We start from the raw sequence: 72,089 nt of genomic DNA, 5'->3' as shown, positions 1-72,089 counted from the left end.
CGGAGTGGCCAGGCCTGAAAGTTCAAGGAAGATTCAGCTTAGATCTGAATTCCTTTGTATTGCCTACAATGTTATAGCTTAAATTCTGCTAATAAATTTCTATAAATGATATTCGAAACAATTTCTTAGAGATGGGTTGTGCACAAGGATGCACATTGTAGATCTGTTAACTTAAGTTTTGAATAATGAGATATGTTCATATGCTTTGCTCACTATTATTCCTAATTTTCTCTGGACAGAAAGACTGAAGTTTATTGCTTTTGTTCAGCCGAATGCTACTTGATCAGTACTTAACCAAGATTGGCAGCCATTATAGCTGGTGTAGAACTCAGATATACACATTGAATGTTCCGATATGCCAAAATAAACACATTAGAATCTTTTTAATTATATTCCTACTATTTTTTCGAGATTGCTCTGCGGTTGCTAATTTTGATGTTCTGCTATACTACTATTGCATATAGAGAGAGATGAGAGAGGAGAGCAGCAGCCCGCTGCTGCATTTTGTTCATTCTGCTGCTTGGTTACTACACATCTATAGAGAACACAGAGAAGGCTGCTGCTTGCTGATTACAATTGCTTCATGATATGTACATATCCTCATGTATGCTGCTGCTAGGTACCCTTGATCATGGTGACAAGGAATCGATGCTGCAGCGGTAGGGATCTCGTGGCCATGGAGTGGCAGCCGCTATGTACATACATAACTCCAGCGAGTCATGGTGAGGAGACTTTGATCTTTACATGTTAGATTCAGAGTGGATATACGTTACTACATGTAGGCCCCATATGCCATACGAGTTCCTCCATTTTTTTATGTTAGCTGATGAGCTTTCTTCTCCACTCTACACAGATTGGTCCTGCATGATGCATCCATGGCTTAGGATAAGAAATGACTGTTTCCATCTAAATGTTATTCATTTATTATTATTTTTTTCTAAATCAATTGAGGAGAACATATAAAGAAAAAACAAGTTACTCATCTGATTCATTTGCAAAATTCAGTACTCCCTCCGTTCGAAAATACTTGTCATTGAAATGAATGTATCTAGATGTATTTTAGTTCTAGATACATCCATTTTCATTCATTTTGATGACAAGTATTTCCGGACGGAGGGAATTCTTTCTTATACTGCTCTGTTTTAGGAGATGGAATAAAGAGAAAAAGAAATTTCTTAAACATACAAATTCAGATTCTCAAAAGAAAAGTAATAGTAACAAAGCATTTTTTATTTTCTATAATAGTTTTTATTACGATTCACATATTTTATCTTCGTAGATTCTAGAAGTTCTTAAGCTTACTATGAAAAAACGGAAGTTTCTTTTATAAGGTTCAGTAGCTGCTTCATGTTGTACTGATTAGTTTCCATTAATTTGAAAAAAATTAGCTCACGTTGCTCTCTTTAGCTGCCATTTGCACTTGAAGGTCAGGATCGAGGCAGGAGGTGAGGAAGTGGGGATCAGGCTGTAAGCTAGGGTTAAGAAGGCAGTTTTTATTTTCTATAATATGTTTTTATTACGATTCACATATTTTTATCTTTGTAAATTCTACAAGTTCTTAAGCTCACTATGAAAAAACAGAAGTTTCTTTTATAAGGTTCAGTAGCTACTTCATGTTGTACTGATTAGTTTCTAATAATTTGAAAAAAAATTAGCTCACGTTGCTCTCTTTAGCTGCCATTTGCAATTGAAGGTCAGGATCGAGGCAGGAGGTGAGGAAGTGGGGATCGGGCTGTGAGCTAGGGTTAACAAGGCAGTTTTTATTTTCTATAATATGTTTTTATTACGATTCAAATAATTTATCTTTATAGATTCTACAAGTTCTTAAGCTCACTATGAAAAAACATAAGTTTCTTTTATAAGGTTCAGTAGCCGCTTCATGTTGTACTGATTAGTTTCTATTAATTTGAAGAAAATTAGCTCACGTTGCTCTCTTTAGCTGCCATTTGCACTTGAAGGTCAAGATCGAGGCAGGAGGTGAGGAAGTGGGGTTGGGCTGTGAGCTAGGGTTATGGGGCTGGCTGGGCCTTAGGTGGGACAGCCTGGCCAGTTGGCCCAGCTGGCTGGCTGGCTGCTGCTCAAAACAAGTTCGTTGTATATAGCTTTTCCCTTGCCGATAGCTCGATCTGATTTTTTCATGTCTATGCTATAGAAGAGCTTGTAGTATTCAAATGTAGTTTCTCACACAATAGTACTGGGCGCACTCATTGTTAAAGTCAGTTGTAGTGTAAGAAAATCAAAGAAAACATGTGTGAATAATGAATGAGATGACATACCTTTTAGATGTTCTTCAATAATTTTTGTTCTACTCTTTATTTATAAGGTGACAAATAATTGCGTGTAGTAGTGTTCTGTGCGGTTTTAGCAAGCACATGCGTTTGCGTTTTTATTATTATTATTATTATCTTTAAACATAATACAAATGCAGACGCTTGTACATATGAACATACATTCGCCCTTATGAACGGACACACGCACATCCTATCCATATGAGCACCTCTGATAGAATGAACTGACACATCATTTTGAGAGTGATGAAGTTACCACAGACGCGTTCATAGTCGATGGGAAAGTCTAGCTCCCACTGAATGCACATAGCTAAAATGCCTGAAATAAATCCAGAAAAATACGAGCACCAGTGACAAATCTAGAATTTGAACTCTGGTGGGCTATGGTTATTACTGTCCTCCTAACTATCTAATCATAGGTTGATTTCCATATTTTAATTATTTTCTACCCGTTGCAACGCACGGGCCCTTTTGCTAGTGATATATAAAAGCATACTCGCTCAAACTTAGCAGTTCATATACATTTAGAGTCTTCATTGGATGGCCCTAAAGAGTCATGCATGGTACATGAGGAAACATGTAAGCTAAGACCACCTAAAATCTACATTTGTATAGACAAAAAAAATAAAAGAAAATCTGCAAAAAAAAATCCGGAAACGTGCTAATCCAGTTACCCATGCATCCAGGGTTGACCATTTTATCATTATACCACAGATAAATGTACGTTTCTTCCTTTTGTTAAAGATCAGCGTACAATATTGTGGTGTATTGCACATACATCCAGGTACAACAAGCTAACTGTTCTTTTATATGCAAAAATAATAATTGCTCTAATAAAAAATACGTACACTTTCTCTTCCAGGAAACACGACGTAACAATCTTTTATTTTTTGCCACAAACCACTTACACAATCACAATGCAAGTACGCCTGCATATAATACCAATCTATCCATAAATCGCATTTACAAATATTTTGCGCTCTCTCAAATTTGTATGTGCTATGCGCTTAGTGTTTTCTTAAAATAGAAAGAAAGTAGTGCAAAAACTTTCTACATCGAAGTGGAAAATACACGTAATAATTAAATCCTTGATTATAACTAATTATAAATCGCTAAACGGGGGAAAGTGTGTCAGAAAACCACCAACTTGAGAAGTATGGGTTTACACTTAAGTTCAATAATAAAGATATTTAATGAACATTCACATAAGAATGTGAGATTGTGAATTCAGTAAGAATAACACGTAAGTTCATAAAGTAACCAAAAAGAAGGGTTGTGCCAATGTCTAAATTTATGGTATACGGCGTCGCTAGATAAAGCTATAGATCATAGGCTAGAATACAAGCTAGCTGTAACCGGCCAAAGAAAGGCTTGCCATCACTTCTCTGGATGGCACAGTTGACCTGTCAGAAGCATATTCTAAACTCAAATCATTTTTTAAATTATAAGTAGATGTTACACTTCCAAAAAGTTCAAGAGGTTTCAATTATCGAAATATTGCATCTCACCTTAGAAAAACATACGACCTGTCTTTCAATAGCGGGATCAATTTCCAAAAATGTACAAACTAGCTTTAAAAATTGAATAGGTGGGCTTCAAATAATTTAGACGAACTCTTTGACAAGACAAGGATGAGCTTCTAGAAATTTACAGTTTAGCTTGAAAATTCAACTGGAGTTCCAAAATTTAAAATTTAAGGAAGGCTTCCTGAAAATTTTCCAATTAAAAAGCACTCACTCCGAAAAACTTAGGAGCTAATTTCGGGTATCTCACCCAGTGGCTTCTGTCTTAATACAATTCCATGGGATTCCAATCTATTGAATTTCTTTTTTCTCGGGTGATAAAGAAGGTTTCCACGAGTTAAAATAATTCAAAATATTCAATGATCTTCTGAACATTCTAAAAATACAAGGAGAATCTTGAATGTAGCTGCAGGCCAGCAACCCATTGCGGTGTGCAGAACTTATTGGCATGTAGCAGTGACTAACACATGCCCCTAAAAAAACAATGACTAAACACTTGACCGTAGGGTGGTAATGAGTTGGAGATAGCGATAGGTGACTGAGTGTGAAATAGATAGACAACTACACGGAAAGTGAGTGATAGGCAGAGAGTGAGAAGGGAAGTGTGACTCTATAGAGACCCGAGAGAGTGCATGTTGATCCACCTAAGAGTGACCGACTTTGCAAGTATAACATTCTAATACAATGATGTCCAACAATTGTGGTGTCACCAAGCATAATACAAACAAAATTATAAATATACGGATTAAACATGACCCGCTATTTTGTGAATATATCAATATCAAATAGCAATTGCACCCACGTGTATTCATATATATTATGCACTAGTCCGTGCGCAAGCACGGGTTGACGACTAGTTATGAACTAACCATATTCACAATAATAGTTAGGTTTCATGTTTACTCATATCAATGGCATAATCAACTAGCGAGCAATAATAATAAATCTCGAATGACAACACTTTCTCAAAACAATCATAATACGATATAACAAGATGGTATCTTGCTAGCCCTTTCTAAGACCGCAAAACATAAATGCAGAGCACCTCTGAAGATTAAGGACTGACTAAACATTGTAATTCATGGTAAAAGAGATCTAGTCATAGTCATACTCAATATAAATTAATAGTAACTAGTTGTCAACCCGTGCTTGTGCACGGGCTAGTGCATAATATATATGAATACACGTGGGTGCAATTGCTATTTGATATTGATATATTCACAAAATAGCGGGTCATGTTTAATCCGTATATTTATAATTTTGTTTGTATTATGCTTGGTGACACCACAATTGTTGGACATCATTGTATTAGAATGTTATACATGCAAAGTCAGTCACTCTTAGGTGGATCGACATGCACTCTCTCGGGCTCTCTATAGAGTCACACTTCCATTCTCACTCTCTGCCTATCACTCACTTTCCGTGTAGTTGTCTATCTATTTCACACTCAGTCACCTATCGCTATCTCCAACTCATCACCACCCTACGGTCAAGTGTTTAGTCATTGTTTTTTTAGGGGCATGTGTTAGTCACTGCTACATGCCAATAAGTTCTGCACACCGCAATGGGTCGCTGGCCTGCAGCTACATTCAAGATTCTCCTTGTATTTTTAGAATGTTCAGAAGATCATTGATTTTTTTGAATTATTTTAACTCGTGGAAACCTTCTTTATCACCCGAGAAAAAAGAAATTCAATAGATTGGAATCCCATGGAATTGTATTAAGACAGAAGCCACTGGATGAGATACCCGAAATTAGCTCCTAAGTTTTTCGGAGTGAATGCTTTTTAATTGGAAAATTTTCAGGAAGCCTTCCTTAAATTTTAAATTTTGGAACTCCAGTTGAATTTTCAAGCTAAACTGTAAATTTCTAGAAGCTCATCCTTGTCTTGTCAAAGAGTTCGTCTAAATTATTTTAAGCCCACCTATTCGATTTTTAAAGCTAGTTTGTACATTTTTGGAAATTGATCCCGCTATTGAAAGACAGGTTGTATGTTTTTCTAAGGTGAGATGCAATATTTCGATAATTGAAACCTCTTGAACTTTTTGGAAGTGTAACATCTACTTATAATTTAAAAAATGATTTGAGTTTAGAATATGCTTCTGACAGGTCAACTATGCCATCCAGAAAAGTGATGGCAAGCCTTTCTTTGGCCGGTTACAGCTAGCTTGTATTCTAGCCTATGATCTATAGATTTATCTAGATCTAGCGACGCCGTATACCATAAATTTAGACATTGGCACAACCCTTCTTTTGGTTACTTTATGAACTTACATGTTATTCTTACTGAATTCACGATCTCACATTCTTATGTGAATGTTCATTAAATATCTTTATTATTGAACTTAAGTGTAAACCCATACTTCTCAAGTTGGTGGTTTTCTGACGCACTTTCCCCCGTTTAGCGATTTATAATTAGTTATAATCAAGGATTTAATTATTACGTGTAATTTCCACTTCGATGTAGAAAGTTTTTGCACTACTTTCTTTCTATTTTAAGAAAACACTAAGCGCATAGCACATACAAATTTGAGAGAGCGCAAAATATTTGTAAATGCGATTTATGGATAGATTGGTATTATATGCAGGCGTACTTGCATTGTGATTGTGTAAGTGGTTTGTGGCAAAAAATAAAAGATTGTTACGTCGTGTTTTCTGGAAGAGAAAGTGTACGTATTTTTTATTAGAGCAATTATTATTTTTGCATGTAAAAGAACAGTTAGTTTGTTGTACCTAGATGTATGTGCAATACACCACAATATTGTACGCTGATCTTTAACAAAAAGAAGAAACATACATTTATCTGTGGTATAATGATAAAATGGTCAACCCTGCATGCATGGGTAACTGGATTAGCACGTTTCCGGATTATTATTTTTTTGCAGATTTTCTTTTTTTATCTATACAAATGTAGATTTTAGGTGGTCTTAGCTTACATGTTTCCTCATGTACCATGCATGACTCTTTAGGGCCATCCGATCAAGACTCTAAATGTATACGGATTAAACATGATCTAAGTATTATTGTGAATATGGTTAGCTCATAACTAGTCGTCAACCCGTGCTTGCGCACGGGCTAGTGCATAATATATATGAATACACGTGGGTGCAATTGCTATTTGATATTGATATATTCACAAAATAGCGGGTCATGTTTAATCCGTATATTTATAATTTTGTTTGTATTATGCTTGGTGACACCACAATTGTTGGACATCATTGTATTAGAATGTTATACATGCAAAGTCAGTCACTCTTAGGTGGGTCGACATGCACTCTCTCGGGCTCTCTATAGAGTCACACTTTCATTCTCACTCTCTGCCTATCACTCACTTTCCGTGTAGTTGTCTATCTATTTCACACTCAGTCACCTATCGCTATCTCCAACTCATCACCACCCTACGGTCAAGTGTTTAGTCATTGTTTCTTTAGGGGCATGTGTTAGTCACTGCTACATACCAATAAGTTCTGCACACCGCAATGGGCCGCTGACCTGCAGCTACATTCAAGATTCTCCTTGTATTTCTAGAATGTTTAGAAGATCATTGAATTTTTTTGAATTATTTTAACTCGTGGAAACCTTCTTTATCACCCGAGAAAAAAGAAATTCAATAGATTGGAATCCCATGGAATTGTAATAAGACAGAAGCCACTGGGTGAGATACCTGAAATTAGCTCCTAAGTTTCTCGGAGTGAATGCTTTTTAATTGGAAAATTTTCAGGAAGCCTTCCTTAAATTTTAAATTTTGGAACCACAGTTGAATTTTCAAGCTAAACTGTAAATCTCTAGAAGCTCATCATTGTCTTGTCAAAGAGTTTGTCTAAATTATTTGAAGCCCACCTATTCGATTTTTAAAGCTAGTTTGTACATTTTTGGAAATTGATCCCGCTATTGAAAGACAGGTCGTATGTTTTTCTAAGGTGAGATGCAATATTTCGATAATTGAAACCTCTTGAACTTTTTGGAAGTGTAACATCTACTTATAATTTAAAAAATGATTTGAGTTTAGAATATGCTTCTGACAGGTCAACTGTGCCATCCAGAAAAGTGATGGCAAGCCTTTCTTTGGCCGGTTACAGCTAGCTTGTATTCTAGCCTATGATCTATAGCTTTATCTAGCGACGCCGTATACCATAAATTTAGACATTGGCACAACCCTTCTTTTTGGTTACTTTATGAACTTACGTGTTATTCTTACTGAATTCACGATCTCACATTCTTATGTGAATGTTCATTAAATATCTTTATTATTGAACTTAAGTGTAAACCCATACTTCTCAAGTTGGTGGTTTTCTGACACACTTTCCCCCGTTTAGCGATTTATAATTAGTTACAATCAAGGATTTAATTATTACGTGTATTTTCCACTTTGATGTACAAAGTTTTTGCACTACTTTCTTTCTATTTTAAGAAAACACTAAGCGCATAGCACATACAAATTTGAGAGAGCGCAAAATATTTGTAAATGCGATTTATGGATAGATTGGTATTATATGCAGGCGTACTTGCATTGTGATTGTGTAAGTGGTTTGTGGCAAAAAATAAAAGATTGTTACGTCGTGTTTTCTGGAAGAGAAAGTGTACGTATTTTTTATTAGAGCAATTATTATTTTTGCATGTAAAAGAACAGTTAGTTTGTTGTACCTAGATGTATGTGCAATACACCACAATATTGTACGCTGATCTTTAACAAAAAGAAGAAACGTACATTTATCTGTGGTATAATGATAAAATGGTCAACCCTGCATGCATGGGTAACTGGATTAGCACGTTTCCGTATTTTTTTTGCAGATTTTCTTTTGTTTTTTTATCTATACAAATGTAGATTTTAGTTGGTCTTAGCTTACATGTTTCCTCATGTACCATGCATGACTCTTTAGGGCCATCCGATCAAGACTCTAAATGTATATGAACTGCTAAGTTCGAGCGAGTATGCTTTTATATATCATTAAATCCTAGTCATCCAAATAATCATTTGAGGCTCCAAATTAATCATATGGTTAAGCTTGAGCGGGGATGGCATTAGGCTTCTTTTCCCATATAGAGAGATCGTACGTGATGTACTAATGGTAAGAGACGAACGGAGGAGTCTTTTTTTAGGAAAAAATAATGGGCTGAGGATTCCTTTTTTCACACGGCAAGGTGGAAAACGGAGTAAAAACTCTTTGATTTCTAAACGTGGAAAGGCATAACTCTTTGATCTGTTTTATTAGTAAAAACTCTTTGATCTATTTTATTAGTAAAAACTCTTTGATCTGTTTTTTTTGAGTAAAAACTCTTTGATATGTTATTTGATCCAAATCGTAGATTTGAGATCCTACGAATGTTTTTACATGGTTTTCTAGAATTAACGTGGTAACTTTAATGGTGCCTCCAATTAGTAAATATAAGATATAAGATGGATGCAAATGACAGCGATGCTCTCCAACTGGTGCTTTTTAATAAGAGGATGATGACTCAATATAAAAGTAAATAGATAGGCCCTTCGTAGAGGGAAGCAGAGATTTGTAGAGGTGCCAGAGCTCGATTTTTGGAATAGAGGTAAATAATATTTTGAGCGGCATACTTTCATTGTCAACATAACAACTGAGAGATCTCGATATCTTCCATGCTACAAACATTATAGGCGGCTCCCAAACAGAATGGTAAAGTTTATACTCCCCCACCACCAACAAGCATCAATCCATGGCTTTCCCGAAACAACGGGTGCCTCCAACTAACAACAGTCCTGGGGGAGTTTTGTTTGCAATTATTTTGATTTGGTTTGAGCGTGGGACTGGGCATCCCGGTTACCGGCCATTTTCTCGTGAATAAGGAGCGGAGTCCACTCCTCACGAGAATAACCCAACTAGCATGGAAGATGCAGACAACCCTAGTTGATACATGAGCTATTCAAGCATACAAAACAGAATTTCATTTGAAGGTTTAGAGTTTGGCACATACAAATTTACTTGAAACGGAAGATAGATACCGCATATAGGAAGGTATGGTGGACTCATATGGAATAAATTTGGGGTTTATGGAAGTGGATGCACAAGCAGTATTCCCGCTTAGTACAAGTGAAGGCTAGAAAAAGACTGGGAAGCGACCGACTAGAGAGCGACAACAGTCATGAACATGCATTAAAATTAATCAACACTGAGTGCAAGAATGAGTAGGATATAATTCACCATGAACATAAATATCGTGGAGGCTATGTTGATTTTGTTTCAACTACATGCGTGAACATGTGCCAAGTCAAGCCACTCGAATCGTTCAAAGGAGGATACCACCCTATCATACCACATCACAACCATGTTAATAGCATGTTGGCACGCAAGGTAAACCATTATAAACTCCTAGCTAATTAAGCATGGCATAAGCAACTATAATCTCTAATTGTCATTGCAAACATGTTTCATTCATAATAGGCTGAATCAGGAATGATGAACTAATAATATTTACAAAAACAAGATAGGTCGAGTTCATACCAGCTTTTCTCATCTCAATCAGTCCATCATATATCGTCATTATTGTCTTTCACTCGCATGACCGAATGGTGTGGATAATAATAATAGTGTGTGTGCATTGGACTAAGCTGGAATCTGCAAGCATTTAATACACAGGAGAAGACAAGGTAATACGGGCTCTTTGTTAAATCAACAATAATGCATATGAGAGCCACTTCAATGTTTTAATCATGGTCTTCTCCTCTTGACCCCAAAGAAAAGAAAGGAAGTAAAACTATTTACACGGGAAAGCTCCCAGCAAGCAAAAGAAGATACAGAAATCTTTTTGGGTTTTCTTTTAATTCCTACTACTACAGGCATGGAAAGTAAACTAGCTAAAAGTTACAACTAATTTTTTTTCTTAAGGTTTTTCAAACACACAAGAAGAAGCTTAGAAAAGAAAATTAACTAGCATGGATAGTACAATGAAAAAGTATGAGCATCGATAACTAGCATGAGTGTGTGAATATGAATATAATATCGGTGAGAAATACGTACTCCCCAAGCTTAGGCTTTTGGCCTAAGTTGGTCTATGCCCATGGATCAAAGTGGTCCTCTCTAGTGTACTGAGAAGAATCCTTGGGGTGCCACTGGTTAGCGAGCTCTTGCGGATCCCACTGATAAATAGACTCCTGATATGGATCAGGAGATGGCTCTGGATCTGGCTCTGGGGATCGTGTTCACTCCTAATATGCATAATGTCATCGGCATGATGATGTATGTGCATGAATGAATGTTAAACAAAGAAGGTGCAGGCAGGGTAATAATCTGACAAGTAGTTTCACTGAATACCAGGTTATAAATGAGTCTCTTCTCCTTATCATCGCAAATAAAATCATGTGCTACCATACTTTTATAGTCTAAGAAAATAGGAGTCAACACCTTTTCTTCTTTCTCATAGTGTCTAATAGGTATCTCAAAATATTTAGCAAGACGCGAAGCAAAGATACCTCCAAAAATGGGGCCCTTTGTACGATTTAGACTCAACCATTTAGCAACCATAGCGCCTAAACTGAAGGTTCTATCATAGAGTAAAGCATGGCGCAAAATGGCAAGGTCAGGGGCACTTAGGCCCCCACTGTTCCCGCGACCAATTAAACATCTACTAGCAAATATTGCATAGTAACATAGAATAGGAAAATGTATACTAGTAGTTCTTGCATCTGACACTTTTCTCTTTTCCCCTACAGCAATTTCATCAATAAATTCTTTCACATCACTAGGATGTGGTTCCTCGATGCTGCCCTCAAAAGGAAACTTGCAAGCCACACAAAAATCATAGAGTGACATCTCCTTAAACTCATCATATATAAAAAATCTACCGAAGGTGGTGATCTCCTAGCATGGAAATGAAAATTTTGCACAAAAATATTAGTGAGTAGGAGATACTATTCGAGATGGTCGTGGAGGAAGTCGGTGAGGCCTGCATTCTCAGCCAAGTAATAAAAATCATAATAAATTCTGGCGGCCTTCAAGAATGCATCACAAGGCCATTCACATGGCCGAACCTCCGCGGTGTGAGGGAGCTTGTATTTGGGCTTCTTATCTTCTTCACTTTGCTTATCCTTCGAGCTTCGGCTCGAAGAGCCTCTCAACAACCTCTTCAACATTTTCTCCCTCTGAAAATTTCTGAAATTTTTAGTGACTCAAAATAAAGGTGAACCAAACTCAACAAAATTGATAGCAACTACTCCCACAAGTACCTAGAGGATATATCATGCATTAGAACTACTTGGGACCATGTAAATTTGACATGCAAGCTCAAGAACAGGTTCACCTAAGCAGAAAAAATTTGCAATAAATAAAACACTAGAAAAAAAACTAATTGAACCATTGGAGGAGTCACATACCAAAAAACAATCCCCCAAAGCAGTTTGGTGAAAGAAGCTTCGAGCAGGGAGATCGAAAATCGCAGCAAAACGAGCCAGAACACGAGTTTGAGCTACGGGGGGATTTTCTGGAGGAAGACGAAGTGTGTGGGTGCAGGAATAAGTGGAGGGGGCCACGTGGGGCCCACGAGGCAGAGGGCGCGCCCTGGACCCTCATGGTCAGGTGGTGGTCCCCTCTGGTGTGTTCTCGGTGCCAGATATTCTTAAATATTCTACAAAAATCATATTTCAATTTCAGGACATTTGGAAAAAAATTATTTTCGGGGTATTTTTTTATTGCAAGGATAATTCAGAAAACAGACAGAAAATACTATTTTTCCTTTATTTAATCTAAATATCAGAAAGTAAAAGGAGGGTACAGAGGGTTGTGCTTTCTAACTTCATCCATCTCATGCTCATCAAAAGGAATCCACTAACAAGGTTGATCAAGTCTTGTTAACATACTCATTCCGAGTCGCATGAAACCGGAGAATTTTCGAATAACACTAGGTTACCTCGACGGGGATATGCACGTCCCCAACAATAAGAATATCATATTTCTTCTTGACAGTAGGAAGAGGAAATTTAAAACCTCCAACAATAATAGTTGGAATTTTTACAATAGAATTGATACTTTGGACTTGAGGTTGTTTCCTCGGAAAGTGTACCGTATGCTCATTACCATTAACATGAAAAGTGACATTGCCTATGTTGCAATCAATAACAGCCCTTGCGGTATTCAAAAATGGTCTACCAAGGATAATCTACATACTATCGTCCTCGGGAATATCAAGAATAACAAAGTCTGTTAAAATAGTAACATTTGCAACCACAACAGGCACATCCACACAAATGCCGATAGGTATAGCAGTTGATTTATCGGCCATTTGTAAAGATATTTCAGTAGGTGTCAACTTATTCAAATCAAGTCTACGATATAAAGAGAGAGGCATAACACTAACACCGTCTCCAAGATCACATAAAGCAGTTTTAACATAGTTTCTTTTAATGGAGCATGGTATAGTTGGTACTCCTGGATCTCCAGGTTTCTTAGGTATTTCACCTTTAAAAGTATAATTAGCAAGAATGGTGGAAATTACAGCTTCCGGTATCTTTCTTTTATTTGTAACAATATTTCATATACTTAGCATAAGGATTCGTTTTAAGCATATCAGTCAAACGCATACGCAAAAAGATAGGTCTAATCATTTCAGCAAAGCGCTCAAAATCCTCATCATCCTTTTTCTTGGATGGTTTAGGAGGAAAAGGCATGGGTTTCTGAACCCATGGTTCTCTTTCTTTACCGTGCTTCCTAGCAATGAAGTCTCTCTTATCATAACATAGATTTTTTGATTGTGGGTTATCAAGATCAACAGCATGGTCAATCTCTACATCATTGTCATTGCTAGGTTGAGCATCAACATGAACATCATCATTAATATCATCACTAGGTTCATGTTCATCACCAGATTGTGTTTCAGCATCAGATATAGAAATATCATTGGGATTCTCATGTGTGTCCACAACAGGTTCACTAGAAGCATGCAAAGTCCTATCATTTTTCTTTTTCTTCTTTTTAGAAGGACTAGGTGTATCAACATTAGTTCTCTGAGAATCTTGCTCAATCCTCTTAGGGTGGCCCTCCGGATACAAAGGTTCCTGAGTCATTTTACCCCCTCTAGTCATTACTCTAACAACATTATCATTTTTCTTATTATTTAATTCATTGAGCAAATCATTTTGAGCTTTAAGCACTTGTTCTACTTGAGTGGTAACCATAGAAGCATGTTTACTAATAAGTTTAAGTTCACCATTAACTCTAGACATATAATCACTCAAGTGTTCAATCATATAAGCATTACATTTCAATTGTCTACCAACATAAGCATTGAAGTTTTCTTGTTTAACAACAAAATTATCAAACTCATCTAAGCATTGGCTAGCAGACTTATAATGAGGAATATCACCTTCATCAAATCTATAGAGACAATTTACCTTTACTACCTATGTCGGGTTATCAAGACCATGTATTTCTTCAATAGGTGGTAAATTCTTAACATCTTCAGCTTTAATACCCTTTTCTTTCATAGATTTCTTTGCCTCTTGCATATCTTCAGGACTAAGAAATAGAATACCCCTTTTCTTCGGAGTTGGCTTAGGAGTTGGTTCAGGAAGTGTCCAATTATTTTCATTACTCAACATATTATTCAATAGTAATTCAGCTTGATCAATAGTTCTTTCCCTGAAAACACAACCAGCACAACTATCCAGGTGGTCTCTGGAAGCATCGGTTAGTCCATTACAAAAGATATCAAGTATTTCATTTTTCTTGAGAGGATGATCAGGCAAAGCATTAAGTAATTGGAGAAGCCTCCCCCAAGCTTGTGGGAGACTCTCTTCTTCAATTTGCACAAAATTATATATCTCGCTTAAGGCAGCTTGTTTCTTATGAGCGGGGAAATATTTATCTAAGAAGTAATAAATCATATCCTGGGGACTACGCACACAACCAGGAGTAAGAGAATTAAACCATGTTTTAGCATCACCCTTTAATGAGAACGGAAATAACTTAAGGATATAGTAGTAACGATTTTTTTCCTCGTGAGTAAATAGGGTGGCTATATCATTTAATTTAGTAAGATGTGCCACAACAGTTTCAGATTCATAGCCATAAAAAGGATCAGATTCAACCAAAGTAATTAACTCAGGATCAACAGAGAAATCATAATCCTTATCAGAAATACAGATAGGTGAAGTAGCAAAATCAGGGTCATATTTCATTCTAGCATTCAAAGAATTTTCTTTCCGCTTAGCTAATAATTTCTTAAGATCATATCTATCATTGCAAGCAAGAAAATCTCTAGCAGTTTCTTCATCCATAACATAACCCTCAGGCACAACAGGCAATTCATATCTAGGGGGAGAACCTTCATCATCACTTTCATCAATATTACCAGTTTCAATAATTTCATTCTCTCTAACCCTAGCAAGTTGTTCATCAAGAAATTCACCTAATGGCACAGTACTATCAAGCATAGAAGTAGTTTCATCATAGGTATCATGCAAAGCAGAAGTGGCATCATCAATAACATACGACATATCAGAATCAATAGCAGGAGTAGGTGTCGCAAGTTTACTCATAACAGAAGGTGAATCAAGTGCAAAGCTAGATGGCATATTCTTACCTCCCCTCGTAGTTGAGGGATAAATCTTGGTTTTTTTCGTCTTTCAAGTTCCTCATAGTGATCAGCAGATATAAATCCCAAGTGACTCAAAGAATAGAGCTATGCTCCTTGGCAACGGCGCCAAAAAATAGTCTTGATAACCCACAAGTATAGGGGATCGCAACAGTTTTCGAGGGTAGAGTATTCAACCCAAATTTATTGATTCGACACAAGGGGAGCCAAAGAATATTCTCAAGTATTAGTAGTTAAGTTGTCAATTCAACCACACCTGGAAAACATAATATCTGCAACAAAATATTTAGTAGCAAAGTAATATGGAAGTAACAGTAACGGTGGCAAAAGTAACAGTAGCAGTTTTGTAGTAATTGCAACAGTGGTAACGGAAAAGTAACTAAGCAAAGATCAATATGTGAAAAGCTCATAGGCATTGGATCGGTGATGGATAATTATGTCGGATGTGATTCCTCATGCAACATTTATAACATAGGGTGACACAGAACTAGCTTCAGTTCATCGATGAAATGTAGGCATGTATTCCGAATATAGTCATACGTGCTTATGGAAAAGAACTTGCATGACACCTTTTGTCCTACCCTACCGTGGCAGCGGGGTCCTACTTGAAACTAAGGGATATTAAGGCCTCCTTTTAATAGAGTACCGGACCAAAGCATTAACACTTAGTGAATACATGAACTCCTCAAACTATGGTCATCACCGGTAGTGGTCCCGATTATTGTCACTTCGGGGTTACCGGATCATAACACATAGTAGGTGACTATTGACTTGCAAGATAGGATCAAGAACTCACATATATTCATGAAAACATAATAGGTTCAGATCTGAGTTCATGGCACTCGAGCCCTAGTGACAAGCATTAAGCATAGCAAAGTCATAGCAACATCAATCTCAGAACATAATGGATACTAGGGATCAAACCCAAACAAAACTAACTCGATACATGATAAATCTCATCCAACCCATCACCGTCCAGCAAGCCTATGATGGAATTACTCACGCACGGCGGTGAGCATCATGAAATTGGTGATGGATGAAGGTTGATGATGACGACGACGACGGATTCCCCTCTCCGGAGCCCCGAACAGACTCCAGATCAGCCCTCCCGAGGAGATTAGGGCTTGGCGGCGGCTCCGTATCATAAAACGCGATGAATCCTTCTCTCTGGTTTTTCTCCCCGAACATGAATATATAGACCTGGAGTTGAGTTTGGTGGAGCCTCAGGGGGCCCACGAGGCAGGGAGGCGCGCCCTCCACCCTCGTGGACAGGGTGTGGGCCCCCTGGTGTTGATTCTGTCGCCAGTATTTTTTTATATATTCCAAAAATATTCTTCATGAAGTTTTAGGTCATTCTGAGAACTTTTATTTCTACACAAAAATAACACCATGGCAATTCTGCTGAAAAATGCGTCAGTCCGGGTTAGTTCCATTCAAATCATGCAAGTTAGAGTCCAAAATAAGGGCAAAAGTGTTTGGAAAAGTAGATACGATGGAGACGTATCACAAGACACAAGGGATCTACCAAGAAATTGTCAAGTACCCGAAGTGGACTTTCTATCAACCTTGTCACCTGCATAGTCCGAACCGGAGTAGCCAACAAGATCAAAAGATGACCTCTTAGGATACCAAATTCCAAAGTTTGGTGTATGAATTAAGCATCTCACTATCCTTTTTCACGGCCTTAAGATGACACTCTTTAGGGGCCGCTTGATATCATACACACATGCACACACTTAGCATAATATCGGGATGGGAGGCACATAGATATAACAATGAACCAATCATAGAGCGGTAAACCTTTTGGTCAACTGGTTTTCCATCCTTAGTCAAGTCAAGATGTCCACTAGTAGCCATGGGTGTTTTCATACCTTTGCTTTCTTGCATGTTGAACTTCTTGAAAAGATCCTTGGTATACTTTGTTTGAGAGACAAAGGTACCTTCCTTAGTTTGCTTGATTTGCAAACCAAGGAAAAATTTGAGTTCACTCATCATAGACATCTCAAACTTCTCCGACATTAGCCTTTCAAACTTTTCACTGAAATGGGGGTTAGTAGAACCAAATATGATATCATCCACATAGATTTGGCACACAAATAATTCACCATTAACCCTTCTAGTAAAAAGTGTAGAATCAATCTTCCCAATTTCAAAGCCTTTTTCAATAAGAAACTTGGTCAAGCATTTATACCATGTTCTAGGAGCTTGTTTAAGACCATAAAGGGCTTTATGAAGTTTGTAGACATGATTAGGTTTCTTGGGATTGACAAAGCCGGGAGGTTGTTTAACATAAACTTCCTCCTCAATTTCTCCATTTAGAAAAGAACTTTTAGTGTCCATTTGGTATAAGGTGATATCTTGATGATTTGCATAAGCAAGTAAGATGCGTATGGACTCAAGTCTAGCAACGGGGGCATATGTCTCACCATAGTCCATACCTTTGAATTAAGTGTAGCCTTGGGCGACGAGACTGGCCTTGTTGCGTACAACTTGTCCATCTTCATCTTGCTTATTCTGAAACACCCATTTGGTTCCCATGACATTGTGATTGTCGTCGGGCTTTTCAACCAATGTCCACACTTGATTCCTCTCAAAGTTGTGTAGCTCTTCGTGCATATCATTTACCCAATCCGGATCCTCAAGAGCTTATTCTACCTTCATAGGTTCAACACTAGAAATGAATGGGTAGTGTTCACAAAAAATAGCCAAACGAGATTTAGAGCGAGTGATTCTCCCGGTTTGAATAGCATCGAAGATTTGTTCGACGGGATGGTCTCTTGTGACTCTTGCTATAACTCATGAGAGCTTTTGTTTGGGTTGGGGTGGAACATCCTCTTCATTGTCTTCTTCTTCTCCTCCTCCTTCATTGTTGTTGGCGTTGTTGTTCTCTTGTGGAGATGGAGAGGGAGGTCAAGGTGGTTCATCTTGTTGCACTTCTCATTTCCTCCGTCTTAACGTGTTGCACTTGTGGATGCGTCCAAGTCAACTTGTGGTTCACCTTGATGTGAAGTTAAGGCTTCCACTTGAGTAGGCTAAGTACTCTCCTTCACCTTCGTTGGGCGAATCTTGCCAATGGACAAATCTTGGATTGCTTCTGAAGGGTCTTTATCTCCTACATCAGTTGGCAATTGCTGTACTTGTGAGCCATTAGATTCATCAAACTTCACATCTACCGTCTCTTCAACTTTTCCGATGAAATTGTTGTAGACACGATAAGTGTGAGAGTTTGAGCCATAACCGAGTAGGAAACCTTGATGAGACTTAGGAGCAAATTTTGAGCGATGATGCTTGTCAAAAATGTAACACTTTGAGCAAAATACTCAAAAGTATCCGACTTGGGGTTTGTTACCGGTGAGAAGCTCGTATGTCGTCTTGCCGAGAAGCTTGTGAAGATATAGTCGATTCATAGCATGACAAGCTGTCTCAACCACTTCCGCCCAAAAGTGTCTTGGTGTCTTGTATTCATCAAGCATCGTTCTTGCAATCTCGATTAGTTCCCGGTTCTTCCTCTCAAAAACTCCATTTTGTTGAGGCATGTACATAGCCGAGAACTCATGTGAAATCCCTTCTTTGTCAACAAAGGTATCTACATTGGCATTCTTGAACTCCGTTCCATTGTCGCTTCAAAACTTCTTGATCTTCACTTCAAATTGGTTTTGGGCCTTCCTAGCGAAGTTCTTGAAGATCTTTTGGACCTGTGATTTATCATCAAGAAAGTACACCCACATAAATCTTGAAAAGTCGTCAACAATGACCAAAGCCAGTCACGCAAGATCGCCAGAGCCTTTCTTGGCTATGTAAATATAGGGACGGAATAAGTGCAAGATCCTCAACAAAATGGAAGGAGTTACCACCGAGGCTCTTGTAGGCGTTGGGACCGAAAAGATCCATATGAAGTAGCTCAAGCGGTCTTCTCGTGGTCATGATATTCTTCACGGGATGACTTCCTCCAACCTATTTTCCTACTTGACAACCACTACAAAGTCTATCCTTGTCAAATATGACATCTTTAACACCAAGGATATGATCACCTTTAATAAGATTATCAAGATTTCGTATGCCCACATGACCTAACCTTCTATGCCATAACTAACCTTTATAAGATTTAGCAATTAAGCAAGTACGAGATTAAGCTCTCTTAGTGAAATCAACAATGTATAGATCACCTCTATGAATATCGGTAAATGCCATATTATGATTATCTCTACGAAACACTTGGCAATCTACTTCAGTAAATAGAACATTGAAACCAAAGTCTGCTAGCCTAGATAAGGAAAGGAGATTGTAGCCAAGAGATTCAACGAGCATAACGTTTTGGATAGAGCTATCATTGTAAATGGCCACCTTACCAAGGCCAAGTACCTTACCCTTGGAGTTATCTCCAAAAGTTACATACTTGTGTGGGTCGTCGTTCTTAGAAAGCTCACGGAACATGTCCTTGTCTCCGGTCATATGATTAGTACATCCACTATCGAGAATCCATTCTTTCCCTCTGGCCAGGTAACCACGAAGGTTAGCCATAAGACCAAAGTGTCTCATTGACTCCTTAAGGTCAAATTCACTATCTTCATCCTCATCATAATATCCATGCTCAATGTCATCATGTGGTTGATCATCACATAGGACAAGTGATTCATTAAATTTATGACCATGACAATGTGCATGTTTATGAATTCTAATAGTTTGTGAAATGATGCTACTAATGACTCCAACATTTCCTTTGGCACGCATAAGATCATGGAGCTCAAATAGACATTCATCAAACTTAGGATGACTATGGTTCATATATTGAAAAGCAATTGACTTTTGAAGAATCTCATCTAGAGTTTTCAAGGAGTAATTTGGAAAGCGCTCTTCAAGATATTTCCATATAGTATAAGCACATTCAAAAGTAGGCAAACATATGAGCAAATTTCTAGGCAATCCTCTAATGATAAGATCAATAGTTCTTCATCAGGGGTAGGATGCAAAGGATCAATAGGGGCACATAAGGGCTAGTAATATACTTGCTCAAATCATATTCATTGAAAATCTCAAGCATCTCATTCTTCCAAGAACTATAGAACTCTCCGTAAAGCATAGGCACTCTACGTCTAATACTCCCGATTGTAGATTCATCCTTCTTCCTCCAATGGTGATTAAACCAAAGCAATGGAGACCAATGCTCTGATGCCAATTGAAAGGATCGAGAAGAGGGGTCTAGAGGGGGGTGATTAGACCCTTAACAAGCAAAAGTAGCAGTTTTTATATTCTTCAAGTTAAGGTTGAGATTTAACATAAGTTTAAGCATTCCCAATACATTCAAGCAAGCATGACGCGAGTATATGCAGCGGAAACGGTAAAGCATGCTAATTGCAAGAAAGTAAAGAGATGGGATTGGAGTGTGCAAACGCAATGAGGGCATGGAGATTCTTGTCGTGGTTCCGATAGGTGGTGCTATCATAGAGTCACATTGATGGAGACCTCAACCCACGAAGGGTAATGGTTGCGCGAGTCCACGGAGGGCTCCACCCACGAAGGGTCCACGAAGAAGCAACCTTGTCTATCCCTCCATGGACATCACCCACGAAGGACTTGCCTCACTCGGATAGATCTTCATGAAGTAGGTGATATCCTTGCCCTTACAAACTTCTTGGTTCAACTCCACAACTTGACGGAGGCTCCCAAGCGACACCTAACCAATCTAGGAGACACCACTCTCCAAAAGGTAATAGATGGCGTGTTTATGATGAACTCCTTGCTCTTGTGCTTCAAATGATAGTCTCCCCGACACTCAACTCTCTCTCACACACACAAACATATTTTGATATGGTGGGAATATGATTTGAGTGGAAAGCAACTTGGGGAAGGCTAGAAATCAAGATTCATGCGGTAGAATTGGTATATCTTGATCTCAACACATGAGTAGGTGGTTCTCTCTCAGAAAATGTATGGTGGAAGTCTAGGCACGTTCTGATGGCTCTCTCACATATGGAGAAAGAGGTGGAGGCGTATATATAGCCTCCACACAAAACCAACCGTTACACACATTTGACCCATCTCGGTGAGACCGAATAGCTAAACTCGGTGGGACCGGTTAGTTCAAAATGTGAACGTTGGGAATCTTGGTGGGACCGACTAGAACAACTCGGTGGGACTGGTGTGCTAGGGCTTAGGGAAAACCTCATCTTGACGGCGCTGATTGCATCAACTCACTGAGACCAAAGTGAAGCAATAGGGCAACAGAGAATTCGTCAAGCCATCTTGGTGAGACCGACTGCAATTTCGGTGAGACCAAAAATTGCAACTAATAACAGGGAGTTGGCAAGGCCATCTCGGTGAGATCGAGATCCATATTGGTGTGACCGAACGGTTAGGGTTTCTGGTTGTGGCTATGTCATATGAACTTGGTGGTGCCGGATATAATGAATTGGTGGGGCCAAGTTGGAGTTTAGGACTTTGAAATATTTGGATGGAGAAAGTTGTTGAGGGTTTAGGAGCAATATCACTAAGCATTTGAGAAAGCAAGCCATTAAGCAACACCTCATCCCCTTTTAATAGTATTGGTTTTCCTATGGACTCAGTCACTCAATGTGATCTTGGATCACTAAAACAAAGATGAAGAGTCTTGAGCTTTTGCCAATATGTGTCCTTAGCATTTTGAAGGGGTTCCACATTCTCTTGTCCTTTCCACGCAGTTGTTGAACTTGTCTGAAATACACTAGATAAGAGCATTAGTCCAACAAGAGATATGTTGACATTAATTACCAAAATTACTCAGGGAGCACTTGTGCTTTCAGCTTCTCGACCAAATCAGACTATGCTTATTTGGAAAGACATCCAGTTGGTTGTGACTATAGATGGATCTGGGAAGCCAGGCTTCCTCTCAAAATACAAATCAAGTTATCATTTTGACCAGAGAGGTCATGAAGAAATGAAACTGGGCTGGTAACCCTAGATGCTCGTTTTGCAGAGATAAAGGAACTTCTCAAAATCTATTTTTTACTTGCCCAGTTGCCCGGGTCGTTTGGAGGACTGTTGGGTGTGTGCTGGGCATGGAACTATGCCCGAACAACCTTTGGCAATTCTTCTCCTGGTGCTATATATTCTTACTAGATGGAGCCAAATTCTATACATTTGGCCTTGCAGCAATGTGCTGGGCAATCTGGAACTGCCGCAACCAAGTTACCTTTGAGCAGGAAAAACTTAGGACCCCTTTTAATGTGGTGTTCTCGGCTTGTGTATTTCTGACTTAACTGGGCAAGTCAGATGACTGGAGCTGATCATGAAGCCATGGAGTGAGGAGCCAAGATGCTCAGGACGAACGCCTCAACTACGATGAGGATCTACGCGGCCCGGCCGGTCCAGTGATGGACTGAAAAAGCTCTGCTCATTGCTGCTATGGATGTCTTACTAGGTGTCTGTTAGTGTCCTGCTACTCTGATGATCAGTGGCCTTACGCGAGCTTTTGTCTCTTGCTCACTTGTGAGCCTCTTTTTGTGCGCCGTTGTTGGCTTCCTGTTACGTGGTTAAATTGTTACTAGTTTAGGTCTAGTTTGGTTTGAGGTGTCACTGGGTTTTCACCTCACGGTAAGCTGCTCGATGACGAGTGCTTACAGTGGGTTTCCGAGTGATGCCCTGAACCTGCTTTCCCCTTTCTAGTCTCCTTAAGTTAGTTGGTTACATACTGGTGAAAATGTATTTTCGTTATACTAAGTAATGGAAAGGGGTTATGCCCGGTTAAAAAAAAGAAAAGAAAAAAGAAGAGCAGCCAGGGGCTACAGCCGTGGACACGCCACCGCGAAGAAGTGAAGCCGCATATGACGAACCGTGGGCTCTAAGGCGACACCTCCAGGAAGGATACGACACCGGAGTGCCACCACCGCCTGATCCAAGGATCGGAGTTTCCCCTAGAGCAACACGACGGGCAATGAGAGCCGCGACGATGCCTTCAAGAAGGGAATGAGCTTCGCCGCTGCCGGTCCGTCTAAAGATAGAGTAGGTTTTCAACCCCACCACTCTCACCGCCATCAAATGCCACACCTTGGCTACCACGCCGCCCACACGGTCGTGGGAACCGGGCAGCACCGAGCAACAGGCTCCGCCCATGAGCATCGCGGAACCACCACCAGGGCCGCTGCCCCAGCATCCAAGACCTTGACACCATCTCACCCGAGCCCCGCCGCTACCCCAAAAAAGATACGAGTGGAAAGGACCCGCCTTTCGCACCCCTGGGCGGCCCCCAATGTCGAGACCCAAAAGACCGGCCAAAACTGGCCTCCATCGACCCGTCCTGCAGCACCGAGCGCGAGACGAGCTCGTTCCTGCTGTCGGGCGTGAGATGAGGTCGGTTCTGCTACCGGGCGCGAGACGAGCTTGGTCCTGCTGCTTGGTGCGAGACAAGTAATGAACTGCAGTTGGGGATGGCCAATCCTTCGATGAAGATAGGGGCTGGACGATGAGGTGAGGGATTGAAGGTCCAAACGGGGCGCCTACAGATGAGCTGACACCGGAAATCCAACTATCGCCGCAGTCGACCTGCTGAGTTGCTGATACGTCTCCAACGTATCTACTTTTCCAAACACTTGCCCTTGTTTTGGACTCTAACTTGCATGGTTTGAATGGAACTAACCCAAACTGGCGCTGTTTTCAGCAGAATTGCCATGGTGTTATTTTTGTGCAGAAATCTAAGATCTCAGAATGACCTGAAACTTCACGGAGAATACTTTTGAATTTATAAAAAATACTGGCGAAAGAATCAGCATCAGGGGGCCCACACCCTGTCCACGAGGGTGGAGGGTGCACCCCTTGCCTCATGGGCCCCCTGAGACTCCATCGACCTCAACTCCAACTCCATATATTCACGTTCAGGGAGAAAAAACCCAGAGAGAAGGATTCATCGCGTTTTACGATACTGAGCCGCCGCCAAGCCCTAATCTCTCTCGGGAGGGCTGATCTAGAGTCCGTTCAGGGCTCCGGAGAGGGGAATCCGTCGCCGTCGTCATCATCAACCATCCCCCATCACCAATTTCATGATGCTCACCGCCGTGCATGAGCAATTCCATCGTAGGCTTGCTGGACAGTGATGGGTTGGATGATATTTATCATGTAATCGAGTTAGTTTCGTTAGGGTTTGATCCCTAGTATCCATTATGTTCTGAGATTGATGTTGCTATGACTTTGCTATGCTTAATGCTTGTCACTAGGGCCCGAGTGCCATGAATTCAGATCTGAACCTATTATGTTTTCATGAATATATGTGAGTTCTTGATCCTATCTTGCAAGTCAATAGTCACCTACTATGTGTTATGATCCGGCAACCCCGAAGTGACAATAATCGGGACCACTCCCGGTGATGACCGTAGTTTGAGGAGTTCATGTATTCACTAAGTCTTAATGCTTTGGTCCGGTGCTCTATTAAAAGGAGGACTTAATATCCCTTAGTTTTCAATAGGACCCCGCTGCCATGGGAGGGTAGGACAAAAGATGTCATGCAAGTTCTTTTCCATAAGCACGTATGACTATATTCGGAATACATGCCTACATTACATCGACGAACTGGAGCTAGTTCTGTGTCACCCTATGTTATAACTGTTGCATGAGGAATCGCATCCGACATAATTGTCCATCACCGATCCAATGCCTACGAGCTTTTCACATATTGATCTTTGCTTAGTTACTTTTCTGTTACCACTTTTACAATTACTACAAAACTGCTACTGTTATTTTTGCCACCGTTGCCGTTACTTCCATACTTTGCTGCAGATATTATATCTTTCAGGTGTGGTTGAATTGACAACTCAGCTGTTAATACTTGAGAATATTCTTTGGATCCCCTTGTATCGAATCAATAAATTTGGGTTGAATACTCTAGCCTTAAAAATTGTTGCGATCCTCTATACTTATGGGTTATCAAGACTATTTTTTGGCGCCGTTGTCGTGGAGCATAGCTCTATTCTTTGAGTCAATTGGGATTTATATCTGTTGATCACTATGAGGAACTTGAAATATGAAAAAACCAAGATTTATCCCTCAACTACGAGGGGAGGTAAGAATCTGCCATCTAGCTCTGTACTTGATTCACCTTCTGTTATGAGTAAACTTGCGATACCTACTCCTGCTATTGATTCTGATATGTCGCATGTTATTGATGATGCCACTTCTGCTTTGCATGATACTTATGATGAAACTACTTCTATGCTTGATAATACTGTGTCATTAGGTGAATTTCTGGATGAACAACTTGATAGGGTTAGAGAGAATGAAATTATTGAAACTGATAACATTGATGAAAGTGATGATGAAGATTTTCCCCTAGATATGAATTGCCTGATGTGCCTGAGGGTTATGTTATGGATGAAGAAACTGCTAGAGACTTTTTCTTGCAAAGATAGATATGATCTTAAGAAACTGTTAGCCAAGCTGAAAGAAATTTCTTTGAATGCTAGAATGAAATATGACCCTGCTTTTGCTACTTCACATATCTGTATTTCTGATAAGGATTATGATTTATCTATCGATCCCGAGTTAATTACTTTAGTTGAATCTGGTCCTTTTTTATGGCCATGAATCTGAAATTGTTATGGCACATCTTACTAAATTAAACGATATAGCCACCCTATTCACTCATGAGGAAAAAATTCGTTACTACTATATCCTCAAGTTATTTCTGTTCTCGTTAAAGAGTGATGCTAAAATAAGGTTTAATTCTCTTACTCCTGGTAGTGTGCGTAGTCCCCAGGATATGATTTATTACTTTTCTGCTAAATATTTCCCCGCTCATAAGAAACAAGCTGCTTTAAGGGAAGTGTATAATTTTCTGCCAATTGAAGAAGAGAGTCTCCCACAAGCTTGGGGGAGGCTTCTCCGATTACTTAATGCTTTGCCTGATCATCCTCTCAAGAAAAATGAAATACTTGATATCTTTTATAATGGACTAACCAATGCTTCCAGACACCACCTGGATAGTTGTGCTGGTTGTGTTTTCAGGGAAAGAACTGTTGAGCAAGCTAAATTGCTGTTGAATAATATATTGAGTAATGATAATGATTGGACACTTCTTGAACCAACTCCTAAGCCAACTCCGAAGAAAATGGGTATTCTATTTCTCAGTCCTGAAGATATGCAAGAGGCAAAGATATCTATGAAAGAAAAGGGTATTAAAGCTGAAGATGTTAAGAATTTACCACCTATTGAAGAAATACATGGTCTTGATAACCCGACACAGGTAGTGGAGGTAAATTCTCTCTATAGATTTGATAAGGGTGAAATCCCATCTACTAAATTTGCTAGCCAATGCTTGGATGAGTTTGATAATTTTATTGTTAAACAAGAAAACTTCAATGCTTATGTTGGTAGACAATTGAAACGAAATGCTTATATGATTGAATACTTGAGTGATTATATGTCTAGAGTTAAAGGTGACCTTAAAATTATTAGTAAACATGCTTCTATGGTTACCACTCAGGTAGAAAAAGTGCTTAAAGCTCAAAATGATTTGTTGAATGAATTAAATAATAAGAAAAATGATAATGTTGTTAGAGTTATGACTAGAGGGGGTAAAATGACTCAGGAACCTTTGTATCCTCAGGGACACCCTAAGAGAGTTGAGCAAGATTCTCATAGAACTAATGTTGATACACCTAGTCCTTCTAAGAGGAAGAAAAAGAAAAATGAAAGGACTTTGCATGCTTCTAGTGAACCTGTTGTTGACACACCTGAGAATCCCAATGATATTTCTATTTCTGATGCTGAAACACAATCTAGTGCTGAACATGAACCTAGTGATAATGTTAATGATGATGTTCATTTTCATGCTCAACCTAGCGATAATAATGATGTAGAGATTGAACGTGTTGTTGATCTTGATAACCCACAATCAAAGAATCAACATTATGATAAGAGAGATTTCGTTGCTAGGAAGCACGGTAAAGAAAGAGAACCATGGGTTCAGAAACCCATGCCTTTTCCTCCTAAACCATCCAAGAAAAAGGATGATGAGGATTTTGAGTGCTTTGCTGAAATGATTAGACCTATCTTTTTGCGTATGCGTTTGACTGATATGCTTAAAATGAATCCTTATGCTAAGCACATGAAATATATTGTTACAAATAAAAGAAAGATACTGGAAGCTGAAATTTCCACCATGCTTGCTAATTATACTTTTAAGGGTGGAATACCCAGGAAACTAGGAGATCCAGGAGTACCAACTATACCATGCTCCATTAAAAGAAACTATGTTAAAACTGCTTTATGTGATCTTGGAGCCGGTGTTAGTGTTATGTATCTCTCTTTATATAGTAGACTTGATTTGAATAAGTTGACACCTACTGAAATATCTTTGCAAATGGCCGATAAATCAACTGCTATACCTGTCGGTATTTGTGAGGATGTGCCTGTTGTGGTTGCAAACGTTACTATTTTAACGGACTTTGGTATTCTTGATATTCCCGAGGACGATAGTATGTCGATTATACTTGGTAGACCCTTTTTGAATATTGCAGGGGTTGTTATTGATTGCAACAAAGGCAATGTCACTTTTCATGTTAATGGTAATGAGCATACGATACATTTTCAGAGGAAACAACCTCAAGTCCATAGTATCAATTCTATTGGAAAAACTTCAACGATTATTATTGGAGGTTTTGAATTTACTCTCCCTACTGTCAAGAAGAAATATGATATTCTTATAGTTGGGGACATGCCTATCCCCGTTGAGGTAACCTAGTGTTATTCGAAAATTCTCCAGTTTCATGCGATTCGGAAAGAGTTTGTTAACAAGACTTGATCAACCTTGTTAGTGGATTCCTTTTGATGAGCATGAGATGGATGAAGTTAGAAAGCACAACTATCTGTACCCTCCTTTTACTTTCTGTTATTTAGATTAAATAAAGCAAAATTAGTATTTACTGTTTGTTTTCTGAATTATCCTTGCAATAAAAAATACCTCGAAAATAAAAGTTCTCCAAACGTCCCGAAAATGAAATATTATTTTTTGTAGAATATTTAAGAATATCTGGCACTGAGAAAACACCAGGGGGACCCACCATCTGGCCATGAGGGTCCAGGGCGCGCCCACCCCCTGGGGCGCGCCCCCTGCCTCGCGGGCCCCACATGGACCCCCTCCACTTATTCCTGCAGGCCTCACCGACTTCCTCCACGACCGGTGCAAACAGTATCTCTTACTCACTAATATTTTTGTGCAAATATTTATTTCCATGCTAAGATATCACCACCTTAAGTGGAGTTTCACTTATATGATGAGGTTAAGGAGATGTCACTTTATGATTTTTGTCGGGTCTGCAAGATACCTTTTGGGGGCAGCATCGAGGAACCACATCGTAGTAATGTGGATGGATTTATTGATGAAATTGTTGTAGGGGAAACAAGGAATGTTTCCGACGCAAGAATTACTAATATACATTTTCCTGTTCTACGTTACTTTGCGATATTTGCTAGTAGATGCTTAATTGGTCGCGGGAACAGTGGAAATCTCAGTGCTCCTGATATTGTTATTTTGCGCCATGCTTTGTTTCGTGATACAACTTTCAGCTTACGCGATATTATTGCTAAACGATTAAGTCTGAACCGTACAAAGGGCACCATCTTCGGAGGCATCTTTGCTTCGCGCCTTGCTGCACACTTTGAGATACCTATTAGGCATTATGAGAAAGAAGAAAAGTTGTTGCCCCCTGTTTTTCTAGATTATAAGAGTATGGTAGCACATGACTTTATTGTTAAAAATAAGAAGAAACTGCTTAAGTATAATTTGATATTTGGTAAAACTCACTATGAGGTTATTACCTTGCCTGCGCCCTCTTTGTTTAACATATTTTCAGGCACGTACCTCATCTTGCCGGAGGCCGTTTATGCATACTGGAGCCTGACACAAGTTCCAGAGCATGAGCCGGAGCCACCACTTGACCCTTATCGAAAGTTTGTTTATCACTGGGATCCGAAGGAAATCGCCAACCAGTGGCACCCAGAGGACACTCCTCCGTATACTGGAGAGGGCAGCTTTGAGCCATGGCCATTGACCAACTTAGGCCAAAAGCCTAAGCTTGAGGGAGTACGTATTCCTCACCGATATTACATTCATGTTCACACACTCATTCCAGTTTTCGGTGTTCATACTTTTTCATTGTACTATCCATGCTAGTTTATTTTCTTTTCAAAGCCTTCTTCTTGAGTGTTTAAAAAACCTCAAGAAAAACAAAAAAAAAATTGTTGTAGCTTTTAGCTAGTTTACTTTTCATGCCTGTAGTAGTAGTAATTAAAAGAAAACCTAAAAATATTTCTCGTTCTTCTTTTGTTTGTTGGGAGCTTTCCCGTGTAAATAGTTTTATTTTATTTCTTTTCTTTGGGGGTTGAGAGGAGAAGACCATGATGAAAATGTTGAGTGGCTCTCATATGCATTATTGTTGATTTAACCAAGAGCCCATATTACCTTGTCTTCTCTTGTGTATTAAATGCTTGCAGATTCCAGCTTAGTCCAATGCATGTGCACAATTACTATTATTCACACTGTTCGGTCATGCAAGTGGAAGGCAATAATGACAATATATGATGGACTGATTGAGATGAGAGAAGCTGGTATGAACTCAACCTATCTTGTTTCTGTAAATATGATTAGTTCATGGTTCTTGATTCAGCCTATTATGAATGAAACATGTTTGCAATGACAATTAGAGATTATAGTTGCTCATGCCATGCTTAATTAGCTACGAGTTTATAATGGTTTACCTTGCGTGCCAACATGCTATTAAAATGGTTGTGATATGGTATGATAGGGTGGTATCCTCCTTTGAACGATTCGAGTGGCTTGACTTGGCACATGTTCATGCATGTAGTTGAAACAAAATCAACATAGCCTCCACGATATCTATGTTCATGGTGAATTATATACTACTCATGCTTGCACTCAGTGTTGATTAATTTTAATGCATGTTCATGACTGTTGTCGCTCTCTAGTTGGTCGCTTCCCAGTCTCTTTCTAGCCTTCACTTGTACTAAGCGGGAATACTACTTGTGCATCCACTTCCATAAACCCCAAAGTTATTCCATATGAGTCCACCATACCTTCCTATATGCGGTATCTACCTGCCGTTCTAAGTAAATTTGTATGTGCCAAACTCTAAACCTTCAAATGAAATTCTGTTCTGTATGCTCGAATAGCTCATGTATCAACTAGGGTTGTCTATATCTTCCATGCTAGGTGGGTTATTCTCACGATGAGTGGACTCCGCTCATCATTCACAAGAAAATGGCCGGTAACTGGGATTCCCAGTCCCATGCTCAAAGCAAAATAATTGCAAACAAAACTCCCCCAGGACTGTTGTTAGTTGGAGGCACCCGTTGTTTCGGGCAAGCCATTGATTGATGCTTGTTGGTGGTGGGGGAGTATACACTTTACCATTCTGTTTGGGAACCACCTATAATGTGTGTAGCATGGAAGATATCGAGATCTATTGGTTGTTATGTTGACAATGAAAGTATGCCACTCAAAATATTATTTATCTCTGTTTCAAAACTCGAGCTCTGGCACCTCTACAAATCCCTGCTTCCCTTTGCAAAGGGCCTATCTATTTACTTTTATGTTGAGTCATCGCCCTCTTATTAAAAAGCACCAGTTGGAGAGCACAGTTGTCATTTGCATGCATTACTATTAGTTTACATTGAGTATGACTGTGACTGGATCTCTTTTACCATGAATTACAATGTCTAGTCAGTCCTTGATCTTCAGGGGTGCTCTGCATTTATGTTTTGCGGTCTCAAAAAGGGCTAGCGAGATACCATCTTGTTATATCATATTATGATTGTTTTGAGAAAGTGTTGTCATCCGAGATTTATTATTATTGCTCGCTAGTTGATTATGCCATTGATATAAGTAAACATGGGACCTAAATGTTATTGTGAATATGGTTAGTTCATGATGTTTGCTGAAAACTTGAATGCTGGCTTTACATATTTGCAACAACAAGATCAAACAGAGTTTGTAAAAGTTTTTCTTTATCACTTTCAGTTTGTCAACTGAATTGCTTGAGGACAAGCAAAGGTTTAAGCTTGGGGAGTTGATACGTCTCCAACGTATCTACTTTTCCAAACACTTTTGCCCTTGTTTTGGACTCTAACTTGCATGATTTGAATGGAACCAACCCGGACTGACGTTGTTTTCAGCAGAATTGCCATGGTGTTATTTTTGTGGAGAAATAAAAGTTCTCGGAATGACCTGAAACTTCACACAGAATATTTTTAGAATTTATAAAAAATACTGGCGAAAGAATCAGCATCAGGGGGCCCACACCCTGTCCACGAGGGTGGAGGGCGCGTGGGGCGCGCCCCCTGCCTCATGGGCCCCCTGAGACTCCACCGACCTCAACTCCAACTCCATATATTCATGTTTGGGGACAAAAAAAACAGATAGAAGGATTCATCGCGTTTTATGATACGGAGCCGCCGCCAAGCCCTAATCTCTCTCGGGAGGGCTGATCTAGAGTCCGTTCGGGGCTCCGGAGAGGGGAATCCGTCGTCGTCGTCATCATCAACCATCCTCCATCACCAATTTCATGATGCTCACCGTCGTGCGTGAGTAATTCCATCGTAAGCTTGCTGGACGGTGATGGGTTGGATGAGATTTATCATGTAATCAAGTTAGTTTTGTTAGGGTTTGATCCCTAGTATCCATTATGTTCTGAGATTGATATTGCTATGACTTTGCTATACTTAATGCTTGTCACTAGGGCCCGAGTGCCATGAATTCAGATCTGAACCTATTATGTTTTCATGAATATATGTGAGTTATTAATCCTATCTTGCAAGTCAATAGTCACCTACTATGTGTTATGATCCGGCAACCCCGAAGTGACAATAATCAGGACCACTCCCGATGATGACCGTAGTTTGAGGAGTTCATGTATTCACTAAGTGTTAATGCTTTGGTTCGGTACTCTATTAAAAGGAGGCCTTAATATCCCTTAGTTTCCAATAGGACACCGCTGCCACGGGAGGGTAGGACAAAAGATGTCATGCAAGTTCTTTTCCATAAGCACGTATGACTATATTCGGAATACATGCCTACATTACATTGATGAACTGGAGCTAGTTCTGTGTCACCCTATGTTATAACTGTTGCATGAGGAATCGCATCCCACATAATTATCCATCATTGATCCATTGCCTACGAGCCATTCACATATTGATCTTTGCTTAGTTACTTTTCCATTGCTACTGTTACGATTACTACAAAAACTGCTACTGTTACTTCTGCCACCGTTACCGTTACTTCCATACTTTGCTGCAGATATTAAATCTTTCAGGTGTGGTTGAATTGACAACTCAGCTATTAATACTTGAGAATATTCTTTGGCTCCCCTTGTGTCGAATCAATAAATTTGGGTTGAATACTCTACCCTCGAAAACTGTTGCGATCCCCTATACTTGTGGGTTATCAATTGCCGTCATGTCGACGCAGCGAATGGAAGCCGCCACTCCCTGAGAGCCAAGCCACCTTGCCGCCACTGCCCATAGTCGGAGCAGCAGCCACGCCGGCCGATACCCCATCCCGCACCGCCTGCCAGAAAATGCCAGATCCGACCGGCACGCACCGCCGCCACCACCACCAAGTCGCCGAAGTGCCGGTCACCTCACTACCAGCACCGCCGCCTGACGTCCAGGAACGCCAGGCCATGGCGCCCTTAGCTCGCGCCGCCCGCAAGTCGCGGCCAGAGAGGTCGCCCGAGCTAGATCTGGGCCGGGGACAACCACCGATGCCACCACGCACAGGAAGGCCCACCGCACCCTGACGTGCAGCCGCCCACGCCACTACACCAGGATGCCCCCGACCGGCCGTCCCGGCCGCCGACGCACCATGCTACCCTGCAGAGCCGTGCACCTCCGCACGATGCAGTTGTCCCGTGCCAGCCCACCACGAGGAAGGGGAAAGAGGCCCGCCCCCACCGACGGTGGCCGGGCTTTGCCCGGTGGCGCGTGCGGGCGGCGGCGAGGGAGGAGGAGGGAGGGGGATAGGGGCTGGAGGCGCTAGGGTTCACCTCCCCGCTCGCGGGAGCGGGCAAAGACGAAGGGTGGTTGGGAATAATTCGAAGAGGGCCCAAGATTGTTATTTTCGACATCATCATCTATACACATAGACCTTATTTACAGTCACCTATCCCAAAGCCTCTAGGCTCTTACTACATTAGCCTAATCTTGATCTTTGTTAGTTTAGGTGATGTTATGATTGATTTTGTTCTTGATTTTGATGAGTGGTCTATTTTTGTGTTATCAAGATGAAAGTGATGCGGCTCTAAATTATGGTTGCATTTTTTAAACTAAAACGAGGTTGTTTTAACTTTTAAATTAGTTTACACATGAATATCTAAATCTCACATGAACTTAGGCATATTTCTGTATTTTTTTCTAAAATTAAGCATGCCTCTGCTTTCTTTTGGTACTTGCGTAGTTTGTTTATTTCTTCCTCATTTCAAATGGACTGTGCAAGTTTGGTCCAAGGTTCCTCTTTTCTTTTTACGGAAGGAAATGAGTGGTAGCTTTAATACAGGTTTGGTATCATATTACAACCACTCTGAGTCAATTTCCCTTTTTTTATGTTAAAGCGATAGAACTTCCTTACGTGGACTCCTTATGAGGACAAAAATGTTTGGCCAAATACAGCAGGACAATAATGTTGTAGTAGAGGGCACTTCTTGCTGTACTGCCAGCTTGGGGCTCGTCCCATACGTCCGTTCGTTGTAGTGCCATGGAATGTGATACAACACCATGCATGCATACATATTGTAGTGTGTTGGAACCGGATGCGAAGTGAAGACAAGAACAGTAAATTTCATCTGTTTAGTTTATCTAGATAGCATAGGAGCTGAGAATCAGCAATTGCCAAAGTCGTTATTTTATATGTTTATTTTCACAGTAAAAAAGTAGGAATAAGCATGCGTAAGACATGAAGTATTGCAGCCTCAAAACTGATGTGAGATTTTATGGACCAGCTTCAAGATTGCTTCTGCTTCACGCTCTAATTATGCAGCAAGACCACTTCATGACTGTTGTGAGAATATATGGAACAACTTTGAGATGCTTGAGCTTCAAGACTACTCCAACCAAATGAGACCGACCGACACCAGTTCCGTTACCTGTATATATCTCACCAATGAAAAGAAAACAGCGCGGTAAGGCAGGCGTATGCTTCTACTCCCTCCATCCCATAATGTAAGACGTTTTTTGACATTACACTTTTACGGGCGGAGGGAGTTATAGCCAAACGGCACACAAGCGGGAAAGCAGCACATGCACCAGAAGATTAGTGGATGGATGGAACGAAATTGGTTTGGTTTGGGTTACCTAGAGTCTTTTTTTTTTTTGATAAGAGATTACCTAGAGTCTGTTGGAGATTGGTTTGGATTGACTGCGATTGGTTTCAGAAAAGTCCCTACTAAAGTTAGTACAAAGTTGAGACGTTTATTTTGGGACGGAGGGAGTATAAGAGAGTATATTGAGTGTGCCCTCCTTCTTTCTGGTTGGTTCAGTGATGTTTCAGAAGCTCACATGTGTTATATAAATCGCTGCATGGACTTGACCCCACCTAATGCTTGTACTGTATGTGTTGGTACTGGAGAAGAGAAACCTGACGGATAAATGAACATGTTTGTTTCGTCAGATTACAAACAAACGGACTCAAGTTTCTTTCTTTCTTTCATATATGATGGCATGGCATGCAGCTGACCAAAACAAGCAAACTTTGATAGATAAATATATATTTGAATAGAATAAATTCGTTCCAACAGATTTTCCACATGTTTCATTGGATTATGATCAAGTTTCTTTCTTTGATAGATGGTAGCATGCATATCAACTAATTGAAACAAGCAAACTTTGATGCATATAAATATCTGACTAGAATAATTCATTCCAACAGATTTTCCAATATTTCACTACATCCTACAAACTTTTCACTGACTAGATTTTGCACAGCTTAACACCTTGACATGAAGCAAGAACCCATCAGCATTTGGTGCAAACCACTATGAAACATGAAAAGGAATCCAGCCATTAGAAATCATCAACCATGCATGAACACACATAGTAGTTTTCTTTAGACAAATGAAATCTTTTCATTGGTGTCCGTTCCGGTCTATGAAAAGACCAAAGGTTCCCAGGTAAAGTACAGAAAGTGAAGTATACATTACAAGCCATATAGCAACAAGAAAACTAAGATTTGCATCCACTGCTGCAAATAGATTGTTGTTGTGTAGACATAATCTGCTCGAATTGCATCTTCCAAACAAACAAATTTGAAACCCACCCAGCATCGATCCATCCATCCTCTGGGCTTTCACAAATGAAAGGCCATCATTACCATGGACCAATCATTCCTCTTCAGATTCAAAAGGAACCTTGTCCAAAAACAAAACATTGGAATAGGCAGTGCAATTTCTTGACATCAATCAACTCCCCTCCCCTTGCATGATTATTAACTCACTGCTTGTACATCATAGAGCAAGGCCCTATGGCTAGCGCACATCTTTCAATTAGTTCCACCAGCACGGACAACATCCACATACTAAAACTGGTCCTTATACAGGTAGACGCATGAATTAGCCTTTCCTTTCACGACTTTTTACATGAACAAGCAGTTGTGCAAGCGCGTAACAACTTCATGGTCTGCTCCGGCAAGATCACCTGTTGAGCAACAATATCATGAGTAAGTCATGCATAATATCCATGTAATTTGCAAACAACAGATATAAATATATGCATCTAGCTTGCTCAACATGCAAAGCAAAGCACTCCAATGGTTCACTACATATTCGTGCAGGCACAACATAATCCTACATCATTAATCATGGATTGGCAGTACAACATTGTTGCCAGAATGGCATGGTTACGGCTGGAACCAGGACAAAAGGCTCATTTTTCTTAGTTCCACACACGTACTCACAACACCCGGATGTACTAGCATATAAAACCATCACGGCAGCCAGCGAAAAACCATAACTTTCATGTCCTTACACTAAGAACATGATACAGAGCAACAACACATCATGTCTGATAGGATCATTGGCCGTGTCACGAAAAATGAAAGCATACACGAGTAGAACTTGTACTTCAGCCATAGTGCAAGTCAACATGTGCATAGAAAATTGGTTAGAAGCTGCAACAAAAATACCGCACAAGCAAAAAGTTCAGACTTTTGCATGCAGCCTCTCCACAACAGATCAAACTTATGAAGAAACATGAAGCAGCAGTGTACAGGACAGAACAAGCTAATCTCCAAGAAAATGGATTAGCCCATAAAGATAACTTCTAAGCAGAGCCAAATGTTAAAAACTTGAGTGTGGAAATGCAGATTCTGCATGGTTCAGGAAAGGGATGACTCAAACATACATACACATTAACAGGCCAAGATCTATCTAGGACTTCCATTTGCACCCAACAAAATCACATTGCCAACCCTTAGAAGTTCGACAACACGCAATTCTCCCGAGTTTTTCAGCCTCTTCCAAAAATCAGAGGTACTAGCGACCGGATAGTTAAACTTTGTGGACGTTCGCGGACAAGCAGACACCATCCACTTGCGTCCCTACTGGTAGAGTTGAAGAACATGCATGAAGCTAATTTATAAGTTAGAGATCACAATTTGTAATGAGATGAGGAGCGGTCACCTGTAATGTGGCAAAATGTGCATATTCTTCACAAAGTTGTTATTTAAAATTCTATAGATGACAGGTCCAGTTGCTTAGGTTCAAAATTTCAGAAGAGAACAGATGAGAGCAAGATCTGCTACTAAGAAAGAAGCCCAATCTTTACCTATTAATAAAGCGGCTATCGCTTCTGGTCGTCCGTCGTTAAAATTACCCTCCATGTTGGTAAAAATTACCCACCAATGCCACCCGTAAGTGGAAAACGATTCGTTTTTCGGACTAAAAATCGCCGCCTCCCACGCTGTTTTATAGCTGCGAGACGAGCAGTAGTCAATGAGCGATGAGTAGCAGGGTGGTTGGCCTATTGCTCCTCTAGCGACGAGACTCAGGTTCGATCCCCAGCGTCAACAATTTTTTATCTTTCTTTTCTCACGCATGACCCATCTATGCATTCATGGGCCGGCCCATGTGCGGGGCTTTACTCCCCTGTTTCTTCTGATTTTACTTGTTTGTTTTTTCTGTTTTCTTTCTTCTTTAAATTAATTCAGGATCTAATATTCTGAAGTTACGAGTTTTCAAACAAAATGTTTGAGAAATCATACAATATATGTGAATTCAAAAATGTTTAGAAAATCATAAAAAATTTGCAGATTCAAAAAATGTTAGTCATTTTGCAAAATTGTTCGCAAATATTATAAAAAAAATCACAATTTGGAAAAATGGTCGGGAAATAAAATCAAGTGCATGATTTTGAAAAAATGATCATGTAGTCAAAACATATTCGGAAATCTGAAAAAAAAATGGCCATAACATTTTAGAAAATGTTCACAAAAAATGATTTTTAAAATTTGTTCCCCAATTTAAAAAAAATCATCGATTCAAAAAAAATTTGTTGAGTCAAAAAATGTTAATGAATTTGAAACCGTTTCATACATTTAAAAAGTTTGTAAACAAAAGTAATGTTCATTACTTTTTTAAGAAAATAAAAAATTTCAAAAAAACATGTTTGTCGATTCGAAAAACTGTTCACTAATTCAAAAGTATTTTATGTTTAGGATTCGATTAGTTTTTTGAAAGTCTTTATATGTCTTGGCGTTGGGAGTAGTACGTAGTTAATGAGATTTGTTTTTAAAGTTTTAAACGTTCCCTTGCGCAACATAATGACAAATGTAGCATGCACTGGCAAACTCATAGGCTTGGGATCTACCACGTCGAATGCATTGTGATCACGTGAACATCGCAACCACCATCGGGTAGGGTGAGAAAAAAAATAGCAACATGGTGAGCCACAGTGTTAAAATAGAGTACGCTCATGTGTCAGGATATTGAGTCATACTTATTTGGTTAGCCATGATTTTTTGTCTCCCATTGCAACGCACGGGCATATTTGCTAGTTCAACTCAAAAATAGGAACCAGATCAGTTCACCCAAAAGAATAACAATAGCAATAGTAAAGAATCAGAACTGTGCTAAGAGAAAACCTGCACAACTACGCAAGTATCTAGCTAGCTAGGGGAAATCAAAGCACTACAAGCGAGGAAGTAAGGGTTGTTCTCTTACCACAGCCGTAGAACTGAATGTTGCAGTTGCCGACGTGGTGCTTCTCGTGGTGCAGGGTTGTGAGCTCGCCGGAGATGGCTGCCTGCACCAGGCCATGGTCGTGTGGCGTCTGTAGCTGCTGGCCTTCACCACCTCCAACAGTGCTGGTGCTGAGGCAAAACATAAACCACAAGTTATTATTGTTCATCTCAAGCTACTGATATAACAATAGCATTAACAACTAGAGTTGTCAAACAGGAAACACGAAAAATAACTCCATCAAGGCCACTATCTAACATAGGTTTCCATTGTTGTCAAACAGGAAAGCAACAAAAAAAATGCAAGACATCACAGGAGAGCCAAATGTTAAAAAACTTGAGTGCAGAAATGCAGATTCTGCATGTAGCTCTGCATGGTTCAAGATATGGGTGACTTGAACATACATAGCACATTAACATGTCGACATCCATCTAGGATTTCCATGTGCACACAACAAAATCACACTGTCAACCCTTAGAAGTTCGACAACACAACTCATGAGTTTTTGAGCCTCTTCCGCAAATCAGACGTACTAGCAATGACTGCTTAGTTTGTCAGAAATCAACTTATAAAAGAAAAACAAAATTTCATGTGATCATGAAGAAACTCAGACTTGCCCGTGAATGTCATGTGGATACAGTGCCTCCAGGTAGGTTCATCCTGTAAACAGGATACTGGAGCCATCGGAATCTCCAAATACTGGACGTGCCACCATTGCCAATTCAGATAGAATTTCAGAACAAAGTACATGCTACTAATCTAGATTCAAAACATATGGAAGACATCAAGGTAAAGAGCCTCGGATTTTTCAACTGGGATAACACATCTTTCTGCAGCAAGAGGAGGAACTGAATGTTAAAGGGGTGCATCAAGTAGCTGTTGTTCCAAACACTGTCGACTCACTGGAAAACTTGACTGACTCAAAGCCTCTTCTTTCCGTTGGTTTTACTGCCCAGATGGTCATAACAGACATTTAAGTGAAGATTTAAGTTCGCTTACAATTAATAACATACGTGTGAATGGGGAGGAGATTTGCCACAACTAATCTAAGGGAAATGGAATCAGTATCCATGGTCACAACAGAAATGTCAGTGAAGATATTGGTTCCCTTACATTTAAGGAATTGTGTGCAAACAAAGTAGAGGAAAATTGTCATAACCAGCTTGAAGGGAAGGAACAGCAAATTAGTCGCCATAACTCAGCTGAAAGAAACATTTTTAAGGCAGCAGAGATTGCCGAACGTCAGGCCCTAGATAATAGAGTTCTTGTTGAAACTGCAGCACCGATTGAATCTGCTAAAGCCACGTTGTTAGGGTCTTCTTGACCTTGCAAGACCTTTTCTTGACCTTGTAAGACCCAACAATGACATTTCCCCTCGTGTTCTTCATCTTCTTATTCCACCTCCTTTCCCTGGCCATGTTCCTTTCCACCCCTCTCTCTTCCATCTATCCCTCCTGAGCTACATTTTCTTAGAGTTGCATTTCTTATATTCGAAATATTGGGAATAAAATGATACCATGGAGTGACAAGTGGAGATTCTACCTCCCTTGTCATACGCTGTGTGTAGATTCATCATCTGTACGTTGTATTTTCCTTTTTTGTTTCGGTGTAGAGTACAGTTGATGAGATACAAAAGCATGCTATTCCTGCTTTAATAGAAACATTCTGATGCTGTGGTACTGTTGAGAAGAACTGTCTGTTTTGGCAGCGCAGAGGCACCGTGGTATTTGTGTGTTGTCATTTCATTTTGTTGCGCCGATCTACAGAAGTTCAGTTACGTCTCACCTTTGTAGCATCGTAACATTCGACCATCCAATTGATCCCCAGTGATGCATTTCAAGTTTTCAATACCGTACTTGTGATTTACGAACAACTTCAATACTACACTTCTCCCTGCAAAAAAAGAGAAGAAGAACAGCGCTGCATTTTGCTCTTTATTTATTCCATAGCCAGTCAGGTCTACTGATAATCTGAGAGCTTAAGAACTCGTGATGTAGTATATGAGTACCAACAAAGTACTAATAGCAGTAGTACTACAATCCTGGACAAGCTAGCAGGATAGTTTCAGTTAAATAGTCTTGAAAAGTAGAGGAGAACAGTTCCAGCTAAGAAGAGTCTAAACAAAGATGAACAGAGAAAGATTCAGGTTGGTATAGCCCTCATATGAAAATCATTACAAGAGTCAATTCATAGCACGCAATGCATGGAAATTTATGGGGCTGCCAGGGTATTAAATCAAGTACTTCATCTCTAGCTCTCTCTTTCTGTGCACCTAGAGAACTCGTGACTTGAGATTTGGTCAGGTGTACATATGTCACAGAAACATGCTCCTCGATTGATCTCCAAAATTATGAAGTTATTATATTACTAAGAATCATCCATGGTCAAATATTGGAGTGAAACAAAGAGGTTTAGAAATAATCCTTGGCAGGTAAGCAAGATATAAAAGCACTAGATGAACAAGATGTGGATAACTTAATTAAGGACAAGGAAGATAATAGGTCAGCAATTAGGGGACACACACTCACATCACTTCAGGAAAAGAAGGGGGAAGGCAGTGACAAGGGTTGCTCCACAAGCCTCGAGTCAACTCACAAATCATAGACACCAGTGGCCTCTACAGGAAACGGGTACGTAGAGCAAAATGCCAAAAGGCAGCTCTTACATGCCTGCTGACGATTTCAATTATCCCATCATTGGTTATTACCTATCACTGCTACCAGGTTTTTTCATCAACCTTGCAGCAGAAGCCCATCAAACAAACACTACTTACTACCGTACTGCTCCATTGAAGCCACGTATCATAGCGGCAGATCACACACGAGTCTCTCGGTACAGTGAATGGGACATTGAAAGGCATCAAATGAATCAACCTAGCATCCTTGCACGACCCAAGATACATACATGCATGCCTCCTGCCACTGCTGCAAGCATGAATGTGAAACTGGCTCCCCCAACTTCCCTAGCTCTCCTCCTTCGCCCTGCCATGGCGCCCCCCTCCCCTGCCCGCTCCCTCCCCGGCGAGCGCGTCTCCTCCGGCGACAGCCGCTGTTCCGGGTCCAGGTCTAACAGCGTGGCCTGCACTCGCTCCTACCGGGACGTCGCTCGCACCCCGCCGCCTGCCCCGCCCGCCCGAAGCGCGGCTCCCGTGCCGGCGCCCAGCAGCCCCCAGGCTGCCCGCCTCCGCCCGCCTCGGGCCCCGTTCAAAGGTGCATCGCGTCTCGCACAGCACCACGGTGGACGCCGACGGCTACCAGCAGTCGCGCCGCCGGAACCGACGCCGACCTCACCGTGAGCCTAAGTCGAGCCCCATGCCACGTCGCCAGCGCAGCCCATCCCCTGAAGAGCTCGCCGGACTCTCCTTCCGCTGCCTTGACCCCCGTCACTGAGTCCGCGACTGCACCAACGACATCCGCTGCAGGCGGTGCCTCATCTCTGGCCATGACTCCCGCGGATGTGATGACTACCACTACCGCGTCGGCCGCCAACCCACCCGCCGCCCCAAGGGCTGCCGCGCACCGCGACCCCCCGCCGCCCCACGGACTGCAGCGCCCCAGCCCCCGCTCCGGCCGCACACGTGAACGCCGCTGAGCCAGCACGCATCATCATGTCGCTCTCCGTTGAGATGGAGGAGGCAGAAGAGGTGCTGAGACGGGCGACGGTGGCCACCATCAGTGGAACTCGGCCCCAGGTGTCCGCCGATAACGTCGCTGTGCTCCTGTGCTCCATGTTCAGCTTTGAAGACGGCGACTTCACCACCCACCTCCACAAGCCTGAAGATTTCCTGATCATCTTTGGATCCCACGCCTCAAAGGACCGCATGAACGGCGACCACTACATCCGCAGCCCGCGCTTCTCCCTGTAGCTACGCCCATGGTGCAAGCTTGCCCACACCGGCTCCGGTGGGTTCGAATACCGCGTCGAGCTCGAGCTCCGCGGCATCCCCACCCAAGCCTGGCACTTGGCGACGGCGGAGCACATCCTCGGGACCAGCGTCTGGATCGAGCGCCTCCACCCACAGACGCGCTCCCTCGCCGACCTGGCCACGTTCCACCTCTCCGAACGCGCGCACGACCCCGCCGGCATTTGCCTCGCCACCACACTGGAGATCGTCGAGGTTACGTCGGGCCGCACCGCCTCCTCCGCCCCAACGGTCACCACCCTCACATACCCCATGGCCATCGCCCTCGTTCGCTCCGATGTCGACCGTGCTCGCGCCCTCACCAGCCATGCAGCTCGCCCTGACGGGGAGGGGGACGGAAACGAGGCCGATGATGACGGCGCCAGCGCCGAGCCTGGCCTCGAACGCGGCCGCTTGCGCCGCCGTACTGCCGCAGCACCGGAGGCACGCGCCAACGGCATGGCACCGGCTGGACATCCCTCTGTGGCCAGCAACGCGCTGACGGTCTTGCCGTCGCCGATCGTTGGTCCGAAGCCTGCACCGCCGTGCGCGCACCAACGCCACCGCCCGTACAGTCCACAAACCAGTGCATGGACGCCTGGCCCACCTCCAATGACGACGCCCGACACTCTCGTCACAAAGACAAAAGAGGAGAGGAAAGAAAAAGCGCGCAAGGATTGAGGCTGCGCTTGCCAAGGCTGCTGCAGCTACGGATCCCAGGCCGACAGGATCGCCCCAACGGCCGAACGCACATGTCGCATCGCTAGCTGGCTCCCTGGTATTGGTGCAGAGCCCCCTCACCCCAGAGGCCGGGCCCGCCACGACCACGCCTCTCCTGTTGCCCTGCAGCTAGACGAGCGCCACAGCTGATTTGGGGCCGGCCTCCTCCAATCGTTGCGCGCCTGGGGATCCAGTCAGCCTGTCCTCATGTTGCGAGGTCCCCGACTCACAACCAGAAGTGCACCCACCACCATCCGCTTCTGAAGCTGACCCTGCGGCTGATCCACTGTCGGGGCAAAGCGCCGCTTTGCCTACATTAGTTCCTGGCACCACTGTGGACACCAACACCCGCCCCAAGGACCGATCTCCTGACCGCATCGATGCTGCGCGGGATGATATGCGGGAAGATGCGCAACAAACCCATACCACCGCGCCAGAGCGCCCCCCAGCTCTCGAGAGAACTCTTGAAGCTTCTGGCATCGATATAATGGGCCTCCAAACCGCTACCGCCCCGACGGCCCATGATCGTGTGCGGATAATGCCCAGGCCACAATGCCCTGACGAACGGAGGCCCCCGCTCCTGAGCACGGATGCCGACGGCCCGACCAACAAAGATGTGTACCCTGCATCGTCTCCACCCACCGTGAGGAGCGCGGCCCGCTTCGCCACACCTACGGTCACGCTTCGCCGCTGCCAGCCAGGCGCAACTACGATGAGCTCCTGGACCTTGGGCGATTTCCTAGCCGCGGCCACTAGACAGCTCAACCCTGTCTTCCCCACCCCAGGCCGCAAGCAACGCCGACAGCCGCTCAACTTCGCGCCGCCGCGGCGTGGACGATCTGCTACCATAACAAGGACCAAGGCAGCCGCGCCGCCCACTGCCGAGCGCCGCTCGCAGGTTCAGCTGTTGCGCACCTTGGGCATCGTCGGTGTAGACAAGGTGATCACCCCGGAAGCAATGAAGGCCTACGACGACCTGTTCGCCGCACCGATCCCCAAAACCGTCCTTGCAGCCATCGCCGCCCTCGTCGGTCGCGAGCTCCCTGATGACCCATTCGTGGCGCCGATCACCACGATGATCACTGGCAGCCCGATCGAGGTCTGATCACGTGGCCGCGCCCCTCCCATGTCGATTAAGCCTTCATGGATCACGACCCGAAGATCATAATATGGAATGTTCGCGGTAACGCTCGCGCCCGGCGCACCACAATTCGATCGCTCATTGTATCCATGAACGAGTCAATTGTCTGCCTCCAAGAAACTAAGATGGAGTTTATCTACTTGTCTACTGTCCCTGAGACTCTTGGCTCGGACTTTGACGACTATGTATACTTGCCTGCGATCGACACCTATGGTGGTATACTGCTAGCCTAGAAGCGCAGACTGGTGACAATCAGTAATCACTCGCTCACCACAAACACATTGTCCGCCCAGGTGTCGACCCCCCATAACGCCACTCCCTGGTCGCTCACCATCGTCTATGGGCCGCAGCATGACAACGACAAGATCGCGTTCCTGCAGGAAATTCACGAAGTCCGATCCAACTGTGCTGGCCCATGGATGCTTTGCGGTGATTTCAACCTGATCTAGAGCGACGAGGATAAGCACAACGGAAACCTCAACCGCCGCATGATGGGGCGCTTCCGACGTGTCATCAATGACCTCGCCCTCAAGGAGGTAAACCTAAACGGGTCGGCGCTACACTTGTTCGAATGAACAGACCCCGCCAACCTTGGTTCAACTTGATCGCGTCCTCTGCACCGCGAACTGGGAAGAGCAGCTTGGCGAGTGCCACCTCCGATGCTTGGCTTCGGTCGTTTCTGACCAGAGCCCCCTCCTCGACTGCTCACCCCTACCCCCTGCACGCCGGCGCTTCCACTTCGAAGTTTACTGGACACGAATCGAGGGATTCCAGGACGTGGTCGCGGACGCGTGGCATTCCGTGGACGACGCGGACCCATTCCACTGCAACATGTGACGCATGCAGGCCACCGCGCGCAAGCTCACGAGCTGGAGTGCGCGCACCGTGGGCAATATCCATGACCAGCTCGCGATCTCACGTGAATTGTTGATGCGATTTGACACCGCCCAGGAGAGTCGGCAACTGATGTTGCATGAGGATTGGCTACGTAGGCAGATCAAGCTCTTCGACCTCGGCCACGCCTCGCTCGAGCGAACCTTGGCACTCCAATGCGCGCGTGTTGCATCACTCAAAGATGGAGACGCTAACACCTCCTTCCATCGCCAGTGCACTTGCCGCAAACAGAAGAACATGATACATACTCTGATGGTTGAGGGCGCCATTCTTACCGGCCCAGCAGAACTGGCCGCGGCGGCTTTCGCGCACTTCGACTCCCTGCTTGGGACCGATCACCCTCGTGAATGTGCCCTCAACCTTGAGGACCTTATCACGCCATCCAACCTTGATGACCTTGACGCCCCCTTCGGCGAAGATGAGATTTGCCAGGCTGTCAAGCGAGTGCTGGCGCGCAAAGCGCCCGACCCGGACAGCTTCACCGCAGAATTCCTGCGCTCCTTCCGGCCTATTGTGAAGCATGACTTTGTCCGTGTCTTCTAGCAGCTTTACGCGCTATGGGAACAGGGATTCAACTGTCTGAACCAAGCGCTGCTAACGCTAATCCCAAAGCGTAATGACGCAGCTGGGTTGGGTGATTACAGGCCCATTAGCCTAATCCACCTCGTCGCCAAGATATTCGCGAAGGTGTTGTCCCTCCGCCTTGCGCCCACACTGAAGGAGCTGGTCAGCCCCATCCAGAACGCTTTCATCCCTAGACAAAGCCTACATGACAATTTCGTGCTTGTCCGGCAATCGGCACGCCTTCACCAACTGGGCACCCCGCGCATCCTCCTGAAGCTCGACCTTGCGTAGGCATTTGATTCCATGTCATGGTTGTTCCTCTTCGAGGTCTTGCATCGATATGGCTTCAGTGACCGTTTGCTTGGCTGGATTGCTACCCTCCTGTCATCAGCAAGCACAAGGGTTCTCAACGGCGTGCCGAGACCCGCGATCTGGCACCGCTGTGGGCTTTGTCAAGGCGACCCGGTGTCGCCACAGCTCTTCATGCTTGCTGTCGACACATTGGGGCGCCTTTTCCGTCACGCGGCCGAGCTCAACGTCCTGCAACAACTACACCCTCGCCGCGCGCTCCCCGTCCTCTTGCTGTACGCGGACGATGTCATTCTCTTTTGCCACCCCTCGACACGCGACACACTCGCCGTCCGAGAAATCCTGCAGCTATTTGGCCAGGCGTCAGGCCTACGGGTCAACTTCCAGAAGAGCACAGCTACGATGATCAGATGCGGTGGCGACATGGCTGCCGCGGCCATCGCTAACCTGGGCTGCCCAATCACGGCGCTACCCATCAACTACTTGGGGATCCCGCTCACCCTTGGACGCCCAACCGCTGCACAACTACAGCCCCTCGTCAACAAAACCGTTGGAAAGCTCCCCACCTGGAAGGCGCACCTCATGAACAAAGTCGGACGCCTTGCCTTCGTCAAATCGGTGCTAAGCGCGATCCCCATCCACCAGCTTCTGGTGCTCGCGCCGCCAAAGAAGATCCTCAAACTCCTGGAAAAAAATCCAACGACGATTCCTATGGGCGGGCCGCACCGAGGCACACAGCGGCAACTGTCACATCAACTGGCAACGCGTCTGCCGCCCGACCCGCCTTGGTGGACTCGGAGTGCACGACCTGGAGCGCACGGGCCTGGCCTTGCGTACCAGATGGCTCTGGTTCGCCCGCACAGATGACAACCAGGCATGGTCTGGCCTCGACCTTCAATTCAGTTCTGCGGAGCGAGCCTTCTTCACGTCCACCACCATGATCCTTGGCAACGGCCGCGCACATTGTTTTAGGAAGACCGCTGCTCCATCTCAAAAATAGCGCCACAGCTACATGCCCTCATCCCCAAACACCGCCGCAAGAGCAGGACAGTGGCATACGGTCTGCAAGCACACCAATGGGCATCGGACGTTAGGGCACCCTTGGTTTCCGCGAGATTGGCCAGTACCTGCTTACATGGCATGCGGTCGAGCACATCACGCTCACTGCCGAGCCGGATCGCCTGCATTGGAAGTGGAACACAGCAGGTATTTACACGGCGCAATCCGCCTACCTCGCCACCTTCCAAGGCTCGACCTCCTGCCCCGCATGGGAACTCACCTGGACGGGCTGGCCACCTCCACGTGTGAAGTTTTTCCACTGGCTTGCCCACCTGGGACGTTGCTGGACGGCTGATCGCCTTGCTCGTCGTGGACTGCCGCACCCTCCTCGCTGCCCGCTCTGCGACCAGGCGCCCGAATCAATCCAGCACCTAATCCTAGAATGCCCCTTCTCCAAGCAAGTGTGGCACGAGATCTTGTCCTGGCTGCGCCTGACATGTAGCGTGCCCTCTAGCGAGGAATCCCTGTCCGAGTGGTGGCGCTCGGCGCGGCGGAACACGCCGAAGCCCATGCATAAGGGCCTCACCACCGCAACTCTGCTGATCCCTTGGATGACCTGGAAGCATTGGAACGACTGCGTGTTCAACGACGCAAGCCCTTCGACCAATTCACTGATCTCGCGGATCAAGGATGAAGCTAAGCACTAGGCAAGACCTGGCGCCCGTGGCCTGCATGCCATCCTCCCACAAACCTGGGACGTCCACTGATTTAGATTCCTGACTATAATCGCTCCTCTTCGGAGGTTGTAACAAACTCTATCTTTTCAATACAAAGAAACGCAAGTCTTTTGCATTTTCTCAAAAAAAAAAGAATGTGAAACTATACAACTTAGGGGGGCACAGTGCTCTAACACTAACACATGCTTGCATGCATGCATGCATATATGCTGCTATTGCATGCATTGATCAAGTTGGTGCTCTTCACATGGGTAGCCTTTCTAGCGTAAGGACTAGAAGGGCACCAAGGCAAATATCATTGCCTCTTAGACTAAAACAATGAAACAAGACAAAAGGAAGAACATTTTTTTCCTAGGAAACAAACGTGACATACAATGCATAATTAGTGGCAAACCAAAGTGCAGATACGCATGCTAACTGTTGATCTAAAATGCTAGTGCAAGAGAATGCTCAACGCGTGCCTCCTTGGGGTAAGTTACAAAAGGGGCAAGCACTGAACATTCTAGACTTCTGCCTTTATACAGTGTAGATTGAAGGTCATAAGCTTATATGACTCCAAACTAATGAAATATATCCCTCGGGAAAACTATGGAAAATCAAAGCACTCCCAACTATCCATATTACTTGTCGCTTACAAAGTGTTGTACTAAACCAGCGACAAGTAATATGGATCGGAGGGAGTAGAAATTATGATCCCACCGAGATGAAAGCAAGAGATCTAGCTTGAATAGAGAATACTGCTGGTATCAATTTTCAACTAAATTTCCTAGGGGGTTAAACCCAACACCTGATATCAGATACCACTGTCAGGTTATGAATTTTTTTTTTGATAAGATGTGTGAATGGAGAGCAACAGGTCCACATCATGACAAGCATGAAGATCTATTAATTCTTTTGCTTCCTCTACTCTACCCTTTGGTATGGACAATTGGGCATTTAAGAGGTGCTCACCACCTCCATCTGTCCTCTCCAATGAGAAAAGAAAAATAACAACCAGTAGATATGTACCCTGGCGCAATTGGACAGCTGCTTCATGCAGGGGGTATATAGCTTTGTCCTTAAATGCTTTTTTGCGCTCTCGATCTCCTCTCTCCCCCTGCCACACACATTTGAAAGCGCAGCAGCATTTACTCTACGCCTCCAAAACACTTCAAGGCTTTGCTATGCATGCAAAAGACTCAGTTTTCTCAGCTCAGAAGTTAGTGGTAAGTGGACAAAATGGATTGAATTTAAAACACTGAAGCAACAGAAAGGCAGGAATCCACGCCATGTCCAGGAACAGTTGCAAGAACAGGAGCAGCGATGAGCTAGTAGAAGCAAAGGGGCGAGAATGCTGCTAAGTCGTGGTAGTAGCGATACAACTAAACCTTGCCCAACAGGGAAGCCTCAGAGCAGGGCATTCAAAGCATGCATGGCTCTTTCTTTTTGGTGCAAAGGCATGCATGATTGGGGTGGGTGTTACTACTGCAGCAACCTGACTAGTCAAAATCCAAACGCGCATGCAGTGCAACGGATCCAGTTTTATGGCCCCATATCTTTTGCATCTTTCTTGAGAAGAGAACTTGTCCACACCGATCCTTCCAAGAGATACTAGCTAGCTAGCTTTGCCATCTCTTGGCAGTGAAATCAATGAGGTAGGTATAGACGTACAGCCAGGAACCACCCATCCAATAATACTACTATATAATAATAATACTCCTAATATCCATGGCCATGATGGTTCAAGAATGGAATTCCTACTTCTCCGATATAGCTTGATATACCGATTCTGGTCTGGATAATCCTAGTAATTCCTAATAAATTTAGAGTGTATCTTTTATGGTTCTTGATTGAATACTTACATTACGATACCATGCTTTTTGAAAGGAAAAAAAATACTCCTACCATGTTTTCTACTCACTCGTTGTTCTGAATCCAACAGGTTTTGTTCAAGGCCCTCTGCCCTGGACCACTGTTTTCCTCAACTCTGAAGAGCAGCCCGATGATACATCATAAAATGACCATAAGGCCTCATTTGGTTCCAAGGGATCCCGAGGGGATCCCAGCCTTTTCCCCGGGTGGGCAGACCACGGGCTAAGTTGAGCCCGGGGAAGTAAACAGGCCCATTTGGTAGGATGCGAGGGGAGAAGATCCCTGGCCTTTCCACGGCCCGTCCCAGGGTCAGATCTCCCGGTGTCGACAGGTCAGGGAGAAAACCCTCGCCTCGTTCGCTCGCAACTCTCCTTGCGACCGAGAGCCCATGGCCTCCGCCCCCTCCAGCCTCCATGCCTCCCCATCCGATGACCTGAAAGCGACAGATCGGGTCGTCCCCTCCAGCCTCCGTGCCTCCCCGTCCGACACCCCCGCCTCCTTGCTCAAGAACCGCCTCCACGCACCTCTCCTCCGGCGGCAGCGGCGGCGGCGACGGCGACAGATCGGGTCGTCATCCAACCAACCCCCCTCAGCCCGAAGCTTTTCTAGCATTTTTTTCGGGATGTGATCTGGTCTTCTCCCCTCTCCCCTATTTTGTCCAAACTGACATGCTGGCATCCCCGTGGTGGGAGGAGAGGATCCCCTGCGTCCATGTAAATCCCCCCGTGGGGGATTAAAGCCCTGGGTTACCTCACCCTTGTAACCAAATTAGGCCTAAATGGGTAGCTTATGACCGTAAGATTGGAACATGACTACTGCAGATCCTAGAGCCCCATCGATTAAAAAAATTAACCAGATGGCAAGCTAAAGATCTTCCCAGATCTTATTCCTGTCTGCAAGGGAGACCTTGCAGTTCCAGGCTCCTACGAGCGATGTGTACAAGACATATGGCAGACTAGATGAGCAAGGTGGTGGCCTCTGCGCCCTCCCGGTGCAAATTTGAACTAAAACCACGACAAGTAATTTGGAACGGAGGGAGTACTTGTATAGAATACCATCCTGAAAAAGAAAATTTATGTTGGAAAAGAAACACTGAAGCTGATGTTGGAATATGATCCTTGTTTCAATATTCAGTGCAAGTCATGCTAACATATATGTTTTCACGATTTGCTAGCTATCACTATCATAGTATCACCATAGACTTGTTGCAATCTTTTGCTAATTTAGATGCTGGATCACGTTTGCATCACTCTTTACCCGCCCCCATTTTTTACAAGCCAATCTGTGATGGGTTTCTACGGAAGAATACATGAATGTGTAATAATCAAGGAAATACCTGTCCAACATAGAGCTTGTTGTCACGTCTGATAATGATATATATGCTGGACCTGCCAACAGTTGAAGGTGGAAGCTGCTCCCTAGCACCGACAGTTACACAGACCACCTCAACCAGTTCTGAGATGCTTCTCTTGTTGTAGAGATCCAACAGTTTATCTTTGCATTTCGCGGTAACAATGCTCTCGACATCCTTTGGCAGCAGTCCAAAAGCACCTGATGGAAGTTTGAATCCATTTTCCAGGCCATCAGGCCTATCAACCAAGCCATTTACAATAGCATACACATTACCTGATCATTTGGTACTCTCCATTTATGCATGCAATGATTCAGAAGAGAACTGAGCAAATGAAAGAATTCCATCTTCAGATCTGATCTAGCCTGAAAAGAGTTCATAACCAGTAAGCATACAAACGACCATAGGTGGAAAAACAGATTGTTAAGATCTTCAGGACTCCCATATTAGAATGTTGCCGGTTTGCCAACAGCAAATTTTGCATGAGATCTTTAAGAATGAATAGTTGTCTGCTGGCATTATAAATAGTTTAAGATTCTTTTGTGTCTTCCTAGGTTACATTTTGCAGTTCAGAAATTCATCTATTCAGCGTCAAACGATGCATGAAAATCAACAAACAAAAAGCCAATAACAATAATACCCAGCTTGGATACAACTGTTACCAGCATACACTGCAGAAGAGTGATATCCAAACATGCCACATTGTTCAAAACTTTCAATACACCAGTGGCTACTTCTTCAAAATTTGATGGAAGAATCGCTGAAGCCTGAAAAATTTAGCTATCATTTTCTAGCAAGAAGAAAGCTAAATTAAATCAATGCCATAGTATCTAAAATGCCTACTAGCTACCCGCAAAATTATATCTATATATGATGTCAAAAGGTCAAGTTTTCTCCTTATATGGTACAAACTCTTTAAGAACAATAGTATGCCAGTGAAAGAAAATTTATGGGCAATACCCTTTTTGTTCATGAAACAAAAATGGGTACTTCTTTGAAGCTGAGAAATTTAGTGCTATGTATCAAAATGCATGAGTTCTACAAACATCGCACCTCAATCTTGTAAAGCGACTCTTAAGGTCTACAGCGCAGTTGAGTTTGGAGATAAAAACAACTTTTCTCAATAAAGCATTGCACCTTAAAACAAGCAGAAACACAAACCTGGTCAGATGACAATCCGTTGTTTGCCTGCAGCAACACAGCTGTGAACAGTGAAGGCAGACTAACCAGGCCTGTCTCAGCCATGGCAGAAAGTACAAGCACTGCAGGTTGTTTTAGGTTTATTTCATTGCCTTTTCCAGGACTGTCATTCATTTCTGTACATATATTATTCATCTTTCTTCCTTCAAGGTGACCATCCACAGTACTATTTTCATTTCTCTGAGTGGAAACTTCAAAATGTTGATCTATTCCTATTGTATCCCCCAAATTTGATAATTGTATTTCTGACACAGACCCTGAGGTATTCTGACCAGCAGATAGATCTAACAAGCCTTTTTTAGTTTTATCCAATGATCTTCTATCTCCTCGAGCAAAACCTTCATGTTGTTCGGCAGGCTTGTTTTCTTCAACCACTTCACTAAACCCAGAGTCATCACATTCCGAAATATCACAAGTGTTAGATGGTAATTTGGCATCTCCAGACTTGTCGTGCCATCAGCTGGTTGCCAACTCGTATGTCTAGTACTCTAGTGAACTAAGATACATTCGAGAAATGTGATAAAAAGTCTTGCTAGTACAGTTCTTAATAAGAATCATGTTAAATGAACTAGCAAGACTTTTTATCACATTTCTCGAAATATTCAGAAATCACTATTACAAAAACTGAATACTACCGAACTTGAAAACTGACTACAGTACTTCTGAACTTGATATTCAAGCAGCTTAATTTTTAGGTGACCATAGATTTTCCACCAACTTCATCTGTTCAGCAATGTCTCCAGGACTGAAACACTGAATGCAACATGGTATTGTGCTATTAATAGTATTGGAGCCCTTAGGTTCACTTTTCTTCTCCCCAAAACCTGAATTTTGCTACTGGTTACTACTCCCTCCGTCCCACAATATAAGATGTTTTTGCAAGCTATGTTTAGTTTGCAAAAACGTCTTATACTATGGGATGGAGGGATTAGTAAAAGGTCTGAAATTTCAATTTAATGTTACTCGTACCGACCATAAATAAGAAGACATTACTCTCTACCCTCATACATTTACTGTCATCCACTTGAACAGATACCTGAAAAGCAGAATATTATCAGTTCTCAGAAGTATACTAACAAACAGATAGAGGCCCCCAACACACAAGCGCATATAACACTTTAGGATTAATATGCTTCACTACCCTAAACTGGACACAATGTTGAAAGCATAGATATCTCAGAGGGATATTAGATGTACCAAACTGTTCGGAATGACATGAACCCATAACACGCTATGAATCAAAAGTATAGTGAGAAACAAGATAAATAGGCAAACTCTGTAACAATTGTTTCAATGCACACTAAACCATGTATTTTATCAGTGTGCCAGATACAATGGTGGGAGTCATCATATTTAACTAGTTTGTGTCTTGTAACTGAATGTTATACAAGATTACTCCTGGATTGAGGGCGGGTTAAACTGGAAATCTGCGAAGATTGACAAGCAATCGGCTGAAAACTAATTGACAATTATTCAAAAATTTCAGCCTGTAAAAATTGACAATTGTATGCATGCCTAATGTGCTTTTCTTCCCGTGTGGAATACCCAGAAAAAATGACTGAAAATGAGAACTGTTTCATTCAAATTGCAGAGCCAGTGAGTAGCTCGCAAATGTAAGTACAACATGGATGTGAATAGGGTTGTATGAGAGTAACAATCCCAGGTCAGATCTCTCACAACATCCTCCAGATTCTTGAGGAGTTGAGGACAGGTATTTTTTTCCCATAGATCGCTTTTCGACGAGAAGTATAGTTACGGCCATTACATCTTTAATCTTACTGCTTTGCCAGATGCTAAAAAGACGACCATAAAAATCAGTACGGCCTAATTGAGTATTGTTGCACTTTACCACATCCACTGAAGTAGGAAGTTAAAATATTAGAGGTGAAAACAGTAGCATATGCATACACAAACAGTAATTCATATACAATCCAAGTATAAATCATGTGTCATGCAAATGTGGGAGCAAAGATATGCTAACCTATGTAATGCTAGTGAACTGTGCACCTCAAAAACTCACATACATCTGAAATTACAGCAGAACCAGACAAAAATTACATGGAACTGGCAAGGAAAGCATCCACGTCTATTTTCTATAAGACAGATTTATGCCACCATGAAAGAAGGTAACCTAGAACAACACGAACAAAAGTATGTGGTTTCGAGGGACTTGAAGCTGACATAACACTCTTACCTTATTTTCATGTATAAAACAAACCGAAATCCACTGATTAGTGCACCAGTATCATATTGACTACCCAACGGGGGTAAGCACAAGCATATGTATGGTGTGAAAATGCATTACCAGCAACCTATAAGTGGCCATTATTTGTCATAATGGCCCTTGGAATAAAATGTGTGAGCAGCAAACACACCATCATTCAGTACAACTCAGCTGATTTAGAAGCTAGTTAGATCATGTTCCCCAAATTCAGATTCAGGATAATCAATCAAGAATATATACTCTGCTTACCAACATTTAACAAAGAGAAAATTTAAACAACGAAGCATTAACCACACACAGATAAGTATATTATGTATTTTCATGTTAAGAATTTCTGAAGCTATTCAGATAAGGCATCAGAATAAAAATGTTCATTGCCACTACTTCTCTAGCAAATAGACAATTAGCAAAATGCAGGCCTCCTAGAAGGAGCAAATAAACAACTATTAGGGGGGAAAGGGAAAGGAAAATGTTTTGTCCTCGATAGCTAAGCCACAACAAATCAATAGCAATCATCTATTAAGGGAACATTGAGATTGATTAATTGATGACTAGCATGGCTTAATACACAAATTGGGCGGAAACACATCAATATTAAAAGTTAGGTTTATGCTAGTTCAACCAAATAAACACCAAAGATAAGACAGCAAGGAAGAGGGCCAGTCTTGTACCTCATTGCAATTGAAATAAATCTAATTTGAAACTGGTAGTAATAACGAATTGCTCCAAACTGCATGAAACAAGAAAATTAAGTTACTCATATACTGAATAAGTAATATTGGTCATGCAGTCAGCTGAATAGAGAATAGCATATTGTACACACAAGATAACAAAATTAACACTTAAGTAATTGTAATGATCAGAAGCAAGAACTGCACACTTAATTTAAACAAAAACCCTCAAAATCCTAGCATTGCCAGAAGATCTCAATACACATTCATAGGAGAGCTCTAGCTACTTCCTTTTCTTTTGCGGGAAGAGAGCTATCTATTCTCTTAACAACAAAATTCAGGATTCAACTAATTCATAAGCATCAAAAGAAAATTTAGTTTGTAACCAAACATGTACATATTCTTCTATTCTGTATTGCCCAAACAATTTATGGACTAGAATGCACGTGAGCAAACATAGAACTATCTTTGAGTTCCTTGCAGATTGCAAAAGAAAACAGAGACATAACATTGACACGGTCGCTAATTTGCGTTGCTAATTGAAAAACAACATGTGTGTGCAATGGAAACAGATCGAATTGGACATGTGCTGCCAACCTCGAGGATTTGCCTTAGGAACAAATTCAGAAAAACAGATTATTCACATACCTTAATCATATTACCAGCGGTTCTTTATGGGCTGTGCGATACCTGAATACATCAAGGTGAACTTGGAGTCATGGAACTTGAGCTGGTGAGGACATCGGGCATGTTTGAGCGGTCAAAACTAATTAACAAGATGCATTCGTTCATTCAGCTTATGGTGAGTGTGTATGCTTTCGTGTCTTGCCATGAGTACACCATACTTACCATTTTCTCGCCTGCACAGCATTTGGCTAGTCCGCAAGTCTTGCATCTTCTTCTGCTCCTAGATTTCTTGGCAGAATTCCAATTCCTTGTTTGCCTAATAAATTCACTAAATATAAAACAAATTCCTCGTAAAATGAATCATCTTTAATTGAGGAATTTTTTTCTTGTAGGTTTGCGCAAATTTCGATAATACAAATATACAGAGAGTTAGCATTGTCAGCCAGGTCCAAACAGAGACATAGCATTGTCAGCTAGGTACAGCCGTATAGATTGATTGTTTATGTACGTCATTACTAACATCCAATTAAGTTGGAACCATCATATAGCTACAAGGAAGAAAATTCGTGAATTCTAAACAAAAGCAAAAACGCAGAGAGGATTCACATGTCTTGCAAAAAAACTAAAATATCTCAGCTGAATCAGTCTGATACTATACTGTTGTTCCTTTTGCTCCGCAGCATTGAGCTCTCCTCTTCTTCTATGTCATCGGCTGGGCCTTCTTCTCCACCTCCATCATCTCACTATCAGGTGCCTGTCTCCAGCATCACTTCCATCACTCCCTAAACTCCTCTTTTTTTTCCTTTCCTTCCCTAGTTTCTTCCCCTTCCCCTGCACCGCTCCCAAAAATCAATAACCCTAACCCTAGAAATTCAGAAATTAATGGAGGAGGAGAGGTTAAGAAGAAGAGGGGGGTCTTACAAGCGATAAGACCGCCGAGGGTGGAGACGGATGCCGTAGAAGGCCGCTGGCGCCGCCGAGCTCGCCCCGATCGTTGCACCGCCCACGTCGCCTCCGGTTCGCCACCGCGTGGGAGAGGGAAAGGGAAGTACACCACGCTCGAGAGAAGTAGCCATAGCAGTCGGGTCATTCCTCCGGTGCCATCCCTGCCGCCGCCGCCGCCGCCGCAATTGCGAAATAGAAGGGACGGGGGGAGGGGAACGTCATCGTGTGAAAACTGCTCATAGCGACTGGGGAATGGGCTAGATTGTTTCTTCACATCGGGGGGGAGGTGGGCTAGCTCCGGCTATCTTTTTCCATCGATGTATAATTACATCGGTGGACCGTAATTTTTATATCGATCGATGTTTAGACCAGACCACCGCTCGGTCGATCGACCAAGAATAAGTAATTCTTCGCCATGGGATATAAATAGAGTATCTATATTTAGGATGCAGAATAAGTTATTCCTCACTCGAGATAATCTTACGATCGCTTCCTAAATAAATTACGTTTAGAATATAAATAGTTACGTGCATATTGAGTCAAAAAATTGATATAAAAAATAAAAAATAGATTATAAAACCAGAAAATCATATTTTATGTATGTTTTACACTATGTCTTTACATTCATAATTTTAAATAATATAAAATATTTTTTACGACGAGTACATGTTTTTCTTGCGTTCTCTTTTTATGTATAAAATAAGATAAAATTTACGAAACGTAAAAATACAGTGATTGATGTCAAAATAGAGAAGGGGTGAAGAATAACTATTCCTTACCTAGGGTGTACAATAAATGTCATGGTATAGTGAATATTCCGGTACAGCTAGTTATTCAAAACGGTTATGTTTCTATTTGTCATCAGCGGACAAGGTCAAGTGGCTAGCAGCATGCTTAGATTAGTTGGACGCCGCGAGTTCTTCTTCGCCGATCCTACTTGGCGCGTGGGTCGTTGGACAGACACTATGCGCGCACCCAACTAGCTATTTCCTGGTTTCGGGATAATTTCTGAAATTTCCCAGACCATTTTTTTCCTTTTTCATTTTTGTTTTGTCTTTTTTTCATTTCATTTATCATTTTGGTTTTTCTCTTTTCTCTTTTTTGTTAGTTTTTCTTTTCTTTTTCAATTTTTGAACATCTTTCAATTTCGAGAACTTTTTGTGAAAAATTGTAGATATTTTGAAATCGTGAATATTGCCTGATTTTTGTGATTTTTTATATTAAACTACGAACAATTCTTAAATTCATTTACTTTTTCTAATCATGAACAATCTTTTGAATCTTCAAATATTTTTTACTCGACAAATTTTTGTTGTTGAGAATTTTGAAATCATGCACATTTTATGAATTTGCAAATTGTTTTCACAATTTCTGAATATTTTTTGAATCCGTCAGCTTCTTATAAATTCACGAAAATTCATTGAAATTTGTGAACAATGTCTTTGAACCAGTGAACTTTTTTATATTACTAACATTTTTAATGAACATTTTTGAATCAACAAGCATTCTTTGAATCGATGAACTTTTTAGTAATCCTGGACCATTTTTTATTTTTGTTTCTTTTTAATAATTCTTTAAATTTTTTTAAATTTGTGAACATTTGTTCAACGCCTGAACATTTTTCTAAAATCTTTTGGAGTATGTGAACTTTTATTGAGATCATAAATATTTTTTAATTCATGAACATTTTACGATCTCTTGAATACTTTTTCATAAGTTCACAATTTTTTAAATTCTGGAACATTTTTGAAATCAAGAATTATTTAAAGGATAAAAAATAAGTAAAGAAAAAGGAGGAAGTGAAAAAAAAATGGGGCGCCCCGCACATGGCCTGGGGGCGTAGAGGTGTGCGTTCCTGCTCCCAACGCGTAGCGAGCAAGAATAGGTGCTCCCGTTCTTTCTCGCATGTACACTCCTTTTTGGAATTTTTCTGCGCATTATATGGGTTGGCCCAGTCGGCGTGCTCCATGTTCAGGGTGTGCATTGGGCTTTCTTGGTTTGATTCTGTTCGGCTTACATGGTCTATGGTCTATACGATTTTTATACTTTGGTTTATACGGTTTTATCCATAGATATGGTTCGGTTTCGGTAATAGCCATTTACTTTTGGTTCACTTTCGAAAATAACCAAATTAACCAAAGTTGACGCAGATTTAAAGCTAACACATAACTTTTCCACGTGTAAATACATGATATGCATCATAATTAGGGAAAAAAGATTAGAAAAGGGTATAGAAGGGACGCTGGATCAGCAGTCAACCTAATCACGTAAGCTGAAGCGCTAAATGGGCGAGAAAATACTGTACTGTAGCAGCCCATTACGCATTTGAACGTAAAAAACCCTCAATTTTGGTTAATTCGGTTTACCATATGGTTTTTGGTTTCTAACAAAAAAATACAAAATGAAAATGGTTTCAGATTTCAAAACCGAAACCTGAAAAAACCAAATTTTTGGTTCGGTTTATGGTTTTCGGTTCGATTTTTGGGACAGTTTTGCAAGCCGAAACCTGAAAAAACCTGACTCCTGTTCTGGGAGGTTGAGTGTTGGCCGTAGTGAGCAGTGTATATTCACAATTTTTCAAATTTATGAATATATTTTTTTGAAAAACATTCTAAGTTATAATTTTTTTTGTAATTCACTATTTCTTTTCTGATTTTCTTTATATTTTTAAAAATTACATGAATATTTTGTTATTTCATGATTTTTTTTCTAAATTCATGAATATTTTTTGAATATGTGAAACTTTTTTTCATATCACGAACGTTTTTTTAACCTACAAACATTTAAGATTTATTGAACATATTTTCAAAATTCACAAAATTTTGCAATTTGGAACTTTTCTGAAAGCCAAATTATTATTAAGAAGAAAAAATGTATAAAAAACAAATTGATAAAACAGGGCTATCCATTCACGTGCATGGGCCGTAAATAACAGACACCCACTCCGTCTTTTGTGTCGCTGCTTTGTGCCGGCTTATCTAGGTTGTCTACTTCGTTCAATTTTTCAGGTTGAAGGAGTTACTTCGTTTTTGTTACAGTTTCATTTTTTATTTCCCTATTCATATTTCTCCTTTTTCAATTCATAAATTTTTAACAATTAATATTTATTTTGAAAATTCTTTATTTGTTATGTATGCTAACATTTTCTAAAGGCTGGGAATATATTTTTGTCAAAAATTGTTGATTACTTAAATTTACTATTTTTTTCTCATAATCGGTAAACATTTTTCTGTATTCTCAAAAATTATAAAATTATTGTAAATTAATAATATTGTAAAAACACTCTTATTTTTTCTATAAAATTTATGGAACATTTTAAAAAATTATTGTATATATTGTGAGCATTTTTAAAATTTATAATCATTTTCTAAAATTTTGAAGCAGCTTTTGTATATATGAACCTTTTCATATTTTGTGAACATTTTACCAAGTTTGTTAACATTTGCTAGTTGAAAATATGTTTTACATTTTTATTTAATTTTTTTGGACTCATTAAATATGTTAATGAAAATTCTTGCTAGAAAAAATCGAAGCGCTTTCTCCCCTGCACATAAGTGGGGCGCTGCATGTTACCTTGCTATCCCTAAAGAAAAAATTAGCGAGCCCCACACGGTGGGTGCATGCACATTTACGTGACACTTTTGAAGCAAGTCTATAGGCCAATTTTTTTGGGACTTATGGATGGCTGTCAAAATAAGTTGCCCTCTACCTAGCTTATTTCGGCAATCCAGCCAAAATTTGCATTCTAGAAGTCTACTAGTTGATCCCTAATTGACTTCATCATATGGCACGAAAGTTGGCATTGAAAAGAGTGTCAAAACTTATAAAAATGGGGCGGGGGTGACAGTAGTGAAAACTGCACATTCACGGATGAGGAAAAGTTGCACATCGACTGATAAATAAGTGACTGGAGCAGCAGACCAAGTTGCACTTCTCACTAGTAAGGTAGTTGGACAGGGGTGCCAATTGTTAAAACTTTTAGTTCCATGTGAAAGGGGAAGTTGCATATCGACTGTTTGACAATTCCACCTAACAGAGACTAAATAGCACACAAAATATTTGTCCCGATATCTATGATGAAAATGACTCATAATTCCACTTTTGGATTCAAAAGTTATGGCTTTTACAAAATCAAAATATGTATTAAGTGCATTCACGCTTCTTCGCATGGTTACCTTTTATATTATGGATTAGAGGGGCTCCCACTTTTCAAATCTGGTCAGCCACTCAGGATTGCTAGCGAGTCAAAGACCACTTGCTAGAACATCCATTTAAAAATGTTATAAAAATATATAGCTAGTGGAATATTTTCATTTTACTAGTTTGATAATTATTATTGCGTATCAAGAAAAATCCAAATGTACTAGAAAATGTTCATCGTAAGTTAATGAAGAAAATTCCATCATGTAATAAAAAACGTTCACCATGAGTTTTTTTAAATCATCTCATATTTTCAAAAATGTTAATAAGCTATTAAAAATGGTCATGTTTATTTAGAAAATATTTCATCGTTTACATTAAAATCAATATATTCATATAATAAACACCGTGCAGTTTGAAATGTGTTTGACTCGTATTTGCAAACTGAAAACATATATTTAATTAATAGTCGCCAATGTATTTTAATAAGTTTGTGATTATATAAAATGAGCATTTTGAAAAACTGTTCATCCTGTATTGGCAAAATGTTCAATGTGTATATGAAAAATGATGAACCTGTATATGAAAAATGTTCAATCAGTACTAAAAAATGACATGTATCTGAAAATACAATAATATTCCTAAAGGAGGATAAAAACAAAGAATAAAAGTATAAAAAAGGAATACAAAATGGAAAACAAAAACAAGAAAGAATAGAAGATGAAAAACAAAACCCAAAAAGAATAGAAGATGAAAACAAAATGGAAATAATAATAGAAAAAAGTTCATGATATGTTGGAAGAATGTTCAACTTTTTTTCAAAAAATATAATATTGTAGTTAAAAATGTTCAATGTGCATTTGATAAATATTCAATATGTATTCATACAAATGTTCAATATTTTTTCGAAAAATGTTCAACATGTATCTGTTTTTTTTTCAATGCTTACGAAAGAAGTCAACTCAGATATAAAAACGAAAAAAGAGGAGAAGAGGAAAAAAATGAAAAATAAAACAAATAGGAAAATACGTAAAAATGAGAAAACTAAAGATGACCAATAAACTTGAAAGGAACACAGAAAAGAAAAACCCAGATCGGAACCGTCCTAAAACTCCCCAAACCGCTAGTGACAGCACGACTGGAAATGTGTTATGCGGCCATCCCAGTAGTACGTGGCAGCTAAAATGCTTGAGGAGACGGGGTGCTCTTTCTAGGAGAGGTCCTATTGTATATTAGGTATCCCGTATAACTGGGGAGCCTTTTGCGGACGCCAAACAGGGGAGCCTTTGTTCAAGGCCAGCGCAATGTTTACCGTATGTTTGAAAATAAGTTTGACGTATAAAAAAAATGGTCATCATATATTACGATTTTTTTCATCATATTTGAAATAAATGTTCACCGTATACTGAACAATAAAAGTTAAGAAATGCAAAAACGAAAAAAAGAAGGAAAACGAAAATTCTAGAAAAGGAAAAGGAGAAAAACACAAAAAAGAGAAAAAACAAAAAATAAAACTTCGCGCACACGGGAAATGGGCCGGCCCATCTTCTCACGCGGTTCAAAGAAGGCACGCCTACGGCATGGTACGGGAGGTCCTACCAAAAAAGGCATGCGTCGCGCGGAGTCGAACTCAGGCCGCACATACCGCGGAAGAGAATGGCTACAACTGGACCACTCGCCTACTAGTGATTTACTGCAGCGCGCACTTCCTGTGAGCTAATCTAGCAGCGCTATTTGAAAGAAAACAAGTTCACTAATATGGAAAAAGTTTCACCAATTGACCGGTCTGGCCAGTTGACCCTTGACTATTCAAAAAATATGTGTAAGTTTATTGGAAAATTAGGAATTAAAAAATTGTTCACAAAAAAGTTCACTGGTTAAGAAAAGGTTGACGAATTTAAAAGAAAAAACTCACAAAAATGGAAAAAAGTTCATTGATCTTCAATAAAAATTCATCGAATCTGAAAGAAAGTTCATCAAATTTGGAAAAAAAAATCATCATAATTGGAAAAAGTTCATCGAATCTAAAAAAAAGTTCATCGATTTTGAAAAAATGTTCACGGAATTTGAAAAAAGTTCATTGATTTTGAAAAAAAGCTCATCAAATTTGAAAAACTTCATCATAATGAAAAAAAGTTCATTGATTTTGAAAAAAATTCAGCAGATTTGAGAAAAAGTTCATCGATTTTGATAAAAGTCCAGAAGATTTGACAAAAAGTTCATCCAATTTGTAAACAGTACATAAAAATTTAAAAAGGAAAGAAAAAAAGAAAAAAGGAAAGATGAAAGTAAAAAAAAAGGAAAAATGAAAGAATAAAAGAAGGGAAACGTTGGTTCTTAGCAGATCTAGCTTGGTGGTGGTTTGGTAAACGTAGTGTGGTAAGATGAGGGAGGTCTCAAGTTTGATCCACCAGGAGCGCATTCTTTTGCCTCTTTTTAGGTGAGAACTGCATGACTGAACTAAGCTGCCTCAAAAACCATGTAAAAATACTGCCTCAAAAAATGCTGGTTGGGACATGAAGCCTCAACTGGACCGAAAATTGTCGTTCTCCAAGTACCAGGCGAGTGCCCAATTTCGTCTGATGGTTCCTTGTCATATCCTCTGTTTTCAGCGAGCATGCGAAGTCGTATCTTTGTCTTACAGGAGATAGTGAGAACCCATCTCGAATCTCCCTACTCGGCAGCATAGGGAATGCAGAGAGCAATGGAACGACCGGTCACACACAATTACATACTCTTACTACGATTTAAAGATTTGATGTCTGAATGCCACAATACTGGTATGTGTTCATCTCATCTTGTTCTCTCACAGCGGCGGTAACAAGTAATTGTAAATTCTCCACGTATGCTCGCAGGCTAAGCCGGCAGGAAAGAATACAACAAACGTCCTGCCGAGAACACCTGAAAAATTGACATTTCAGACGCAGCATCCGCATATACATTTTCTTGAGTGACGACGAAACAGTTGGTTCATCTCATGTTGTGTCTAAGCAAGAACCAAACTTTATAATTTAGCATCCAATGCTATTCCATTGTCTTTTACATCTGGGTTGGGATATGATGCCCTGTTGTTGCATGATTTATCCTTGCGGACAGTGAAAGGTGAGAGAGGCCGCACTACGAGTCTCTCTCTACGCTCACCATCGTGGGTGACTCAGTAAAGTTGATATCCATACAGGTATAGGCAGACACCGATGACATCCCAGCAACTTAATGGCACCAATGATCTAAGTCTAACGTGTTGGTAGATCGACCAGATACAATGCGCTTTAGGCGGAAATGGACGGGTCGAATTTCCGGGTCGAAAAGAAGTGGAAATAGAGAAAGATGCTCGGAGGTGGTGGATAAAAGGGAGAGAACCCAAGACATGATGCTCAGGAGGGGAGCTCATGACGTGAAAGCGAGCTACACTCAATCAAGCTTTACAAAGGCACGGACATATTCCTCCCATCAGGGGAAATCATTCCAACCCAAGCTGTTCGTTCAGCCAAGTGGGGGCAGGCATACACTAGCTAGCCCTGTATATATTAGCACGGCAATTTGCAAACACAATTGCAGACGCAGGATGTGATCAATTATGATCAAAGGCTTGACGAGATGAGATGACACTCGAGTTCATTACAGGTGGCAACATCCAGCAAATCCAAGATCTGTACTTAACAGGCGCGCCGGCCCCCACACCATGTCTATCTCCTGCTGATCGGACGGCTGGTACTGCTGTGCGTAGCGTAGCTGAACCAGACGATAGATAGATAGGCCCCGTCGGAGCCGGAAAGCCGAAACTCGCGCTGCTAACTGAACCCGGTACGCCTGTCTATCCTGGTAGCCACACGCACGTACGTCCCCACCATGACCATGATCCATCCTCGTGTGTAGTGTAGGGTATCAGAGTGGAATTTCTCGCACACTTTGATTTGCAGAAAGCCGACCGCCCTATCTAAATCTGGATACCATAAAGAAAGAAAAAGTGGACGAGAGCCGGGAAAAAAGATTAAAAGAAGTAGTAGCAGGATGGATTTTTTTTTTTTTTGAAACGAAGGCAAAAGATTTGCCTCTTCTATTAAATAAGGGAGGAGTAGAGTTAAAAGTTTTACAAGAGCACTACATATACGACATGACAATTACTCACGGAAAAAAAATGATCCCTAGTCTTTTAGCACCGGCAGTGATCCGGAGCTTTGCCTCCTCGACGATGTTGCTAAGTAGAATAGATGGCGGCGCGCTCTTGTGGCGGAACACTCTTGCATTACGCTCGTTCCAAATGATCCAGGAGACGAGCATAGTGAGGGAGGTCATAGCACTCCGGTTGGGGATGTGATTGCCAGTTCTCTTGTCCCACCACTCGTGGACGGAATCATCAAGGTGCCAAAGGGTGGTGTCCATGTTAGCAAGGCCAAGTTTTTCAATGATAATCCTCCATAGACGGAGCGTGTAGCGGCACTTGAAGAAGAGATGTGCACCCGATTCTTGCTCTCTTGAGCATAGAGGGCAAAGCCCACAATTTGTCCAACCCCGTCTCTCCAAGCGATCGGCGGTCCAAATCCGATCTTGGATAGCCAACCAAGCAAAGAACTTGACCTTGGGGGGGGGGCCAAGCCTTCCAAACCATGCGATCCATAGGGAAAGAGTTAGCCCCAGGAACTGGGCTTTGTATGCAGTCGCCGCCGTGTAAATCCCGTCATTCGAGTGCTTCCAACAAATATCATCCTCAAGCTGCTCATCGAGATGAACCTCGTTGACAAGCATCCAAAGAGTGAAAAATTCTCTAATGTGTTCGCCGGAGATAACAGTGTTGTAGTTGATTTTGAAGATCCAGGCATTGCCCTTTAGAGCCTCTCGCACCTTCCAATTCTTTCTTCTTGAGGCCTCAAAGATTAGCGGTGCAATATCTTTGGGCTTGCGCCCGAGAAGCCAAGGTGAGTCCCAAAAAGGCGTTTTGGCTCCGTTCCCCACAATGATGGTAGTGGAGGCATAGAAGAAATTGAGATCATCATCCGTGCAAGGATTGCCAAATCCCACCCATAATCTGTGAGCCACCATACTCTTTTGGCCTACAAACTGTATCCCAATTAACCTTGCATTTGGCACCCGTCGTCTTGTCTGCACCGGACCAGAGAAAAGCTCTTTCAATCTTGTTGAGGTTATGAATAGTGCTTGGAGGAATGATGAGGGGGTGTTATGGAGTACACCGCTTGAGAGCATAATACGGACTTGACCAGGGCCGTGCGGCCAATGGTTGTGATGTCCTGGCCCTCCCAAGTAACTAGTTTGCCGGCCGCCTTATCCTCAAGATATTGGAAATCCACCTTCTTAAGTTGCCACACCGAGAGAGGTAGGCCTAAGTATCTCACTGGGAAGAACGCGCGGGTTGCCGGAATGCTCCCGAGAATGATACCAAGGTTGAGGTGGTTGCATCTGATTGGCACAACCGAGCTCTTCAGAAAGTTGGTATGTAGGCCCGTAACCTCGCCAAACCCACGCAAGATAGACGCAAGGTTATCAATGTCTTGCTTGATAGGAGCGACAAAGACCGCGGCGTCATCCGCATAGAGAGATGTTCGCACCGTGGCTCCCCGACCTCGAATCTTATGAAGAAGGCCTTTCCGCGTTGCCAAATCAAGGATCTTATGCAGGGGGTCGATCGCAATGACAAAGAGAAGGGGGGACACGGGGTCTCCCTACCGAAACCCACGGCCGTGCATGATCGGTGGACCAGGCAACCCATTAAGAAGGATGCGTGATGAAGATGTTGAGAGGAGAGCAGCAATCCAGTCACGGAATTTGGGTGGGAACCCCATACGCTGCAGAAGGTCCAGAATGTAACTCCACTTGACCGAATCAAACGCCTTCTTGATGTCCAACTTGAAAAGCAGCGCAGGAGTTTTGCACTTTTGTAGTCTCCTTGCGAAGTTTCGGACATACATGAAATTGTCGTGAATGCTACGCCTCTTGATGAATGCACTTTGAGCGTTGGACACTAGGCCATCCATAAGGGGGGCAAGACGGAGCGATAGGACCTTGGCGATGATTTTGGCGATGGCGTGGATGAGGCTAATGGGCCTGTAATCAGGGATGCCCTTCGCCCCCTCCTTCTTGGGTAGGAGCACGACATTGACAGAGTTGAGCCAATGTAGGTCAGATGTGTGGAGGGAGTCGAAACGCTCGATGGCCCTCATGACCGCGTGCTTGATAATGCCCCAACACTTCTTGAAAAAGATGCCCGTGAAGCCATCCGGCCCGGGCGCCTTATCACCGGGCATCTCCTTGATGGCTTCCCACACCTCGCCCTCGGTGATAGAAGCATCAAGGTCCTGCAACGCATGTTGCTCAATACCAAGCTCCACCAATTAAAGTCCTTGTTGCTCGTGCATCCCGTGCCCATCACCTCACGGAAGTGGTCGTGTATGATCTTCTCCTTTTCCTCATGTTCGGTTACCCACCCATGGTCATGCTTGAGTCGATGGATGTGGTTTTTTCTTCGACGGGCATTGATGCGTCGGTGGAAGAATTTGGTATTAGCATCGCCGTCCCTCAAATTAGCAATCCTAGCACACTGACTCTTCCTAGCTCTCTCTAGCACCGCCAGACTGATGACCCTGCGTTTAAGCCTAGAACGGAGGTCGCGTTCCTCTGAAGATAACTGTCTTCCCTCCTGCGCGATGTCTAGCTGAAGGATCACAAGATGTGCAGCATGAAGTTGGATCCTTGCCTTGGAGAACAGATTCTTGCTCCACTCGGTAAGGCGAAGCGCGGTTTTCTTTAGCTTGAGATGCAAAATCTTGCATGGCTCAGTGTGCCACACCCGCTCGGCCCATGCATTTTTGACCACCTCCTCAAATCCGGGCAAAGATACCCAGAAATTCTCGAACTTGAAAGCCCGTGGCCGCCTAGGCCCCCTGTCGTCGGCAAGCAGAAGAGGACAATGGTCGGAGAGGGAGGACGATAAAGCATGCAACACATGTGTGTTGAAGGACATGTCCCGATCCGTGTTGCAAAAGAAAGAGTCGAGCTTGCAAAGAGTTGGGTTTTCTCTCTCATTGCTCCACGTGAACCGTCTGTTCTGAAGGTGAATTTCCTTAAGCTCACAATCCTGGAGAGCGGCACGGAACCGGTATCAGCAGCAAAGAACTCGAGTTCCATCCATCCATCACTCTCCGATCAAGGAAGGAAAGCATGCAATGCAAGGTGGGGTGTGGTGGCCAAAGTAAAACTCTCCTCTCAATCCAATCCTATCCAGCCCAGTCCAGTCCTAGAAAGGAGATATATATAGATGCTCCGTGTAGGCCACATTTGCATTCACCGTCAGGGCCGAGCGTGCAATGCATTCAGCAATCAGCACTGTGGCTGAGCGAGCGAGCGAGCGAGCGAGCGAAGTGGACCTGGCTTGAGGTGATGTAAAGGCGGCAGGGCACCGCGTTCGTTCGTCCCCCCTTTTGATGGATCGCGTGCCGATGATGCCTGGATCGCAGCATTCGACCGCGACGTCGGAGCACTAGCCCGCCCGCATGTAAAGTTGGGGCATTGTTTAGGCATTGACTTTTGTCGGGGCAATCTGCGCCTCCATCATCGATGGCACTCACTCACTAACTCACACTTCCACTGCAGCTGCAGACGGGGTGCAGGAAGGGAGGAAGGAAGCTGCTGGAGCTCTCCCGGCGGATCAGGTGCCAAAAGGCGGTTAAAAGTTGGAGATAAGATGAGAGTCAGAGAGATCGATAATGTGCATTCTGAGCGGCCGGCCCCGGGGAGGACCTCAACATGGAATCCATAATTGGCGTGTCATGGGCTGGGGAGGCCCCGGCACGGCCGTCGTCGTGCACGTATGATGATCGGCGGCCGCGCGCACGCACACTTGGCCAACGAACGCCTGGGCGCGCGCGCTCGCGGTGGCCGGCTCCAGCCTTTTGGCGAAAGCGACGGCGCAACTGGGGGCGCGTCATCACGGGGAATCCAATCGCGGGGTCGCTCGGCCGATCGGGGGTCCGTGGAATTATTTGGTTGGGGCCTAGTACGTGCGTACGTACTGCTGTACTACGCGTCCGTCCTGTGATTGTGTAATATAAGAAATTCAAAGTACGCAACGGGTTTGGGTTCGTGCAGGAGTGGGGGCTTAATTAGTGAGTTCGCTGTTGCCACGCGCGCTCCCAGTCCGTCGATGTGCCGCTGGGGTTCCCATGTCGCGGGCATGGCGAGCTAGCCGCGACCCGTCACGTCGGCGTCCATGTTGCGTCTTGCGTGCCGTCCCCTTCGGCTTAGCTCGTCCGGTTTTGCGCAATCATACTGTCATGGCATATCTGGGTTTCTCTATTTGTTATTTTTTGCTAAAGATGTGGTGTTTATTCCCACCGTACATCAAGAACAGAGACTTCTGTTCCTCCCCAGGAAGAAGAACGAAAATAGATCGAGGGAATAACTCGTATGACGTGGATTCAGGTGCAAGTTGCTAAGCTGCTTTTGTGTTTCCAGCTAGCCTAGAGGTAAGAATATTTCCGGCTTTTGTCTACGTCGCGGGAAAGAGCAAACCATATCCGGGCCAAAGCCAAAGATTGCGAGGTACTTATAATCGTTTCCACCTAAGAGCCAGCCAGCTTAATATAACAAGATCATGGATTAAGAGGGACGTTTCACCACACGCTTCACACACACACAAAAAAAAAGCTTCATCGAACATGCATGAGCTTATCGGCCGGTGGGCTTTCCATTGCCAGATATTTTCCGTGGGCTCACTCGGTTGCATATTCCCGGTGGCACATGCATCATCAACCGAGCTGAGACTGGCAGGCAGCTTCAAAAAAAGAAGAAGAAGAAGAAAGAGCGAGACTGGCAGGCTAGCTTAGGTTAGCTCGACCGAGATGATGGAGGACAGCTTACCGTAGTCGTAGCCAAGCCTAGCTGATCGGTCCATCGAATGCAACTAATCTAATCCGCCAGTACGGGAGTTGGACCTGTGACCACAGACACCCAAACTGGCTGATTGAGCCAACTCTAATGCTTGGTCCCCTGTCAGAGCCCAGGATGCACTGTAATGCTCGACTCTGATACAGTACCTGTTAATTGAAACCTTGATGGCTATTTTACATGCTAGTAAGGTGCTCCTCATGTTAAGCTAAAACCATCCAGGTTACCATCATACTATAGTATATACTTGTCAGGTACAGTACTCCTATAAAAAGGATGTTGCTGCACTCGTCTTTCAGGGGCTTTGAGGGCAAGCGAGCCCTCCTCACCCTCCGTTTCGGGGTGGTGTGTCACGAGGGCCTCTCGGGGGCTTTCCATGCCGTCTGATGCAACCGGGTGACCCATCTGTGAGGTCCATGATGGATGGACCGCGGATGCGCGCCCAGGTGACTCGCTTGCGAGGTCCATGACGGGTGGACCACAGGTGCGCGCCCGGATGGACGGTTTTGGATGCGCCTACAGGAGCATTTTACCGTGCTAGCCCCTGCGCGATGGCCAGGACGGACCTGCCTGTCGGTGTCGGCGCACCCGGCGGGGCGTCTCGGTCGCACCAGCCTGGACATGCATTGTGGTAACACCGGTGGCTTGCGTGTGGGCCTGTTTCTTGGCCTCACATGGGACACGCGTGCTGCGACACCCGCGTGCATGGTGCATCGGCTCTGCGCGGGTGTGCGAGGGCCGTTCAGCCGACTATGCGGAGGGCTGCTCAGGTGGCCAATCGGCCGTGCCGAGGGCTGGCTGGGCGTAGGGTGAAGCCAAACAGCGATGGACGTGGAGTCGCAATTGAAACTGGCGATGCAGGACACCATGAGATGTGACGCGGCAACGCCTCCTGCCAACCTCCGCGCACACCATCCCTTCACGACTCGACGACCATAGAAGCAACCATCGGTGTCTATGTAACAGTGCTTGATCACAATGAGTTCATATCTCATTTCAAATCCCCCCTCTGATTTCAGATTCAAAATTAAATTATAAATTCTCGAAATTATTTCACCAAACACTAGGGAAAAAATGTTCATAATATTGCAAATAATCACTAAGTAATTGTCATGAAAAACCAACATTTTATAAAGTAAATAAATGCCCTAAAACAGTTAAATTGGGGCCAAACCAATATTTTAATACTTCTCTAATTTGTGAAAAATACACACTATTTTAAATAAATTTCAAACTTTTTGTGGCAGTGCTATATAATGCATTGGTAATTTTGTGACAAGTTGCACATTTTACGAAAGCCAATTAGTGGCTAAAGAAAATAAAACATGAAACAGATAAGAAATGAGAAATAAAAAAGAGAAAAGAAAAGGGCTAGGCAGACTGGGCCCTAGTCCACAGTTGACGGGCCAGCCCACCTCTCCCCCCGGTCATCCCCACCTCACTACAATGACCGACTGAGGATGCGCGCGCGCGCCCGTCCCCGCCGGCTCCGCCGCGGGGGGATAAGGACGCTGATACGTCTCCAATGTATCTATAATTTTTTATTATTTTATGCTATTATATTTATCTGTTTTGGATGTTTTATATGCATTAATATGCTATTTTATATGATTTTTGTGACTAATCTATTAACCTAGAGCCCAGTGTCAGTTTCTGTTTTTTTCCTTATTTTAGAGTTTTACGGAAAAGGAATACCAAACGGAGTCCAAACGGAATAAAACTTTCGCGATAATTTTTCTTGGACCAGAAGACATCCAGAGGGCTTGGAGTGCACGTCAGGAAAGCCACGAGGCGGCCACAAAGGTCGGAGGGCACGCCCAGGGGGGTAGGGTGCGCCCCCACCCTTGTGGGCCCTCGTGATTCGACTGACCTACTTCTTCCGCCTATATATTCTCAAATACCCCAAAACCTACCACGGGAGCCATGAAACCACTTTTCCACCGCCACAATCTTCTATACCCGTGAGATCCATCTAGGGGCCTTTTCCGACATCCTGCCGGAGGGGGATTCGATCACGGAGGGCTTCTACATCAACACCATTGCCTCTTCGATGAAGCGCGAGTAGTTTAGCACAGACCTACAGGTCCATAGCTAGTAGCTAGATGGCTTCTTCTCTCTCTTTGATTCTCAATACCACGTTCTCCTAGATGTTCTTGGAGATCTATTCGATGTAATACTTTTTTGCGGTGTGTTTGCCGAGATCCGATGAATTATGAATTTATGGTCAACTTATCTATGAATATTATTTGAATCTCCTCTGAATTCTTATATGCATGATTTGATATCTTTGCAAGTTTCTTCGAACTATCGATTTGGTTTGGCCAACTAGATTAGTTTTTCTTGCAA

General features: G+C 42.4%; 1 protein-coding gene, 1 long non-coding RNA gene and 1 other non-coding gene across 29 annotated transcripts in view; 1 reads left to right on the top strand and 2 right to left on the bottom strand.

Annotated features, from left to right (window-relative positions):
• The window catches only part of LOC123062110 (uncharacterized), a 3,395-nt gene extending 1,087 nt beyond the window's left edge, over positions 1–2,308 (top strand). Inside the window, exon 2 of the long non-coding RNA XR_006429530.1 lies at positions 1–2,308. This exon is cut by the window's left edge and continues 247 nt beyond it. This is a non-coding gene — a long non-coding RNA (uncharacterized lncRNA).
• A 33,130-nt stretch (positions 2,309–35,438) lies between these two features.
• LOC123062107 (uncharacterized) lies at positions 35,439–57,019 on the bottom strand. Of its 27 annotated transcripts, none has more exons than XM_044485456.1 (11): positions 56,682–57,019; positions 56,419–56,591; positions 55,983–56,076; positions 55,782–55,863; positions 52,200–55,192; positions 51,701–51,805; positions 51,314–51,403; positions 51,024–51,215; positions 39,189–39,270; positions 38,554–38,702; positions 35,439–36,031 (listed from the first exon to the last, which is right to left on the bottom strand). In XM_044485456.1, exons 5-11 carry the CDS (start codon positions 52,371–52,373, stop codon positions 35,960–35,962), a joined length of 864 nt encoding a protein of 287 aa, XP_044341391.1. In that variant the 5' UTR covers positions 52,374–55,192; positions 55,782–55,863; positions 55,983–56,076; positions 56,419–56,591; positions 56,682–57,019; the 3' UTR covers positions 35,439–35,959. The 27 variants fall into 27 exon arrangements, 7 of the variants coding, with proteins under 7 accessions (XP_044341391.1, XP_044341390.1, XP_044341389.1 ...); XM_044485455.1 differs by having other exon boundaries at positions 52,200–54,550; positions 55,134–55,192; positions 55,782–55,823; positions 55,983–56,591; positions 56,682–57,018; XM_044485454.1 differs by having other exon boundaries at positions 55,782–55,823; positions 56,682–57,018.
• LOC123063829 (small nucleolar RNA Z278) lies at positions 39,176–39,290 on the bottom strand. The gene has a single exon (XR_006430584.1). It is a non-coding gene; the product is annotated as a small nucleolar RNA Z278 (small nucleolar RNA).
• Positions 57,020–72,089: the final 15,070 nt, after the last annotated feature.

The sequence above is a fragment of the Triticum aestivum genome, chromosome 3A, assembly GCF_018294505.1.
Source record: "Triticum aestivum cultivar Chinese Spring chromosome 3A, IWGSC CS RefSeq v2.1, whole genome shotgun sequence".
Taxonomy (NCBI): domain Eukaryota; kingdom Viridiplantae; phylum Streptophyta; class Magnoliopsida; order Poales; family Poaceae; genus Triticum; species Triticum aestivum.
This window is presented reverse-complemented; position numbering and strand designations above follow the sequence as displayed.

Bases quoted from the DNA above. Each gene is read 5' to 3' on its own strand.
- LOC123062107 (XM_044485453.1), bottom strand. From the start codon at position 52,373: ATGAATAATATATGTACAGAAATGAATGACAGTCCTGGAAAAGGCAAT. The intron at 39,271-51,023 runs GTATTTCCTTGA...TGGCACGTCCAG, and splicing joins ACAAGCTCTATGTTGGACAG to TATTTGGAGATTCCGATGGC. The intron at 38,703-39,188 runs GCAAGTCTGAGT...GTTTTGCCTCAG, and splicing joins TATCCACATGACATTCACGG to CACCAGCACTGTTGGAGGTG.